The sequence below is a fragment of the Onychomys torridus genome, chromosome 9 (genome assembly GCF_903995425.1).
Source record: "Onychomys torridus chromosome 9, mOncTor1.1, whole genome shotgun sequence".
NCBI lineage: Eukaryota > Metazoa > Chordata > Mammalia > Rodentia > Cricetidae > Onychomys > Onychomys torridus.
In genome coordinates, this window is record NC_050451.1 from 98,156,324 (window position 1) to 98,228,412 (window position 72,089).

At 35.8% G+C, this 72,089-nt stretch overlaps 1 protein-coding gene across 1 annotated transcript; it reads right to left on the reverse strand.

Moving 5' to 3' along the window:
- Positions 1 to 38,650: 38,650 nt before the first annotated feature.
- Positions 38,651 to 45,295, reverse strand: Slitrk6 (SLIT and NTRK like family member 6). Its single transcript, XM_036199200.1, has 2 exons — positions 44,691 to 45,295; positions 38,651 to 42,491 (listed from the first exon to the last, which is right to left on the reverse strand). Exon 2 carries the CDS (start codon positions 42,465 to 42,467, stop codon positions 39,945 to 39,947), a length of 2,523 nt encoding a protein of 840 aa, XP_036055093.1. The 5' UTR covers positions 42,468 to 42,491; positions 44,691 to 45,295; the 3' UTR covers positions 38,651 to 39,944.
- Positions 45,296 to 72,089: the final 26,794 nt, after the last annotated feature.

A 72,089-nucleotide genomic window follows, 5' to 3' on the forward strand; every position in this document is an offset into this window, starting at 1 on the left:
GGCCATGATCATCATCACCCTGATAGTGAGATAACAGCATTAGTTAGTATTACTTTGACAGAAATTGTTATGTCAGGTGATTTCTACCAGATACAATATGAAAATCAGCCATAAATTTGTATGTATTTATATGAGAATATAAACAAAGAACCACTCACAAAATCTTATCATGAGTAATGGCTCAACATTCTTTCATGTCTCTGGTGTTTTACATTAAATTTATTTACTTAATGGAAACTTCCATTTTGTTTCTAATGTTATTTTTTTTAAGTCTTTTGCTAAGCAATTGATGAAGACTTTCTCCATTTCTTGTTTTCCTTTTGCAGGCAATCCATTTGGTTATGTTGTAAAATACTTTTAAGAGACATGATATTACCATATCTACCTTCAGATTATAACTCAACATATTTCTTACAAGGCAATTCAAACATTTCTTAACAGTTCTTTTCAGTTTCTACTTTTTGTTCTCTTATGGATCATTTTTTACTTAACAATGTGGTCTCTTTAAACTGAAATCCAGAACATGAAGGTCTGACATCAAATCATGTACTTACTTTTTTTGAACTTTGAACAAATGGCAAAGCCTGTCCTATAAATAGCTGTGTCCTATATCCTGTAGTTCCTACCTCCCTGTCTTTTAAACCATGCCCTAGTGTTCAAAATATACTCAGGTCCTTCAGTCTCTATCTCGACTTTAATGTGAGAATGTCTGTGTTGCTATTTCTGATATTTTCCTTCATCACATAGCTACATTTCATGATTATTTCAGTTACTCATGATGCCACATCAGAGAAATTTTTAACCTCACCAATTTGTTCATTTCCTAGCACCCAACCTTTATTTCTTGCTTTAGGAATCCATAAAGTCAAATTCTATATTGTATATCAGCATGAATTTTAGAACAAACTTAATTGTTGCTGTGCTTCTAATTCAGAATACACTTTCCTTAAAATTCTACTTCATTTCATTGTCACTTACTACTCTAATTATTCTTGAAATCCTTCTTCTTTATAGATAAAAATGACCTAATCTTTATTGGGTGCTTTAAAAGTTTTCCTTCCATCTGGTTGTACCTGTTACTGTTCCTTTATTAGTTTTTATATAGTTGATTTTTTAAATGGTGATTTTTAACTCACAATTTATTGATCAATTATAAATCAATATATTACTTACTGATAAAATAACAAGAATGGGGCATGGCAGCCTGTGGTGGTATTGTGTTCCCCGAAATATTGTGTATTCCCCAAAACAAACTTATCTGGGGTCAGAGAACAGGAAGGCCACAATATTAAACATGAGAATAGACAGTGGTAGCACATGCCTTTAATCCTAGCACTCGGGAGGCAGAGCCAGGTGGATCTCTGTGAGTTTAAGGCCACATTGGAAACAGCCAGGCATGGTGACTCACACCTTTAATCCCAGAAAGAGAGCCTTTAATCCCAGGGAGTGATGGCAGAGAACAGAAAAGAAATATAAGGCATGAAAAACAGGCACTAGAGCTAGTTAAGCATTTGGCTGGTTAAGCTTTTAAGCTTTGGAGCAGCTTTTCAGCTGAGAGCCATTGGGATGAGGACACAGAAGCTTGAAGTCTGAGTAAACATGTCCAGCTGAGGAACTGGCGAGGTGAGGAAACTGTGGCTTGTTCTGCTTCTCTGATCTTCCAGCATTTACCCCAATAAGTGGCCTCGGGTTTGATTTTTATTAATAAGACCTGGTAATATTCCTGATACAGCAGCCTGTGTCCATAATCCTAGAGTTCTTGAAGAGGAGAGAAAATACTGATTTACTACTTCAAGAATCATCCTTTCCTATAAAATGAGACTCTATTACAAACATTATATAACTCAGACCATAGACATAGTAATAAAATGATACAGAATGACTGCTATACTCATATATCAGGATAGTTTTAACCCTCACCAGCAATGTTTCTACAGTGAGTTTATATAACAATACTAAAAACATTAACCTTTCTTTTTGTTTTGTTTTCTGTTTCAAGTCAGGCTATCTCTGTGTAGCCATGGATGTCCTGGAACTTGCCTTGTACACCAAGCTGGGCCCTAACTCAGAGATCCACCTGCCTCTGCCTCCCAACTGCTGCAACTAAGGTCATCACCATTATTGTCTGGCTAACATTAACCGTCTAGAATCAGTTACTCTAATACATTGACATGTAGAGATACCTTATAGCTTTCATTTCTCTTCCCTGACAATGGAATTCTGATGTTTTTCTTTTACCACCATTGCCTGGAAAACTCTTACTGGATCACTTTAATTGTGATAAATGCAGTATATTTATCTGTCTCTAGACTCATTGTTCTAATCATAATGATTAGGCTAAATTGTTAAATTTCTATCACTTGTGCCACTGTTCATACATTTCATTTAAACTTAATTAAGTTTTACTTGTCATAAATAAGAACATTTACTCCAAAAATTTGACTTGTATGACATCTGTCATTACATTATTTTTGCTTGCTCCTAGTAATTAATTATAGCATTAGCATAATCGAAAACTATAAATAATTTTATAATGCTTGCTGACATTATATCCCAAAAGTTACACCATTTTCTACAAATGCTACCTGTATATTCCATCTGTAAATAATCTTCATCATTTCTCTCATGTTCTATAAATGTGGAATACTACAATTTCATTCATACAAAAATGATAATTTATTTGGCTAATTCAAGGAAAACTAGTACTACTCGGACTTGTGGCTTATGTAGCAATCATGTGTTCTTACTCAATAAGAATTATGAAATTATATTATATATAATATATTAAATTTTATTATTATAATTATGAAAAGAAATGGTTATAATTCTTATACTCCCACTTTAGTGAACCTACACTGTGGTGTTAGTGTGTCCCACAATACATTGTGCACCTTAATAAACTTCTCTGGGGTCTGAGAACAGACAGCCACTAGACAGACATAGAGGCCAGAAAAAGGTAGCACACCCACTTTTAATCCTATCACTTGGGAGGCAGAGATCCATTCAGATCTCTGTGAGGTCAGGGCCACAGTGGAAACTGCCAGGTATGTTGACTTATACCTTTAATCTCAGGAAGTGATGGCAGGAAGCGTAAAGGTATATAAGGAATGAATACCAGGAAGTAAGTTTGTTAAGCTATTCAGTGTTTAGCAGCACTTCAGCTGAGATCCATTCAGATGAGGACACAGAAGCCACCAGTTTGTGGAAAGAAGATCAACCGAGGAATTGGCAAGGTGAGATCAGATGTGACTTGTTTCACTTCCTTGATCTTTCATAATTTATCCTGATAGCTGGCATTGAGGTTTTTTGGGTTTTGTTGTTGTTTGTTTGTTTTATTAATAAGACCATTTAAAATTTGTGTTACACTACACTGCTAGAGAGAGTAACAACTGTCAAATATGCACATTCAAGTAGACAGAAATTGTTGGATAATTGAAGTCACAGATTTGTTGACACTGTCAAGCAAATAGAGAGAAACCAGTCAATTAGCTTAAATGTTGTTTTGGTAAAACTTTTTAGTTCAGGTATTTGCAAAACAAAATAAAGGAATTATTTTCTATATATAAAAACAGTTATGTGAAGTAATTTGTTGGGGATGTCTTTCTCTATGCTGTGAATGTGTTGCTCTGATTGATTAATAAATAAAATACTGATTAGCCTGTAGCCAGACAGGAAATATAGCATAGGTAGGAATAGCAGAGAGGAGAATTCTGGGAAGTGGAAGGCTGAGTCAGGAAACGCTGCCAGCTCCTGCCATGAGAAACAATATGTGAAAGCAGAACTGGGAAAAGGTACCAAGCTTTTCACATAGCTAAACATAAATAAGAATTATGGGTTAGTCTAAATGTAAGAGCTAGTCAGTGGTAGGCCTGAGCCACACAGTTTTAATTAATATAAGTCTCTGTGTGTTTACTTGGGGGACGCTAGTGGGAGAGATTTGTCCCTATTGCCGGCAGGCTGGGACACAGGTAAACTTCAGCTACAGTAATTCAAGGTTATTTTCTCTGTAATAAATGACTGACCTTCATAGGCTTTTTCTTCTCTTTCTGAATGACATAAGTAAGTAGGCACTCCTGATATTACTAATTAAAAGTAAGATTATTAACTTACAAACTTTTATGTATACACATGTATGCTTACATAGATATACTAGTGATGCCACTGTTTACTTCTTGACAAAAGTGACAAAAAGTTGGAGCAAATTCATTTAACTAAAGAGGAAATATTTCTGCAGCAGAGACACCTGCCCTTTAATGAAATATTCACTCATAATTCCAACACACCTGAGGAGAATTCATCTATTTTGTCTGTTCCACAAAAATTGAGTTAACAATGCATGCTCACTGTGGCTTACAGATTATTGGTGCTAAGTATTGAGAGGATGGTGGAGAGAATATTCTCAATATATGGTATTTGTGTTTTTATTTGGATTTGAGAGACTTAGCAGCCACTATACAGCTTTGTTTCCTTATGCCTAGAAATGTTTTATAAATTGATCAAAAATTAAAAATATACATTGATATACATACATATCTGTCTCTAATATACCATTTATTTTAGCAAATGAAAAATAGGATGGCTGAGAGAATTGGTCTCAGATGGCAATAGAGTCACAAGAGAGAACATATTGAACAATATTAGCTAGTTTGTATTTTAGAAAAAATTGCAGAGTTTGGAATTTATTCCACAATTTGAAGAATTCAAAATTATAGAAGTTACATGAGAAGGAGTTTATAGGACAGAGTGGATTTATGTGAGTATCTGATCTCCACTCTTAATGTAATTGTAATTTTAGGAGTGCTATGACTAAAATTAAATTTCTAAAATTTTACCTTTAATAAGTGAAATAATTGAATATCCTTTCATTTTTAGACATAAGGATGGTTTACCATACTTTTTCAATATTTTTCAATATTTTCAAATAGTATGCACATATTTCTTGAAAGTCTCAAGTTAATTTTAAATATTGGCATCATTATTATTATTTTCAATGGAAGATTAAGTTTCTTAATCACATATTTAAATTATATTAGGCCTAACCTGAAAATCTTGAGATGTTCCTTTATCATATTTTAAAATGAATCAAAATTATAAAAGTTGGATGTGAGAAAATACCTGTAGTTATGGCAGAGTTATCTCTATGAGTTCTAACCCAGCCTTATCTACACACTGAGAACTTATCAGAAAACAATATACAGAATTAAATGTTGAATTTCTTATAATTTTCAAATTTAATTAGTAATTGTCATCTAGAAACCATGTTGAATCATGGATATATATCCGGCTTCTTAAGAATAAGATCGTTTCTTTGGTGATTCACTATTATAAAGCACTTGATTTTGAAAGCCTTAAAATTTACCGTGAACTTCATTAGAAAACTTGTGATTAGTCTTTGTAACATTTGGTTCAGCTTGGTAATTATATTATGAAACCTTTTGTCTTCATAGTTATGTGATAATTAAACAGTTTAAAGTCTTTACATTTGCTTAAATTAGCATAGCTAAAGAAAGACGTTAAGGTTTCATGTGACTCTTCAGTGCGTTTATTTTCTTTATTTCAAAATATTTATATAAAATTTTTATTTCAAGATTTAACATTCAAACACACTTACAGCCTAAGAAATATTCTAAATGGCCTTTGATAATAAAAATGGCAATTTAGCAGGCGAGGTTAGTTTGACTTTTATTGTACGATATGTTTATTCTTCTGTTAAACTTACTCTCATTGTTTGCTATTCTCCAGCATGCTATTCATCTCCACCTGCCTCACATTGAGAGCTCATGATAAAAGAAATTTACAGAAAGGATCAGTGTAGTTAAGCAATTTGAGAAGTCATACAAATTTTACTCAATCTGCTCTGCCTCTAAGGAAGGACTTGTGTTCTATGAAATGAATTCACTGTCTTCTTTCCACGCAGGTTCTATTCAGAAGTTCCAAAGTGAATAAACGTGAAATTTTTCCTTTGATTTAATTTCAGGAGTTCTTGAAAATTAAGTATTTTTGTTTAATTAAATGATTTTTAAGCTTTTCTACAATTATAGGTTCCAAAGCAAAATAAAAATTGATGTAAAGAACCCTAACCTAGGGCAGGAGAGATGGCTCAGCCATTAAAGTGCCAGGTTCACAACCAAAATATAAGAGTTTGGTTCCCAGCACCCATGGCTATCTCTACACACACACACACACACACACACACACACACACACACACACACACACATGAGAGAGAGAGAGAGAGAGAGAGAGAGAGAGAGAGAGAGAGAACCCTAACCTAATGTAAGTCCTTTTAGAAGATTAGAATGATGAATCCCTGCATAAGTATTCATTTTAGGTTTAAGTGAGGAACTGAGAATTTGGGAAAGGAATATATCTGTAATAAGCTGGAGGAAGTTGGCATAGTATCTAAAGACCTTAGTTCATTCAATTAAGTCTATAACACAAAAAAATCTAATAACAAACCACCTGATATGTACCAAAATTAAGTTTGTGCATTTCTTTGAGGATTCTCACTTAGTCTTGGGTTTAGTGTCATGGATACATATAACATACATACAGTATTTATATTTATTTATTATTATATTGATTCTTTAACAATTTCTGTATTTCTTTTGACATTTTCATACAAATATATATTATGACTCTTCATTACTTCCATTCCCCCCCGCCTCTATTGTCTCCTTCTCACATCCTGGTCAACTTTCTCTCCTTCCTTAAGATCCATTTCCTACATTCATGTCTTTATTTAGTTTCCAAGCTTACTGAACTTTACCAAGGGCATCCCTGTATTCATGAGCATGGTACTATCTATTGAGCCCAGTGGACTTACCAGTGGATATCCAGCTGGGGAAAAATGACTGCCTCTCTCCAAGCATCTATCAGTATGCAATAGTTCATCATGGAAGAGTAAGCCCCATGAATAAACTATCCATGAATAGCTGTTAATAGGCCAAGTCTTATGGAGGTTCAGTGCAGCTAAACCATAGCTGCTATGAGTCTATAATTGGAATGGTTTCATCAACTGGTCTCCAACTTTTCACACTCTAACAGTCTATCCATTTCCTCTTCCATGGTATTCTCCAAGTCTCAGATTTGGTAATATAAATGTCTCAATTTAGGGATGAGCACTCAACAGTCAGTTATTCTCAGCACCCTAAGCAGCCAAGAATCTCTGAGTCTTTGTTTGTAGTTACTATTTCTGAATGCAAATATGAGTTCTCTCATCAGGGCTGAGAGTGGTATTTGTGTGTGCCTGTGTGACCCCGTGTGTGTGTGTGTGTGTGTGTGTGTGTGTGTGTGTGCCTTATCTGTGTGTGTGTCTGTGTGTGCCTGTGTATGTGCCTGTTTGTGTGTGCCTCTGTGTATGTGTGTGTGCCTGTGTATGTCCCTGTGTCTGTGTGCCTGTTTGTGTGACTGTGTGTGTGCCTGTGTGCCTCTGTGTTTGCCTGTGTGTATGTGCCTGTGTGTGTGTGTGTGTGTGTGTGTGTGTGTGTATAAAGCAGTTTCTTACAATGTTAATTTAGCAAAATAAAGTTGAATATTTTTGAGTTTCTAAAAGAAGACTGTGGTTGGGGACCTTAGTATTACCATTTTCCTAGAACTACCTTAAAAAGTACTTGGCATGCCTAGAGGACTACTCAGAAGGGCTCATGATTTTATATAAATGAATTACACTCTTTGTTACCAGCTCTCCTTGGCAGGTATCCCACAACTCTGGCATCTCTAACATCTTCAGGTTCTGCAAGGTAACCCAGGCTTCAAATTCACATTCAGCACATTTCACACCTTGTGTGCATTTCTTATGAAGAATAATCTCTTATCTTCTTCTCAATTTGCATTGTTCTATCAAATAGCAAATATGTACATATATATATATATATATATATATATATATATATATATGTGTGTATATATATATATGTATATATATATATAATAAAAACATTCAAAATAACATATTACAAACTTATATTATGGAAAATAAAAATAGTCAAGAAAACACAGGTAGCTTAAAGAAGAGAGGAATATTTAGGAGCATGACCAGAAGTATAATAATAGGGTACATTCAAACTTAGTTTTGAAAAATCTTTAATTTCTATTAGTTATCTGTAATTAAATAATTTAAATTCTTTTATCTTTAGGTTTAGCATTTGTTTTAGAGTTTTTATCACTGTGAAGAGACACCATGACCACAGCAATTCTTATAAAGAAAACATTTTATTGGGGTGGTTGGCTTACAGTTTCAGAGGTCTAGTCCATTACCATCATGGTTAGGAGCTGCAAGCATCAGGCAGACATGGTGCTGGAGTAGCTAAGAGTTCTACATTTTGCAGGAAACAGGAAGTCAACTGAGTCACACTGAGGAAAGCCCGACCCCACAGTGACACACTCCCTCCAAACAAGCCACACTTCCTAATAGTGACACTCTTTTTGGGGACCATTTTCTTTTAAATCAGCACATTGCACTCCAAATCCTCCAAAAGCTAATAGACATTTCCTACTGAAAAATAAATCATTCAGTACAACTTCAAAAGTCGACATAGTCTATAACAGTTTCAAACTCGTTTCAAAGTCCAAACTCTCTTCTGAGATGCCTGGCAATCTCTTACCTGTAATCACGCATAAAATTATATCAAAAAGCAGATTATATACTGCCAACATAATGGTACAGGATGTACATTCCATTTCTAAATGCATGGAAGGAAGAACAATGAGAAAATACTAGACCAAAGCAAGACTGAAAATCAGCTGGGCAAACTCCAAACTTTTCATATTCATATCTCTTGTCAAAATGCTCTTTTGGCATCTCCAACTCCTTTCAGGTTTGACTACAACATACTTCTTTTCCTTGGGCTGGCTCCACTCCTTGTTACCAGCTCTCCTTGGCAGGTATCCTGCAACTTTGGCATCTCTAACATCTTTGGGTTCTCCAAGGTAACCCAGGCTTCAAATTCACAGCTTCACAAAATGGCCCTCCCACTAGGTCTCTATTCAGGGACACCTTTGACACATTCCTATCCTCAGTGGCTTTATTTCATAATTCCTTTCTTCTATCTTTAATTCCAAAACTAGAATTATGTGGCCAAAACTGCCAAGATCTATTGCTTGCTGGCGATGGAACATGGGCTGCTTGTTCAATTACATTTTCATCAGCTTTCTGTCTTTCACTGACTGAGCTTGACTATTCTGAAAGAGTCTTTGTAGGCCAGGCTGGCCTCAACTCAGAGATCTACTAGCATCCTCCTGTCCAGTGCTAGAATTAAAGGTGTCCCCCACAACAACTGGCTCTAATTTTTTCTTTAGTTTTTGGCCACAAATTGGAAATTTAGTTGGGTGGGATCTTGCCCTGAAATCAATACTCCATTTATTCCATTTCTTAATCCATGTGTCTTCTTGAACAAGAGATTTAGCTCCATTAAACTTCTTGATGCTCTTTTTTTTCTCAAAATTTACTTTTTGTAATTTACTTTGCTCAGCTTGATCCTTTTCATTACAAATCTTCATTAGAGTTACCGCTAAATTTATACATAACAGTCTATACTAGGATGTTTTGAGATTTATTCTGAGTATGGAATTAATCTAAAACTCCACTTAAGCCTCAGGCAAATTCTTTGGACAAGGGCAAAAGGCAGCCACTTTCTTCACCAAAATATCACAAGACCATCTCTAGGCAACATATTAAAATTCTTCTCCTCTGAAACCTCTTGAGTGAGCCTCTGGCAGTTCAAATAACTCTTAGCACCTCTATCTTCCATTCTCCTACTTGAATAATCCATTAAGCAGTGCTTAAAGCATTCAGCTGCTCTCATAACCCAAAGTACCAAAGTCTTCCAAATAAATACATGCCCAGGCTTATCACAGCAATATCTAAGTGGCTGGTACCAAGGTCTGTCTTAGTTAGGTTTTCTATTGTTGTGAAGAGAAACCATGACCACAGCAACTCTTACAAAGATAATATTTAATTGGGTTAGCTTGCTTACAGTTTCAGAGGTTCAGTACATTATCCTCATGATGGGCAGCATGGCACCATGCAAGCAGACATGCTGGAGTAGCTGAGAGTCCTACATGTTGAAAGTAACAGGAAGTCAACTGACAGTCAAGCTGAGGGAAGCAATAGCCAAAGAGACCTCAAAGCCATCTCCCACAGTGACTCTTTTTTTACAAATCACCACAGTATTTAAAAATGCAATTGATGCTTGTTATTAGTTAATTTGTGAATTAACACTGCGAATATTCAGTGATTAGCATTTCTGTGGAAATATTTTCAATATTAAATGTATTAAAAATACCATTAAATTGAAATAAATATCACCTGTGCAGCACCAGAGAAAAGGATCTACCTATTTCAGCTAGTGGCAGTTCGAATGACACATTAAGACAGGATAAAGTATTAAAAAGTGAACCTTCTCTCAAAATGTTTCTATCATTTTAGTATAACTTTCACTGTGTGTAAATTAACAGTAAAACACAACTGTTTTCATGCTCCAACCAATTCTCTGCTTCTTTTATTGTTCACATTACTAGGAGACTTGTTTTATCCCAATGTGCCTGGACTCTTATTACACATCTTCTCTACTACCATGTCACAACATCATGTCTGAATTCTCCTGTATTTCCTTTTAACACTTTGCATATGATTAAAAACACCCCCTTCTCTAAAGAGGAGCAACACAAAGCCATGCATGGAATATTTGCATTACTCACATTCCAGCTATGTAATGTAAGTCTTTCTTTTATGAGCTCATAACTATAAGCTCATAACTAGATTATCCGGGGGAAATGACTCCCTTCCTTTTCTTAAAGCAGAATCTGGTTTCTGGAGAATGAGAAAGGGCTCTAACCATTACAAAGACATTGATAAGTAATCAGAAGTGCTTACAGCTTTAATGGTGACAGTGGGTCAATTAAAAATAGAAGCCATTTTGAAACTTCATTCTTCTTCATTTTTCTTGCATGTCTCCAAGATGATATTGGTCTTTTTAATGTCATGTTGTGCTATCTTGTCACAAAAAGATAGAGACAACTTTCCCTGTCATCCTCCTTTTCACTAATATTTATCTTTTCTCATTGTCATTAAAACTTACATCCCAAGTGATGTTTTAAAGATAGGATTATGTTTATTGATAAGAATGTATGCAATTCTTTGATTCAGCTTAATTCAAGTTAGAATCAATAGCTCTCACTTTCTCTGAGTGCACTCCCAGTATTCTACTAACTTGTAGTTGGGTGATAGGTTGTTGGGGGAGCAGAGGAAGAAGAGGTTCATTTCAGCCTACAGATTGAAGCCTATAATGAGGGGAACTAAAGCAGGCTCATAAGATAGAAGCTTCAAATAGAAACCAAAAAGAAAGAATGCTCACCAACTTCGTCTCTCTGGCTGCTCAGAATTCTTCCTTCCTTCCTTCCTTCCTTCCTTCCTTCCTTCCTTCCTTCCTTCCTTCCTTCCTTTTTCCTCTCTCCCCCTCTCCCTTCTTTCCTTCCTTTCTTCCTCATTCCCTTGCTTTTTCTCAACCTCCCATTTAAAATATATGTAATTAAAATATATGAACATAACTTCCTCCCTTCTCTGTCTTTCCTCAACTCTAAACATGCCCCACCATTTCCTATCAAATTGATGGCCTCTTTTAATTGTTAGTGTTATATACATACACACAAATATATAAATACAACATACTGAGACAATTTTATTGCTTGGGTACATATGATTTCAGGGCTGAATAACTGTACTGAATATCCAATTACAAGGTTCACCAATGAGAGAGACTAATTCTCCATTTCTCAGTACTCATATGGTTTTCAGATAATATGATAAAGCGAAAATGATAAAAAGCATTAAATTTAAAAAAATTCTTTGGTTGCCCCTCAGTTCTTGATAACGGATACCAATGGCTGAAAATACTACCTACTCAGAACACAGAACTCTGACTCAGATTATCTGAGCTGGATCTAATATGAAAGCCTCCTTGCAACAGTCAGGTTTCCATAGTAGCAGAAAATAATGTGCAGTCTGCCAAGAGAGTGAAGTGATCCAAGGCAATGAATTACAACAATGACCAGCCTATCATGGAATTCCTAAAGGTGACATGGTGGCACTTGGATGTGGGCAACGAACAACATTTGTAATTGGACTTAAGGGACTTAAGAGGGTGATCATACCTGTTTTTATGAGCATAGCCAATTACACAGGATAAATGATGTCAAGAATCTTGAAGGAGAGACTATTACTTCAACTTTACTAGGTCAGCATGATTCCCAACTATATTAGAAAACATCCTATGCCCTTGGGTAACTGTAGCTACTCCTCTTCCTCAAAGATTCTTCTCTTTACTTAAAATAGACATCATTACAGAAAACCAGTGCTGGAAGAAAAGCAGAGAAAATGGGCAGTGGGAGCCCAGCAGGAACAGATACACCCGCAGCATAGATCCTGTACCTAAGGCTTGGGGAGTACATTGGGAAAGACAGAATGATTAGAAGAACCAGAGGATCAGAAAGTTTGATTTGAGACTGTCTCCTAAAAATCATGACCAGAAAAATGGCAATACCAACTTGCATATAACATGGAGGCTGTTTGGGTAGGTTGAGTGGTTCCTGTTAGAATTCCTAGCCATTCCTGCCATGTAATAAATAACAGTTTCCACTCTAAAACAACAGGAAATTAAAAAAAAAATGTTTTTTCAATGTGTTCTAGTTTAATATAATTGAGTTTATTAACATGATAATTAATAAATTCTAATAGAATAAACATACAGTCTTAAAATTAGATCATCAAAAGTGTGTGATATTTACTGCCAATATCTCCCCAATTAGGGGTAAGTCCTTGGAAACCATTCATCTGTGCTACCTTGATCTTCTAGAGGTAATCACAGTTGCTGTGAGTTCTTGAGTACAACAGACATGTCACATCCAGAAAATGATGTTAACTTTCTTCATCGTCCAGCTTTTCCACTCTTTCTGCTCTCTCTTCAGTAATATTTCCTGAGCTTTGTAAGGAAAGAAATTTATATAGCTATTTAGGGCAGCATATTCACTGTTGCTTTCCCTCAGCACTTTGAGCAACTATGAATCTTGGAATTAACTGCTACCCACTGTATAAATAAGCTTTTCAAAGTTGAGAGCAGCTGATATCCAGTGTATAGATGATATGAAAACCGAGCATTTCAACACAAAGTGGAAATGTTTAAGCAGGGATGCATTAAGGATCTGTGGAGATGATGGTAAGCCCAAATGAGTGATATAAGAAGAGGCTATTTGGCAACATACTACTTTGTAAGCCAACTAGAAAATGTGAGTGTTAAAAAAAAATAGTAGCTTGCATTGCTGTTTAATGCTGGACCTAATAGCCATGGGGGTTTTAAATCAAATCCCCGTGCCAGGTTGGGGTCTTCTATGAACTTCTGTTGGTCATAACGATCCCAGCGATCCCTAAAACAATACAGGTTCTTGTCATTCTTCTTAGATGTCAGCCTGAATTAATTAATATGACCTTATTGCATGAGACATCACACACATTGAGTATAAAATACTGAGAACTCAAACTGGACCTGAACTGGAGTATTCCTCCCTGTTACGAATGTTTGATGATGCAATGTATGCTGCTATGGAAGGAATGGTACCAGTGTGAGAACCAGTGAATTACAATACCCACCTGCCAAAAAGGTGTTTTTACTGGTCCAATAGTGACACAACTATCTGAGGGATAATCCTGCACTCTCTGGTTTCAATGCCCTATACACAAGAGGAAATCCATCATCAGTATTTTAGCATGGTTAAAAATTCACTCCTAAGAAAATATAGGGTGGGAGAGAGGAACTTACTACTGTTCTGCTAAGTTGATAAATCACAAAGGGCCTTCTAAGTTATTGTGTTTATAGTTGCAAATAAATGATATTTTCAGTTTAATCAAAAGCTTTTCTCTGTAGTAAAAGGCAGCAAAACGTCAAGCCCTAAGATAGCCACTCATGGCTCAGGTAATAAGGGGAAGACTGGAAGACTAAATATGCTGTTTTGTTTTAAAGTCTTTTGTTATTAGTTCTGAAAGGATTTCTTAAAATGCATTTTTTGCATTTTCAGACTCCTAAGCCATTCCCAGACCCAACTCTCTTCCCTTCTCATTCAGTTTTGTGGTGCTTTTTAGTCATTTGTTTTTCTAACTCATCAAGTCCGTTTTGTGCTGTCAGCATACTCTTGTGTTGTTTTCCACTAGAGTGTGGTCAATGTATCAAGGACCCAACAATTAAAGATAGGTTAACTTCCATGAGCTGTTCATTTTCAACAGCTGTTTAGCTAAGGATGAGACTTAGTATCCAACTTCCATTTTCATTTTGGAAATATTTCCTGTTTAATATATGTGAGCTTGCCTAGGCTTTGTGCATACCACCACTACTGGTTTACGTTCATTTGTGCATCTTCTCTGCCGTACCAGGAAGGCATGGTTGCCTTGTAGTCAGCCACCACCTCACAAGGCTCACGGATTATTGCTGAAGAAAATGACACTTTTTTCTCAAGAAACCAGTAACTGGCAGTAATTCCTCACAGAGATGGGGAATCCCCCCATCACTGATAAGGTGTTGATGGGGTCCAGTCCCATACAGGCAACCCCAATGCAGTGAGGTCACTAGTTCAATAACCATGTCATGACTAGAAGATGTCATTTGCAGAACTATTACTCATCCTCCATCTCTTATGTGCTTCCTATCCTGTCTTTTGGGATTTTTCAAAGTAGAAGGGCCATATCTTAACAATAGAAGGGCTTTCAGTGGAAGTGGAAAGATTAATTACAATGGGTCATGGGGAAAATGACTAACATTAACTGTGTATATGTATCAAGCTGTCAAAGATAAATAAAATAAAATACGATGTAATAAAACTGTGATTTTTCTGTGCTCCACTCTGCAGTCAATAAATTGGGGTGGTAAATATTTGAGATGTTAATGTCATTATTATTGAATGTAACTGCTATTTAAATTTATCATGTCACAAATATGTTGGCCCCTGCTCATGTGCTTATTGGAAAAAAAAAGTCTATGTATCTTTACTAGTGAAATGTTTGGGAGTCTCCCCGAACCTTATTTATTTTTTTTTGTTTTCTCATACTGTTGGTGTTTTAGGCATTTTCATTTCATTTCTAGAAGTTTCTAATTAAACTTCACAAAGACTTTTCTCCAGTCTGAGCTTTTTTCTTTTCTCCGTTTGCAAAATAATATAGAGCATTTTTTTATTTTCATAAATTCCAACTATCACATTTTCACACTATATTCCTTTATTCACCTATTCACATATTATATTGATTGAGTTCTGAGTATTGAACCACTATTGTGTAGCTTGAATAAATCCTGCCAGGAAGAAATTAAATAAAAGATAACAAAAGATGTTATAATTATTTCTGCATCATTTTATTAGATTCCCATTTTGTTATCTTACATATGTTGCATTTTAGCAAACAAATAAAAATATTCACAATTTTTTCACATAAATAATTGAGCTGTAGCTATAAGTAAATCTGTTATAATTTAAATTTAAGTGGGCTTTTCTCTGCCTCCTTTCTTTCTTCAAATGAATTTTAGTGATAATTCTGAGAACACATTAGAGAGCCCTACATGCTGCAAAGCCTTTTATAAATGACAATGGAAGCTTAATATATCATTGACTTAAGAGAATGCCCTTTCTACATGAGATGAAACTATTATAATAGACCGACTCAAAGAGGCCCTTTGGGTTGTGATGTTACATGCTTTCTTTCATGGTTATTTGTCAGTCTTTTGCTTGTCTTTGTGATTCATTCCCTAGAAAATGTGTTTCCTTTCTTCATATGCTTCATGTAATCACAGAAGACCTGCTGCCTAAGTGAATAAATAGTCTTTCTTCCAGATGATTAATGAAAAGCTGCAAATTCTTTTCTTCACTGATGAATAGGAACAGATGCTTCACATCTTGTGGCATCAAAACATTAGTGCAAACCATAAGCTCAAAACACTGGACCATTTAACAGACATGCCTCACCCAGAAGCATGTGCTGTGTTATTTATAGATACCAAAATATACCCAACTTTGGGATGTTTGCTATTATCCTTTAGTGTTTTGGTATCAGTGAAATATCTTTGAAGAAAATTACAGAGAGAAAGTTAAGAAAATAAATACAAACCATTTTTTCCAGGTGTGTGAGAAATACAAAGCACACAATTGCAGCAATCAAATAGCATTTATTTGTTAGAAAAACAGCAGAGTCCACATGCTGACAAAGTGATGATCACCTACTTAGGATTTTCTGAAGTTCAGTGAAAGACAATAATTTTGAAAAGTGTTTTCTAGAAATATGTCCAAACTGTTTCTTAGAGAAAAATAGAATAAATTTGAATTTTGACTTCTAAAACATGAAGTTACATGAAATATATGTAGTAAAACTACTCAGCTAGCATTCTTGGTAAGTCAGAAATAATATTCAAACTTATTCTTATTCTAAATTAGTCTAAAATACCAAATAGAGCGTAATATCTTCATAGTAGAAGATAGAATGATAAGTTACTTCCTTGCCCTGTGGTTACACTGAACACTTTGGTGAATTTGGTGACATAGAATGTACCATGAGTTGTATAGTCCCCATGTTCTTCCAGTCCAGAATGTGTCAACATTTATGTTGTCCTTATGGAGAACTATCTGTCCATTCACAATGGCAACTTCAGCAGTATAGATTACAGTCATTATTGTAAGATTATTCTTTTGATAACACCAAGTTACTAAGGGTATTTTCTGTTATGCAAAAAGAATTTATATTTCATAATTTGTACGTTTGAAGTAAATTTTGAGAGGATTAAGAAGAAATGGATGAAATCAACAGAATGCAAATATATATATATATATATATATATATATATATATATATATGCTGTCAGCATAGTCATCAATGGTTCTAATCTTCCAAAAATCTTTAATTTTTGTTATCAAAACAATTTGCTTATTCTACACTTCTTTAAAATTTCATTCATATTACACTTTTCTTGAAGGATCCAATTGTCCCTGAAATCTAGTACAGGCATTCAGAAATATTCATTTAACATAATAACTAGCATAAAGTGACACTTATGAATTGGTGATAACTCAATGTTATTTTGGTTACTAAATATTTTTGGAAACAACATCTAGAAATATGAAGCACTTGACACTTAGCTGAATTTAACAGTAACTATAGTCGTTCAATCATCTTATTCTGCAGTGGCCATCCTCAAAGGTGAGTCTCATTGACCATATGCTCCTGATATCCACTTGTGTTTTCCTCCCTTTCCACATAATTCTAACTTAATCTTATTGTAACTATAAATTTGTTAGTAAATGACAGGGAATTTCAGTAGTAGGCTGTATGATATTCAGGTGTTATGTCTTTTTAAAAAAATGTTGGATCACTTTTCAAGATATAAGACAATACATCATAGGGATCTCCTTATAATTCTGTGGTGATTCATACATAAGATACAGAGGTGTGTTGCCAACATCTTCACAGAAAACTCTGTAGGTAGTGGTTTATGATAAAACATCGCTCTTGAACCAGATCTGAATATTATCACATAAGAAACCAAGAATCTGAACCTTGTTGTTAATCTGCTTTGGAATTCCTGACTGGAGAAAGTGAGTAATGGATGCTTATTATTTTGAGACTTTTGGTTCACAGAACACTTGCTAAGCAAGAGTAGAAACTAATTTGCCTGTTCTGTCAGTAAATATTCCCATGACAGTGACAGTAGTCACTGAGACTGATGATTTACATTTTTTCTATATTTTGAAAAATAGTGTGTGTGTGTGTGTGCGTGTGTGTGTGTGTTTGTGTGTGTGTACGTATTTGTACATGAACAAACCATGGCATGATTATAGAAGACAAAGGACAATTAGAGGCAGGCAGTTCTTTCCTTCAGCCATGTACGTCTTGGAATATTGGACTCCAGGTTGTCAGGTTAGGCAGTGACTATATTTTCTGAACCACCTCACCAGCTATCTTTTCCTATTTTATGTAAATTAAAATTAACATGTTATTAAATTGTGTTGTCCTTTTTCTTAAAATATGTTTGATAGCCAGAGCTGTACGAACATTGAAAACATACTTAATGTTTATTCACGAGTTCTACACTTCTAAGAATGACACATAATACTCTGGCTCAGCTAATTAAAATAGTTTTAAAATATTTTCATTTAATTCTTTGAGAATTTCAGTGAGGACCTATTGCAAAAGACATAATATTCTTGAGCTATAGAAGTTGGGAAAATCACGTGGCTGCTAACATAAAAGCATTATTTCTATTGGCTAGCCTTTGTAGTGTTGAAATGTGCTATGTATACTCCTGGGGAAGAAAAATATTCATCAGTCTTATTCAGCAATGAACCCTGCAAGCTGCTGTGGATATCGCTCTGTGTAAATAAAGTTCTGATTGGCCAGTGGCAGGCAGGAAGTATAGGCGGGACAAGAGAGAAGAGAATTCTGGGAAGTAGAAGGCTGGGGGGAGACACTGCCAGCCGCCGCCATGAAAAGGAACGTGTAAAGACACTGGTAAGCCACGAGCCATGTGACAAATTATAGACTAACAGAAATGGGTTAATTTAAGATAGAAGAACTAGATAACAAGAACCCTGCCACAGCCATGCAGTTTCTAAACAATGTAAGTTTCTGTGTGCTTTCTTGGTTGGGTCTGAGCAACTGTGGGACTGGAGGGTAAGAGAGATTTGTCCTGACTGGGCCAGGCAGGAAATTCTAACTACAAATGGCGCCCAACGTGTTGGCAAGAGTTTCCACCTAAAACCTGAGAAAAAAAGATTCTAAAACGGAGCTAAAAACAGCTTCCTAGTTGTCTCTCTCAAGTTAGCAGCAGCCTGCCGGTTTGAGCTACTATGGCAGGTTCCTGGCGTGTGCGTCTGATCTGCAGTGCAGCGGGAATGAGGAGTCTACAAGCAGCACTTTACTCTATTGTGTGGTGTATTTAGCCTTTGCTAGTTAAAAAAAAAAAAAAAGTTTCTGGGCTATGAGCTGCTTTGATAGAACTGCTTCTGATAGTTGATGGTGCACATGGCTCCAGACCCAGAGCTGGTGGTAAACTGTACCACCGCCATGTTGGAAAGCTGAGGTGGGTGGAGCCAGCAGCCACAGCAGTGTTTCAGTCTTACAAAGATGGATATTACACAGAGAATCTGGTTTGTCTTGTCTTTGGGATTTTTAACTGCAAAAAAAGATTTGATTGTAAAAGCTGTTGAGTTAAATAAATATGTAAATTTTAAAGGTACCTTGACTTCAAAATTTGGATATAAGGAAATGTTGCTTTGGAAAAGAGTCTCTGGTTTTGTTTCCACAGAAAGCCAGAGGCTATGGATTTGTTCCACATTAAGATACATCAGGTTTCATCAGCCAAGACCACCTGAAAGGTCTCCGATGACACCATGGCCCAGATGATCCAACATCCAGAGTGGTTTCAAGGCAACTCCCTCAGAGACCCAAGAAGGAAATAATACTACCTAATTAAAATAGATAATTAAAAATAGATTAATAATTAATCATCTGTGATAATCATATTCATAGCCATATTAGTTAAGTCTTCTAGGTATACACAGAGATATTTCAGATAGACAGGTAATCTTCAAACACTTCAAAGGTCTACAGAATATGGCATTTAAAATATTTTTAAAATTTAGACTTTCTGGACAGTGAGACATGTCTGCTCCTGGCAACACCAATTTACTTCAGAGAGGAGAATGGGCATTAAAGACACTTCATATGGAGTTTATCTTCACCTTGGCAAAAATAGCCATTTGGACAAAAAACTGTTCTTGCCTGGACTGCTTGATCGACTGTATGTGCAGGACCCATAGAAAGGTGACCACTGAACTGTGCTTGACAAAATGGTCCTTCAGGTTCCTGCTTTGCAGAGGAAACTGCCAGACATTCTACAGGACACTGAGAAAAGTGACCAAGAGACTCTAGCCCTGTAGGCTGAAGACAAATGCCCCAACTTTACAAAGGAACATTAGGTGACTGTCCAGGCTGCCAGCTGTCTCTGTCTATTCTTGCAAGACTCCTGAAAAATGCTTACATCCTTCTCCCAGTTCTCAGGTAATATTATATCCTTCTGAGGTCTTTGATGTGGTTGAAGACTAGATAGTTATAATTTCTTCAGTTATGATAAAAGATAAGTTAGATATAAAACCTTAGACTCACAAATATAAGATAGATAGGATATCTTCTTTAATATTGTAACTGTAATTCTTGCTTGATAATTGTTTTGTTATATGTAATTGTACTATGTAAAAGTTAAAACCTTCCTTAAAAAAAAAAAGAAAAGGGGAAGTGCTGTGGATATCGCTCTGTGTAAATAAAGTTCTGATTGGCCAGTGGCCAGGCAGGAAGTATAGGCGGGACAAGAGAGAAGAGAATTCTGGGAAGTAGAAGGCTGGGGGGAGACACTGCCAGCCGCCGCCATGAAAAGGAACGTGTAAAGACACTGGTAAGCCACGAGCCATGTGACAAATTATAGACTAACAGAAATGGGTTAATTTAAGATAGAAGAACTAGATAACAAGAAGCCTGCCACAGCCATGAAGTTTCTAAACAATGTAAGTTTCTGTGTGCTTTCTTGGTTGGGTCTGAGTGACTGTGGGACTGGAGGGTAAGAGAGATTTGTCCTGACTGGGCCAGGCAGGAAATTCTAACTACAGCAAGCTACACTAATGACTGTCCAACAAGATATGCCCACTGATGCAATAGTGACATTAACTGTCATTGGATGATCCAATCACTTTCAAATATGATATTTTTCATTGCTAACATTTTTTTCCGTGTCACCCTTTTTATTCTTATTATGTTCTTTCTACTTTACAGTATGAACATAAAATTTCTTTATCATCATATAGGGAATTGTAATATATGTATATATATATATACATATATACATATATATATATATATATATATGTATATATATATATGGATTTTTGATTATCAAAACAATTTGCTTATACTACACTTCTTTAACATTTCATTCATATTACACTTTCATGAAGGATCCAATTGTCCCTGAAATCTAATACAGGCATTCCGAAATATTCATTTAACATAATAACTAGCATAAAGTTGACTCTTAAGAACTGGTGATAACTAACAGAATGTAGATATATTAAGTACTTATTTAAATATAATTGTCTCCATTTTCAAAGTGTACTTATTATTTTAATTTTAATATAAAGATGGTCATTGTTTACTATTAATCAAATTTTTCTTAATTACAAAAATGCAAAAAACTAGATGTTCACCTGAATAAACACTATATTACAAGGCAGATCTCTCATAAATAAGATATTGTATTTAACTTTTCTATAAATTTTATGTGTTCACCATTTTTTGCTTTATTTATATAAAATAATACTAGTTTTTGAAAATTTAAAATTTCCTTTGTCATTCTAAATATTTTACTGTGTAAATTTTGTCATGTTTGGTTTTAAAATAAAATACTGAATAAGAAGTTTACTTTATGGAATTTGCTGGAGCTGTGAAATGAGGGATTGACTCAAGCAAGTACACAAATAAATATAAATTTATATGTTCTTTAAAAGGACCTGAAGATGGGAAGGGGGGCTATGAAATACTGTCTTTTGGAAAGATATACTTGATACACACATTACCTGCACAAGACCAGCAAAACATCAAAGTGGTAATAATTTCATTGTGGATGATGAGATTCTATCAAGCTACTCTTCTGGCTGAGAAGTGATTAGCACTTGATAGCTACTGATGGAGAGAGTGTCCAATTTCTTTGGGAATAAGGCCACTGATAGGCTTCTTATGCATCGATGAATGGACCCCTACCAATTACCATGCCTGGTCAATATTAAGTTGACCCAGGGAGACATTAATAACAATAAAAAGAAAAAGAAAATATCAAATTATGAGCAAAATGGGCTGGAATTTGGGAGAGATAAATCATAGTTAGGTAAAATCAAAATGCATTGTATATATGTATGAAAATTTCAAAGAAACCATAAAAGTATTTAAAATAATTAAAAATTAGAGAAGAATGAATGAACAAATGAATAAATGAGGTAATGAGTAAATAAAAATAAATAAATAAATGATAGAGCACTTGACTAGCATGTGTGTGTCACTAGATTCAATTCCCAATACCAAAAATAGTAATTCATCATAACCATTACTTTTGGAACCACACATGTTAAGACAAATTTTTTGAACACTGTGGTATGAATGATGCACAGAAACAAGGGTGGTATAGATAAAGTAATGAGAAGACTAATATCCCAAGAGAGTAGAAGAAAAGAGAAGAAATAAATAGAATGTTTTTAAAGTCTAGTTAGAGAAACTATTAGTTAATATTAAAAATTATATTTAAAAAATTCCCTTTGAAATATATCCTTATATTGTTGTTTACCCATCAAAATGTAGTTCACAAATAGATGGCCATTATGGATGCATCTAGCACTTGCAAAATTCATATAAGTGCATGTATACTTAGTCTGTGCCTATTATAATCAGCAAGTTATAGTCCTACAAAATGTTGAAATCTTAAATACTCTGGTATAAACATTATCAAGCCTCTGATATAAAAGGTTACTTGAACAAACAGCCTCAATATTTATACAATTTATTTACTATCATCTTATTTCAATATTCTCACTCTTAACAAATTTAAAAATTCTGCATTGCATGACAGAAAAGTATCATATTTACCATCTGATAATATTTGTATGGATGTTGATGTGATCACTTGAAGGACTGAATCCAGGGCTTCCCACATGCCCCACAGGAACTTTAATGCTAAGCTCTCTCTCTGCCTTAAAGTTTTATATTGAAACATAAAGGTGTGTTATGTTTCTTGTGAGAAAATTTTCCAAACACATTAGTATCTAAATTTATTAATAATCTATGTACCCGTTAGGAGGTTCCTATGAAATAATTAAAATGCCATGTATTATGTCAACTTTACTTGATTGGCTGCTGTGGCTGAGTTCAAGGCAGAAATGAATACCTGTGAAAGATCTGTATCATCAACAAAGATTTATAGCACTTATAACCACTGTTAAGGGATCCATTTCTCCCTCAGTGGACACACAAAGGACTCAAGTTAACAGGAAGAAATAGCTTCATATTATGTGAATGAATAACTAACAAAATGCTTAAATGGATAACCCGGTAGCATAGGTTTACCTCTGTCCTGTGGATATCATTCTGTATGCTGTGAAAGTGTTGCTCTGATTGGATGATAAATAAAACACTGATTGACAAGTAGTCAGGTGGGAAGTATAGGCAGGATAAACAGTCAAGGAGAATTCTGGGAAGAGGAAGGTTGAATCAGGAGACGCCAGTCCACTATCCATGGAGCAACATGTAATGGCACACAGGTAGAGCCACAGAACATGTGGCAACATGTAGATTAACATAACTGGGCTGAGTTTAAGTGTAAGAGCTAGTCAGTGATAGGCCTGAGCTAATGGTAGAGCAGTTTTAATTTATACAAGCTCCTGTGTGTTTACTTGGGTGTGAGCAGCTGAGGACCCAGTGGGACACAGGAAAACTTTCAGCTACAAGTGGTGCCAAAAAGTCGGGCAAGAGTTTCCACGTAAAACCTGAGAAAGCTTTTTTTTTTTTTTTAAAAAAAGGGGTTCTAAAATAGAGCTAAGAGCAGCTTCCTTGTTGTGTCTTTCAGGAAAGCTGTAATACAGAGATGCTGAGGCCTGCAGGCTTAAGCTACTCTATGGCAGGCATGAGTGCAGCATGCCAGATTCCCACTAGTGGTATACAGAGGATTCTCCAAGCTGCAGAATAAGCTGCATGGTAGTTATAGCTTTTGCTAGTACAGAGCAAAAAAAAAAAAAAAGGTTTCTGGGCTACACACTGCTTTAATGCAGACATAAATCCACTGCTTCCAAGAGTTGGTGGTATACATGGTTCCCAGAGCCAGAGCTGGCAGTAAATATCCCACCGCCATATTGGAAAACTGAGGTGGGCAGAGGCAGAAGCCAAAGCTGCCATTTCAGTCCTAGTAATGCTGCAGCTTAAAGCAGTAGTTTCACAATAAGGCAGATTAATATGGAACAAGACTTGAAATGGTTTACAGTGTGTGTAAAAATGTATGTAAGCTTGGAAGAGAGAAGAAAATTACTATGGACAGTTATATAAAGACATAGTTTTAAAATGTAAAGTCTTTAAAGAGACAGTAAAGGAAGTCTTTTAAAAAAATAAGCCATGTAAAGATGAATATTACACAGAGAATCTGGATTGCGTTGTCATATATGTATATATATATATCTATATATCTCTATATATCTATATATCTATATATCTATATCTATATCTATATCTATCTATCTATCTATCTATCTATCTATATATATATATATGTATATATATATATATTTTGCTGAGCACTCTACTACTGAGCTAAATCCCCAACCCGGTCTTTGACATTTTTAACTGCAGAAACATATTTGATTGTAAAGGCTGCTCAGTTAAATCAATATATATATTTTAAAGGTATCTCAATTTTAAAATTTATGTCTAAGGATAAGTTGCTTTGAGAAGAGGTTATCCTTTTGTTTCAACAGTGGAGACCATGTTTGGTTTCTACTGAATTCTAACTAATCACCCAATCAATTATATGTCACTGCATTGTCATTTCACTAAACTTCATGATAGAGAGACTGATTATCATATCAGGAAGTTGGTTTTGAAGCCAGAGGTCAAGGTCCTTTGTAATTACTTCCCTTTAGATTTCTATTCCTCTGGTTGGGTGGGATTGGGAGAGGGTAAAGAATGTCTGTGTATTCTGTCTTTAATGTAGAATCAACAGAAAAGGGTATTATAAGTACTGAAAGGGCATTGAGATATTAGCAAGGCAGCAGGAAATTGCTTCAAGAACTATGACCTTGTACCAAAACCAAGCCTAATCACATCCTGATACATTTCAAGATAGGGATTTGGAAATTACCTCATTTTAAATCCTTAAGGCATCAACACTTATGTGGTAAGGCTTTTAAAATTTTAGACCTCAGAAACCTTACATTCCTTATTTTAATGTGTGTCTTATCATAAGATGATGCCATTCATATGACAGCTAGTGAGAAAAAATTAAGAATCCAGTTCTTTACATTTTTATAACAACATACATAGCATCACCCTGTTTAAAATATTCACTCCTAATTATTTGACAACCCATTTTTATGTAACTAATCAACAATAAGATGATAGGGATCAGAAACCTTTTTCATTTACTGAGCATTGCATTTCTAAAGGGTGATAGTGTTGCTGTTGTGCCTTCATGGATTTCTAACAGACAGTTAATTTATTTGTCATATATCTTTCAAATTTTTGGTTTCTATCTGAATGTGCGTTCATACAGAAAACATGTTAGAAAGGAAAGTCTTTGTTATGAGAACTTAATTGACACAAAAGATTAAACATTGAAATAACTTAAAATATATGACAACACAATTTACAACATTGTTTTCCTTTTGATTGCCCTCAGATGACACTTGTCACTTAAATGTCAATCTTAGGGATGGGAAGAGCTCTAGGACAGCAGTTATTATGAGTTGTCACCCACATTGGGGTGGTAGGTGGTGTTTTCAGTCTCTTAGCTACTATAAGTAACCCTCACACATCCTCTTGTTAGAAACCAAAAAACAAAACAAAACAAAAAAACACACACAAACACATTCCTACCATGTTGGACTTTGGTGCAGTTGTTACGTTGGTCTCTCCTGGTGAATAAATAAATGCATGTGTTGCAGCCACCCAGAGAAAGTCTGTCATACAAAGTGTGTGTGCGTTAGAGGGAGACATCTTGGGGATAGGGAGAAACTGGGTACTGGGAACGTTCTCAGGAATTCACAAGGAAGATTCCAGCTTAGACTGCTAGCAAAAGTGGAGAGGGTGCCTGAACTGGCTTACCTCTGTAATCAGGTCAGTAAATACCCTAACTGACATCGTAGAGCCTTTCTCCAGTAACTGATGGAAGTAGATGCAGAGACCCATAGCCAAACACCAGGCTGAGCTCCAGAAGGCCAGTAGAAGAGAGATAGGAGGGATTCTGTGATCCAGGGGCCTCAAGATAATGATTGGGAAACCTACAGAGATAACAAAACCAAACTAGTAGGCACTCATGAAATTTAGCCAATATCTGTTGTGTTTCCACAGAACTGGACTAGGCCCTCTGCATAAGTGAGACAGTTGTGTAGATTGATCTGCTTAACGGGAACCCTGGCAGTGGGATCAGGATCCATCCCTGGTTCATGAGAAGTCTTTTTGGAGCCAAATACCTATGGTGGGACACCTTGCACAGCCTTGAGGCACTGGGAGGGGCTTGGACCTGCCTCTACTGAATATACTAGGCTCTGCTGACTCCCCATGAGAGTCCTTATCTTCTTGTAGAAGGGAAGAGGGAGTGAGTTGGGGCCGGGGGAAGCCTGGAGGGGTGGGAGGAGGGAAGAGGTACTAATATGCAAAATGAATAAAATTTTCTTAATTAAAAAAAAAGAAAAACTGTGTGTGTGTGTGTGTGTGTGTGTGTGTGTGTGAGTGTGAACGGAGAAGAGAAGCTATCATTAGGTGCCCCTGCCAATATATATGAATGTTGTTTACTTTACTTACTTGCTGGGATAGGTTCTCTCTAGAGCTTGCCTTATTGAGCAAATTTAGCTAGCCAGGTTTCCTGGGACTTCTGTCTCCTCTCAATGGCTGGAATAGCAGCTGAGCCTCCATGATAGCCAGGTTTTATGTGTGTGTGGGATCTGAATTCCAGTCCTCATGCTTGTGTAAGTAAGCCCTAAGTCCTGAAAAATCTGCCCAGCTCAGCATAACTGAAAGCTTTATTTTTTATAATCTGCTATTTTTAATTCTTTGAGAATTTCATATATATATATATATATATATATATATATATATATATATATAATTTTGTTCATATCCACTTATATTTGGCCTCTAGCTACACCTTGTCTGCCTCTAAAAACCCTCCTCAAATACTTAGTTTTATGGATTTTTTGTATGTTTGTTTTACAATCCTAATGTGTCCAATTAGTGTTGCCCTTATCTCCTTGAGTGTATGATCCTCTACTGTAATATTAACCTTCTACCAATGGCAATTCCTTACAAGAAAAGGGGCTCTTTTCTCCAACCCTCAACTGCCTATATATACAGTTCCTTAGCTAGAGGGGAGGGCTAGTGAACCCCTACCCTATCTGTGCAGCAAGACTAACTGAACTGGTCATATGAAAGTAATCTAGGTCACCATGAGTTTCATGATCCAGGTTTCTATTTTTGTGACTGCTTTGATTTTTTTTCAATTTTTTTCACAAAAAGTATCTAAAAAGTGAAATTGAATGTAAAAGAATATCAGCAAAATTATATGGATATAAGAGATATTTATGAACTTGTACCTTATACTAGAAGTATACCTATTTTTCATAAACAGAATAGAATAATTAGAGAAATAGAATAATTAGAGAAAAAACTTTTAAAACTGGTGTTCCTTAGACTGCTCGGCCAGCTACCCAGCTATTTATTATGTATACAGTTTTCTGCCTGCATGTGTCCCTGCAAGCCAGAGGAGGACACCAGATCTTATTACAAGAGGTTGTGAGCCACCATGTGCTTGATGGGAATTGAACTCAGGACCTCTGGAACTCTGGAAGAGCAGTTGGTGCTCTTCACCACTGACCACATGAGAACAGGAATAGGTAGAGTGCTGGAGAGGTCCCCAGAAATCCACAATGATACATCCTCTGTAGACTGCTGGCAATGGTCGAGAGAAAGCCTGATCTGATCTAGCCTGGTGATCAGATGGCCAAACACCCTAACAATCATGCTGGAACTCTCATCCAATAACTGATGGAAGTGGATGCAGAGATCCTCAGCCAGGCCCCAGGTGGAGCTCCAGGAGTCCAATTGTTGAGAAAGAGGAGGGACTGTAAGGGTATGAATTGTTGAGCCCAAGATTGGAGAGGCACAGGGACAAATAGCCCAACAAGTGGAAGCACATGTATTATGAACCAAAGGCTGTGGTGCCACCAGCTGGATCAGGCCCTCTGGATAAGTGAGACAACTGAATAGCTTGATCTGCTTGGGAGGCATCCAGGCAGTAGGATCCAGACCTGTCCTTAGTGCATGAGCTGGCTGTTTGGAACCTTGGGCTTATACACAGGGATACTTTGCTCAGCCTGGAAGGAGGGGACTGGACCTGCCTGTACTGAATCCACCAGGTTTAAATGAATCCCCAGGGGAATCTTGGCCCTGGAGGAGATGGGAATGGAGGGGAAGGGATGGAGGGAAGGTAGAGGCAGGGATGGGAGGGGGAGGACAGGAGAACCCATGGCTGATGTGTAAAATTAAAACACAAATATAATAATTTTTAAAAAAGGAAAAAATAAAGCAATCTCTAAAACATTAAAAAAAAAAAACTGGTGTTCCTTGGGTAAAGGTGATGGTAAACACAAGCAGATATATGTGTTTTCTAACATACACAGTGGGTTGCCATATGAAATGTTTTTGACTACTATTGTAGAGGTTTGATCTAACAACCATTCACCTTAGATAGACATGGCAAAGCAATCATTCTGCTTACATCTAGCTACTGAATCTATGAATTTCAATACAAGAATATGGGTTTCCCAAAAGCAGTTGTATCACCAAAGCCCCACTGCAACATGGTAGAGACTCAGAAAGCAGGACCAGGAACCTTTCTGCCCATGGTGTGACCCCACTGAATCTTCTTTCCCAAGCAAATATTTACTGCTTATATAAACTTTATAAGCACGGAGTCTTGTTAGCCTCCTTACTTTCTGCAATTTAATATTTCAGTTCAGAGGAAATAACTACATCACAGAAGAGAGGTTAGGTTGACAATTAGATGCAAATGGACTAACCTAAGTGTTTTACATGTCTCACGTTGTATAGGTTTTTTTTTTTCTTTTTATTGTAAAGAGTTTCTTCTCTCATGCAATACTTCCAAACAGAATTTTGACTCCCTCCATTCTTCCCACCTTCCTCCAACCTCCCCTCCCACCAAGAACCAATCTCTCTCCATTTCTTCTTCAGAAAAGAACAAACCTCCAAGAAACAACAGCAAAACATGGCAAAACAAGATACAATAAGACAAAACAAAGGCTTTCACACACACACACACACACACACACACACACACACACACATGTATGTGTGTGTGTGTGTGTGTGTGTGTGTGTGTGTGTGTGTGTGTTTGTGTGTATCAGAGAGTGGCAAATAAGTCCAACCACAATTCAAAGACCTTCTACCTTCTACCTCTGTGAAATTCTCAGGAGTCCAGTGATATAGGGCATGCAAAGATATTCCTTCTATGTTAAAGGCTAAGTCATTGCACCTGGATTTGGATTCTGGGGGCAGTACATTCCTCACTTGAATGTGTTACTCTGGCCCATATAGCAAGTGACACAGAAACCTGCTAGCTTTGTGTGGGACCTAGGATAGAAGAAGGCTCTTTAATAGGTCCAAGCTACTGTACAGACTTCTCTACCACTTGTACTATATGACCCAGCAGATCCTATGATACTAGAGGTGTCAGCGGCAGATAGAGATGCTCTTTGGAGCCTTTGGCAGGACCCTATAGTTGACTCACAGAAGAGAATTTTGGAATTTGGGAGCAATGTTCTACCATTACCTGCAGACAACTATTCTCCTTTTGACAGGCATCTCTTGGGCTAATACTGGACCTTAGTGTAAAGTGATGATTTGACAATGGTCCACCTAGATACTATGTTCAGCAAACCAGTCCCTAGTCTTCTCATCATTCAACTGATCATATGAAAAACCTCATGAGGACATAGGTGCATGCTTGGTAAGCAGACAGCATTGTAATATTGTAACAGGACTAGAAATCATAGGCATTTGGGCAATTCCTTCATGTAACTTCCTGGTGCCTTCATGACCTGCTCATGCCCAATTTCATTACTTTCATATGATAATAGATTGCTGTTGTGCACAATATACTTTATAAATTGGTGAGTCAAAAATATAAGCGAGCCAAGATTTTCTGAGGAGCTTGCAGAGTGTAGAAGAAATGCAGAATGGGTAATAGAAGAAGGTAGTTATAAATACCATCTGAGACAATGTGACCAGTTGCAGAAATGAGGATTATAATTGACAACAGTGCTTCTGGTGTATTTTATTAAGAACGCATTTGTACAGACACTTCTGTTTTCTTTCAATTTCTTTATCATAATATGCTAAAACATCATTTAAGAGAATATTAGAAGGATGTCACTTATGGGACATTGCCACATTCTAAATTTATAATGCGTTGTATGAAAGGTAGTTGTATCATGTTAGGTTAATTATGACCTGGTTATATACAATGCATTTTTGATTATATGTGAGAAAGTTATATTATGTTTTGGCATATTATTATAACCTGGTTATTATTTTCATCTGGAAATTAATCACACCTTAAGGATAATATGATCTTGTGTCAAGCTGACAGCAGGTGGACTTGTGATGGATATTCTTGGCTGCCAACTTGACTACATCTGGAATGAACTACAATCCAGACATGGAGGGCACAGCTGTGCGAGATTTTCTTCTTAGTTTGAAGGTTGTGATTCCACTTTCAGTCTAGACCTTTGACACAGAAAGACACACCTCTGATTTGGATCTTGAGGTGGGAAGACACACATCTTTAATCAAGATCTTGAGGCTGGAAGACACACCTGCAATCTGGGCCACACCTGTGTCTGGAAGCCTCACCTTGCCAGCACATGCATTCCTTCACAGGCATTGATAACTACTTCTTTGGGATTCAGCAAATACGGAAGACCAGCTGAGACACCCATCCCTGTGAGACTGAGCAACTATTAGATTCTTGGACTTTCTAGTCAAAGTTAGCCATTGTTGTATTAGTTGGACTGAGGCCTATAAGTCATTACTTATATTCTATATAAGTTCTAGGACTGTAGAGAAGCCTGACTAATACAGTTTAAAAAGATGCTTATAAAAGAATAAATTTCGCCAGGCGGTGGTGGCACACGTCTTTAATCCCAGCACTCGGGAGGCAGAGCCAGACGGATCTCTGTGAGTTCAAGGCCAGCCTGGGCTACCAAGTGAGTTCCAGGAAAGGCACAAAGCTACATAGAGAAACCCTGTCTCAAAAAAAAAAAAAAAAACAAAATAAATAAATAAATAAATAAATTTCAATGGTCTGAGGCTTTATAGCACTATTGTAGATTATGAGGCATTCTTAATCATACAAAATCAAAGGATATTCTGTATAATATACCAAGTAAAATTTTGATAATGATTTTATGATACAAACATAAGCAGCTGATGATTTGCTATTTTCATTATATTATATATATTGTATTGTATTATATATACATACACATGCGCACAAAGAAATTGGAAAATACAAATGTATTTCATAATTGAAAACAAATATTTCAACATGTTTTTAAACAGTATTATAACTAGGGTGTTAATAGTCTAGTAGACACACATGTGTTCAGCATTGTATTTGTTATGTAATGAGTGCCATCCAAATATTAAAATCTTTTTCAAAAATTATGTGAGATTAAGTTTTTTAAGGTAACAGAGGTAAAAATTTTCCAACTCAAGAAAATATGATCTTGACATTTTATGTATGTGATCAGCAGAAATTACCTTTCTCAGATTTGTTGCTTGTAGTGGTAAAATGGTTAGCATATGATTGATTATAGATTTTATATAAGAATTAGACTGAATGGATGAAAACAACCTATTATTGCATATTGTAGTTTTGTTAGACCTATGGTTTATACTATTTTTTATATCATTAATAATGCTAGTGAGAAAAATATGGAATTCAAGTTGACCACAAATAACAAGAATCCTGCTAGGCACATTATTATATATCCATATTTTATATGCACATTTATACATTTAGATAGTTGAGACCCTTTATTATTTTGCAATATTCTATCATATATGTAGCATACCTTTTGTCATCATAATATTAGTAACACTCACATAATCCTGGATGAAATTAATTATAAATAAGGAAATAATTTAAATTTTTTATTTCATGAAAAAATATATTTAACAAATAGTGCTGGAAAATTTTAATATCTATATACACAAAATGGAATAAGGATACAGAGAGAACATGCTAAAAAACTGAACCAAAATGAATCACAGACACAGATATAACTAGAGTTTTTCTGGTCCTGCCTAGCCCACAGTAGGACAAATCTTTCTCACCTGCCAGTCCTGCAGATATTCAGACCCAACCAAGTAAACACACAGAAACTTATATTGTTTACAAACTGTATGGCCATGGCAGGCTTCTTGTAATCTACTTCTTCTATCTTAAATCAACTCATTTCTATTAATCTATACTTTGCCATGTGGCTTGTGGCTTAACGGTACATACCTTACATCTTCCTTGTCAGGCAGCGGCTGGCAGTTTCTCTCTGCCTCAGCCTTCCACTTGCCAGAATTCTCTTCTCTGCTTGCCCTGCCTATACTTCCTGCCTGGCTAATGGCCAATCAGTGTTTTATTTATTAACCAATCAGAGGAACACATTTGACATGCAGTACATCCCACAGCACACAGATGTAAATTCTAAATACCTTGAATATATCATAGGAAGAATTCTAAATATCAACAACAATAATAATGATTAAGTGCTATAAATTTCTAAATTAAGATATATCTGCCTTCTGCCAAAGTCGAGAAAATGAGACATGGCCTATATAGAATTAAACAGATACTTGCAAACTGCATGTATATTAAAATATCTTGTTTTAATTGTACAAATAACACCTAAAATCAATAATAATAAAAATGAACACTGAATTTGGAAGACATGCAAAATAACTAAACATTTCTTTGACAGATGGTTTGTATAAGCTTGCATTTGTGCATGTTTACCTGTTTATGTCTCAAATGGATATAAGAAAAGACTTTCCATATTGTATGTTGTGACAGGTAAGCAAATTAAATGAACTTCCTCTATAGGCCCATTAGAATAACCAAAATCACACTGATATCACCAAATCTGGTGAGTGTTTTAAATAATAGATTCCACTCCATGCAAGTGGAAATCTAAAATAGACCAGAAACATTTGGAATCTGTTGCTTAGAGAGCAAAGTGTAGGCTTAATGTTTAATGGAATAATTATGTTCCTTTTAATGTATGAAATGAGTCAAAGTTTATATTTACAAAGGAATCTGCACACAGATGTTTATATAGGCTTTATTCATAATTAAAACCACCAAGACTTTTTTAGTAATGGAATGAATAATGAACCATGGCTCACCCAGCTAATAGGATATTGTTTAATGTGTAAAGAAGCTATGAATCTATGAGAAACACAGAAGGGATATTTTTGAATTCTGGTAAGTTAAAGAAACCAATCCTATAATCCCTCATAATGTATGGTTCCAACCCTATGCTGCTATAGAAAAGGCAAAAGTTTTCGGATAGTGAAAGGTCAAAGTTCACTAGTAAATTATCAATGGAAAACCCATTGTATTTTTAAGCAAGAGAAACTTAAGGGCATAAAATCCTATTTATTAAAACATTGATCAAAATCCAGATAATGTACACAACAGATTACTTATGTAAACCATGAATTTCAGTTGAAAACAATTGTTATACACTAAATAGTTGCAATGAATGTCTCATTTCTTGTGTATGGCTGTGGTAAAGGTTGTATTTGTATGAGAGAAAGTAATACTATTTGATCAATTTTGGTATGAAGCCCCAAACTACTTTCGTAATACCATCAACTTAAACTGGAAAAAAAAAAAAAAAACAATTATTCTATAAAGCACTATTCTAGCCTTTAAATGGTATACTTACTGAGATAACAACATGTGTGTGTGTGGGGGGGCAATTTATGAGTACGTGCTAAGGGTGGGGGTGAAGCATGTGCAGGCCTGAAATCCACATACAAACACTCAATACCTCTCCAACTTTACTTTCTGGTGTGGTCTTTTGCTAAGTCTGAAGATCATTGATCTGGTAGGCTGGCTGGCCATGGCTTTTGTGGATTGACTGTGTCCATACAATGCCACTCCCAGCTAACTTCTTGTCATGTTGGTTTTGGAGAACTAAACTCAGATTGTTGTGCTTACATAGCAGGCAGTTGACCCACTGAGTCAAGTGCTTGACCATGCTCTTCATTTTAACTTATACAAAATACCATGGACATAGGACATAAAGAGCTGTAAAGTGAAAAATGCAACTATAGTCCTACACTAAAAAAGTTAATTTGTATGCTGTTTATGACTTCACATTTTAACTCAAAGTAATATCAAAACAATTGTGTACATTATGATTTATTTGATATTATTTGACTGTTAGAAATTTTCATTCTTAAAAATAGTTTTTGAAAAATAAATACATATCAATGGACAACAAACAATTTCAGAACTTACAGAAAACACTACCCAATTGTTTCCTATCTGCTGTAGAGACAAATTCTCATTTATATTATTAATATTTTAAAAACATTGTCTAAAATGTGATAATATATAATTTTGAATAATATAGAACTATGAAAGTTATGGTTAATATTGATTAGACATATTTTTAATAAAATATTGTCTCTATGTATGCTAAACACAATAGCAAAACACATATATTGCATTTATGTGATTTCAAGTGTCTCTTAAATACTCTCACAAACACACATAAAGACCACAGATGGCCTCGTAAGGACTACTGCTCTAAGAATCAAAGAAGGAAAAACTGGTCAATGACAGCAGTAAAACATGGCTCTTACTACACACTTCTTTCTCTTACTAGATATATTATCTAAAGCAAAGGTTTTCAATCTGTGGTTTACAAGACCTTTGGGGTAACATATCAGATATCCTGCCTATCAGATATTTATATTGTAATCCATAACAGTGGCAAAACGACAGTTATAAAGTAGCAATGAAAATAATTTTATGGTTAGGGATCTCCACAATGTGAATTAAAGGGTTGCAGCATTAGGATGGTTGAGAACCACTTGTCTAATACAACTTATTTACTCCTTTACAGTTAAAATGTAGCTGTCATTGAAGAGCTCCTTTTGTGTATGGACTGTGCTGGGACTTGTGGTCTTTTATTTGCTGTACCATAACACATAGTTTTGTTTTTAGAGTGTGAAGAGTAGGGCCAAACGTATCTGATAAGTGGATTTTCATGAATGGAACCATATAACATTTCTACTACACTGATTTCCCAAGAATTAGCAATGTGTTGCACTTTAACATGAACTTGCTGCTTTATGCCGCTATATAAACTTATGATTATTATAAAATAACAGGGAATACTGTGTGTTTGGATTCCTCAGAATACCAAGAAAAATATTGAAAAATCATTGGCATATGTAAGCATGAATGGTGACTCCCTTGAAGATAATAAAGTCCATTGCAATCAAATAATTTCAATAACATGGTTGTTTTATGTATGCTTTCTTAATGAAGTGAGATTTAAGTTCTCAGATATTTTTATATACAATAATTATTTAAAAATTTATCATTCCTTAGATAACAAAATTTCTCTTGGTTAAAAAAAAAAAAAACAAAGGAAATGGAGAGGAAAATATAAGATCAGGACTTCTTGCTCTCTATGTTTTAAAATTTGAATCAGAAGTACTTTATTTTAAACATGCCCAGTTTTAAATAGTTGAAGTCAAAAGTACAGCAGTGTGTGCCTGTAATTTGTTGTTTGAATTGTTTCCTTTCTTCATTCACTGATGTGCTGAGAGACATTTAGTAACAGCAGAGTGTTTGTCTATTTGGTTATGCTTTCAGAGCAGCTAGAAGAGGGGTTCACATCTGGCTGTCTCCCCAGTTATAACATATAAGAATGGCGCTGTATACAATAAACACAAACACACCTTCAGTAAGGAATTGCATCCATAAGGCTGAAGAATGTTATTTCCATAAATGATTAGTCATTAAACAATATGATTTCATGTTTTAATTATTATAACTCCAGGTAAACATTACTTATATACTATTTTCAAGTCATATCTTCAGATATAAACCCAAGAGAATATTTCAGTGTTTGAAAAATTAGAAAAAAAATGGAATTTGGAATTCTGTATTTTGAATCATATCTCTACTCCTACATCATCATGTTACTTCTTTATTTGTCTCCTAGGTACAAGGCTATCTGGCTGAAGTAGGACCAGTAAAATTCAGATCTTTCCATTTACATTAAAATCTTGTCATTTTTTAACAAGAAATCTAAAGGAAAGAGAAATAGAAGGGATTCTTCACATACTTTGTAAAGCCATTTTTAGATACCTAAATAGTATTTGTATAGACATAAATAATTTCTGTTCATGGAGAGAAGGTTGTCTCCTGATCCTTCCATAGACAATCAAATGTGTGAGGAACTCTATTGAAAATTGTGTGGATATTTTTATATAAAAAAATAATAATGATTAAAACCCAACAAGTTATAAGTCTCCCCTCTTTTACAGTGTTTTTGATTATTCATCTGATAGTTGTCATAGAAAATTGCAATTTAATTGTAAGTATATTGGGAATATAAATACCATCTATATATAGTTCCAAACACAGATTGTATAGAAATTTTATAATATCTCATTAAGTATGTATTTATTCAATTAATAGATGCCACATATGCATATATATTTTACCAGATAAAGATTTTATATATACGTATATATATACATACATATATACTTTAATTAATAGATATTCATATATAGATTGATAGCAAAGTCTTATATTTATATGCAAAAGTATAAGCCATTTTCTAAAGTGTCACAATAATGAAAAAGTGTTTACATATGTCACACTTTCTGTACTGCTTCAAATCTTGAGCCTTTGGAATTAGTTGGCCAATGCATCAAGCTAGCTTAAGGCAGATTAAATGATGCTTCAGTTTGCTTAATATGATATCAGTAAAAGAGGCTTTCTCTCTGCCATATTACATAAGATTAATTGCAAAAAGGCAACATCATTGATATAATTCTTTCTTCTAAATATTTTAAAATTTCAGTTCCATGATGGAGATCAACAGAATTATGCAGAAAACACTCTCTTAAAGTTACAAGGAATTGTATGTTACTTACTGACTGATGTGACTTTTCATATAAATCTTAATAAAACTGACATAACAAATTAAGATAGATTTAAAAATATTGATGCTAGAATGATATTATACTACTGTCAGTACATTAGATGAATTCAATTTCTGTACATGACTCAGATATATTGTTATAAACAATGACAGCAAGATAATTTCTGACTGAAACAAGAACTTAACCTTATATAATTAAGTGCTTTTAGTTGACCTACTTCCATGGTAAAGATAGAAGTACTGAAATAAGAGTTCGACCTCTGGGTCACTCTATTAGCTTCAGAGACCAAGTTAACACTCAAACATACATTGTAACAGTTTTCATTTTCTTTAATAGGAATAAGAATGTAGAATAAAAGTAAAGCAATTAAAGACCTGAAAGATTCTCACAGAATATAAAACCTCATTGGATATATTAATCAATATTAGTAGAAAAATAAAACAAATGAAATGTTAAATTACTTAAATTATTGTAGCCTTTGGAAGATATAATGATTCCCATGTCCTTTAAAGTTATATAGAATGTTTTAATGTCTTCAATCTTTGGGATATCTTGAGGCATATACTTATATGATTTCAAAAATCACTTGTTCCTCTTGATTATAGAAAAAATTAAGACTAATAACTTTAGCAATGATATACAGAAATATAAAAATGTCACTTCACTGAAAAGAGAAGTATTTTTTTGAATGCATTTTTTTTTCATGCATGTATATTTTTGCATGCATGGATCCATTCCTAACATCCCTAAGGCATGTAATTTTTTAAATCTTGATAATGTATCTATGAATATGATTGGGATAAAAATATTGGCAGAAACTCAACAGAGTAGGAGAAATATGATAATATATTTTACGCTCTAAAAGAAAAGCCTTGTTCCTTTATTCAGTATGTAATGTGTAAACCCACTCTTTGGAGTAATTATTGATGATTACATTGAGTAATTTTTTACATAAATATATAGCATTCTTTATGTACATAAATTTTACCTATAAATTGTTATGTTGAAACAAAAAAAAAGCATATTGGTCATTTCAATTTTGGAAAATGAATGAGGAGATGTTGATTTACAATGAGCTTTTAAAGTATTGATTTCATTTATATAAGCAATAATTTACAACTTATATCTAATGAATATGATTACACATAAGACTCAGATCTATTCTTCAAACTTTGGGAACAGAACTCACAGGTTTGACAGTATGAAGCAAGTATGAAACACATGGTAGAATACACAGACATTGTGTAAGTATATTGTTTAATGCATGGACAAGGTACTTCCTTATACAAAATGGTCTCTTCATTTCAGGATGGCAATGTATTAAAACATAGAACACAATTACAGTGATGGAGTGCTTTATCCCAATGGAAGCTAATATATGAAAATTATGAGTATAAATAAATAAGTAAACTCTTATTTGTTAGGTGTCATTTATATTGAATACCCAAAGACTCTCTCTCTCTCTCTCTCTCTCTCTCTCTCTCTCTCTCTCTCTCTCTCTCTCTCTCTGTCTGTGTGTGTGTGTGTGTGTGTGTGTGTGTGTGTGTGTGTGTGTGTTTTGAACAAAGCTCTTATGTGTACACATAAACAGAACCCTTCTTTTCTATGGGCAGAGAGTATGCTGAGGTCATAATCATGGCATAATTGAATAACAGCTCAGAGTAATTGATTGAAACACATTTGAAAATGGTTTTCATTTTAGTTTTATTGTAGTGAACAGTAATTTCAATTTTCTTAAAAGGCACCCAAGAATAATTATATTTGTGAACTAAAAATATATAAAACTGTACAGAATAAATAGTTCATAGAAATCTAGTCATACCTCCTTCTAAAATAAAGCTACACTGTCCCTCTCTTGAGGCAACTCAAAAACCTTACCTGTATAAGTGCCTTTTGCTACTAATCTATGACATCTATCAGTGTATATCAATAAAAAATAAAGTAATCTTTACTATTCATTTTATACATTTGAATTACTTGCCATGAAAGACATATTTCTATTTTTGTCATATAGTTGTACATTAACTCTATGAAATGAAGCAAAAATCCTAAGTGCTCTAATCATATATACAGTATAATCTCAGTAGCATTTGAAAAATATCCCAAGAACAGAATATTTAACACAAATGACATACCTTAGTCTCACAGCAGCTTTACATCAAGAATATACACACAAAAAAAAAATGTATACAGAAAACTAGCATACTTCCTTATTCATCCCACATGAACTATTTGTCATCTGTGTCTTAATGCAGAAAGCTTAGAAGTGGCATTTGTTTATTCATCCTTTGTTGAAAATTATGAATCATTATTGACCCACATACTTACAAATTTACATTTTTATTTACTATTGCCATTTGTAAATTTAAATTCCAGTTCCCTTTGCATTTACTGTGAGAAAATTTAGTGTGTTTGACAATGCAAATTTCTGTCATATGTATTGATTATGAATACATCTCTTACTATATATATATTTTTTTTTTAACTAACAAAATCCAATTTATTCAGCCATGGAAAAAGTATTCAAGAAAACTGGGGCTATTTAGATAGTCAACCCTTTAGGTGTTTAAGAGGAATTCTATGAAATACTTTCAAAGATTTGGAGAAATTCTACTATAATCCTTGCATCAGTTATATACAAGGACTTGATTTATTTGTAACAGGCTAAATTGCCTGAAGATAATGCCATGGCTTCCTCAATGATCCCTGAGTTTTGCTTTCTTCTTTTGTATCCCACAGGATTCCTGCTGTATTGAGTTCTGACTGATGACACACATGTAAGGCACTTCTTTCTAAGGTTTGGACTTAAGACAGAATCACAGCAATTCTGAGAAAGCCCACAAACAGCCCATCTATGTTTGCTGCTCCAAGACTTCTAAATAGTCAGGTTCAGCATGCAAGTTAGCTTTGAGCTCAAAATATTCATTTTTAGTCTGTTCCACCAACACCTTCCTCGGTCGTGAGTACATCAATGTTTCCATTAATTTCAGTTCCTCATGGGCTCCAGGATAGTTGACTTCCACATCTGGCTGGAGCTGAGCAATGTTTTTTCTTAGGTACTCAGTGATGCCCAGTTGCTGAAGTTCCCTTTCTTTTTCCAAAATGTTCCTATATAATGAACTTGCATCTTGAAAGGACAAAAAATCTGTTGATTGGTCTGTAGTTTTGTATTTCATATTTGAACCTGTAAGAGGGGAATTATTTTCCCGTTCTAACAGGCTCCTCTGAAGATGTTTTGCATCATTTCCTTCTTTATCATTCTTTTCTTCAACTTCTTCCAAATGCTTTGGTCCAAAGGATGGACTTCTATACACATGAACCACGGGGCTCACCATATGCTGCTCATAGAGAGAGGCTGAGGGTCTCTCAGTTGTATGGTGAGTTGTTTTATGACCATACATGCTGTAGTGTAAATGTACAGGGCTGCTATCTCTCATTTGCTCATCTACTTTTTTCTTTTTATATCTTCTCCTACGGTGGAGAACAAGAACCACAATCCCCGCAGCACAGAATACAATAGTTATGAACACAATCAGAAGTCCTAATATCAGAACCGATAGAGGGACAGCATCAGTGAGAGAGCTTAAAATAGTACCAGCTGTATCTGTTGCCATTGTGGGAGAAGACACCATAATGTAGCTAGTCTGGGTTGGCAAGGAAGGATTGTTCACTAAACCGGGGCAAAGAAGTTCACTGTTGAGAGCTTTTAATTCCTTTTTGTCAAGATGCCCCGGGGAAGTGCAGAGGATGTCATCTGTCATAGTGTTTGTGCCCAGCTTGTGTAACCATTGTTGCAATCCAACCAGATCACAGGAGCAGTCCCAAGGGTTGTCCTCAAGGTCAATCTGGATGAGTAAGTCAAGATCATCCAAGATATTACTTACAGGTAAGTGGGTGAATTGGTTTGTTTTAAGATTTACTCTAGTTAAAGGAACACCTAAAAAAATATGTGGTGGTAAAACTTGAAGGAGGTTGTTATTTAAATAAAGAACTTTCAGTTTAGGCATCGGGTTGAAGGTCCCTGGTAATATTTCCCTTACTACATTGTATTCAAGATACAAATACTCGAGGCTGTGAAGACCGAGGAACATGCCTTTATTTAGTTTGGTCAGATGATTGCCGTTGAGATAGAGCTTCTGTAGTCTTGTTAGATTCATAAATGATCCTTCTTCGAGAACTTCAATACGATTGTTTCCCAAGTGAAGCATTTCCAAAGTGAAGTATTCCATCAGATCAGACTTCACTATGGTGTGAATAATATTGCCTGCAAGAATCAGCTTTCTAGGATTTTGTGGAGGAGGCTGTAGATCTGACAAGCTTTCAATGTTGCGCTCCTGACAGTGGACTAGAAGTCCTGATGAGGAGAGGACTTTGCAGTTGCAAGGAATGGGGCAGTGTGGTCCTGGAAGCTGAGTGGATGCCTTTGTAAGGTAAGGCATCAAACCCGGTGCTTTGGTAGGTTGTTTTAAAATGGATGTATTCTTGCTTGATAGGCGGCTGTCACTTGTTGAAGATGTTATGGCCAGTAATGATCCTGATGGATCCTCATGTTCTTCATACTCGGGTGGAATAGGACAAATAGATTCCTTTTTCAGGCGACTCAATATACTCCCTTTGAAAAGTGGAGGACTGTTGCAAACAATATCACCAATTATAGACTGTGGAGGCATGTTTTCTAGCCAGTTTTTTAGCTGTAATATTTCACAGTTACAGGCCCATTTATTGTCCTCCAACTGGAGATCCAATATCCGTCCAATGTGTTCCAAAAAACCAACATACGGCAATGTTTGCAACTGATTTCCACGAAGATCTAGATGGGTTAAAGGAACAAATCGAAATATGTTTGGAGGAAGACTCTCAATAGCATTGTCATTTAAAATTAACACTTTCAGCCTATTGAGCTTGCTGAAGGCACTTGGTTCGATAACTGTAATAAAATTATTATCAGCCTGCAAGAATTCCAGGTTTTCCAGACCATGGAATGTATCCTCTTTAAGAATTTCCAAAGAATTGTGATTGATATGAAGTTGCTTAAGAAGCCCAAGGCCGTTAAATGCACCAGTCTCAATATCTGCAATGTTATTAAATCCAAGATGTATCGAGAGAGCATTGGCAAGCCCAGAAAAGGCATTGGTGTGAAGCACTGTCAAGCCATTATTTAATAAACTTAACTGGAAAGGTCTTGAAGGTGGCACACTTATTTGGGATAATTTATTGATGCCCTTTTCTTCACAATTTATTAGCATTATGCCATCTTTTTCTTCACAGTTGCAAAGAGTGTCGCAAGAACCTCTGACTGAGGGCATTGGTGATTGGGACTGTAAAGACAGACAGGCAAGCAGAGCTGGATAAAGGAGATGAATCCACCGCTTCATGTTGTCCTATGATTGGATATGACTCTGTAAAGACATGCAATAACAAAGGATTTTAATGGGCAAAGGCAGGGAGGTGTGTCTGACAGGTTTTATTAGCAAAGAAAATTACTGTGAAACTATGAATAGCTGGCTGCATCTGCATATTCTTTTAACATTTGATTTAATATTTAATTTAGACAGATATATTTAGTTAACTTTAATTTGTATATTGCTTAAGATTTAGGATAATTAAAGTTTATAATACTGTATCAGCACATGTGATCACAAGTGCTAAAATTCTGCTTTTCATAAATAAGAGATATGTACAGATATATTAGATAAAATCATGTAGCTCACTGGAGATAAAGAAATGCTGCAAAGTATGTATATAAGTGTCTATATATTAATATGTGCATGCATATTTATAGGGAGCCTGAACTTAATTATTTATGTATAAACATATCTCTTTTTTATCTTGTCCTGTTTTTTTGCAGAATATATGGATACTCTTGATGGTTTATTTTGAAAGATACAGGAAGATGTGTCTTTTATTACATAATAAAACAGCATAGCAAAAGTGACTCAGTTTTGATTCTTCTTTCTGAGGCAGTCTGCACAAGCTTCTGAGTCTCAAATGCCTTAGCTTAGGAATACCCACATTTCAAAATAGTCATGCAATTTGTTTTGGGTATCTAGATATGAGCTACTTCCTGCTACTTTTGAATATCAGCAAGAACCAAGTAAAACTTAACTCAACAAAAAGAAAACAATCTTTAATATTCATTTCAATATACTGTAAAAACAAAAAGAATGCCTCATGTAAAGTTCTGGCCAATGACTTGCAAAGGACACACTAAGCAGACTGTAGGACACTGAATGCCATCACATAATTAAACCTTTAATAAGGCACACATTTTCAAACAATAACCTCTGAAATAAACTGGGCTCCTCTGAAAATGTTTCAGGATATGTCCAAGTTGTCTCAAAATGATAATTTATGAATAAGACATGCTTCTCAATCCCACAAAATTACAAGTGTAGATGTCAACCAGTAACCCTCAGAAAGACTCACGTTGAAATGACTGCAGTGGTAAACACATAGAACTCTAAATATACTATAAACTTTTTTCTTTTTTAAATATTTGACCACAAGTAGATAAATGAAATAGAAAGACAAGCACCATGTCTCACAGTTATTGAGCACTACAAACCAATAAATGCTTTCAGTTTTGCAGATAAAATATAAATACTATCTTTGATACAAATAAAATTTACAACCAGATAAAATATCCCAGATTTTGTCAGTAAGGCTGACAGTAATTTTTGGTCCCTGAAAATATATTGTTTCCTTAGAAACTGACAGTTCAAAGTTTCTGGAAAGCAAAAGGCAACTGAAGGAACAAAGCAAAGGAAAGCCTTTGCGTGTCAAGGCAAAGTTGGGAGATTTTACATTTCCACAGGGAGACAGACTGATTTTAAACAATTCCGAGTGCTCTGCTCAGAACTAAGAAGCTTGTGTTGGAGCCTACAGCTTGTGCCTTGGCTCACAAAAAGTCTAAGTAATTCATAAATTACTAACAAGGAGTTTGATTTATTTCATCAACGGCAGCATCCTGAGAACACAGTAAATATTTTCCAGATGGTAACAGCTTATTTTTATCTAATAAGCAACTTATTAAAAATGTGCATGGAAAATTTTATAATCTTTTCAGACACATAAACAGTTTTCAAGAATCAAATTCTATTTCACATTGCTAAGATAATCTTAAAATAGTCACAACTCCATTTCCATATTATCAAAGAATGCATATTTCCATAACAGAACCTTATAAAAGTATCATACAAAGTTCAAAGCATCGTCTAATATTGGGCCCATACTTGAAATTCAAACGGTAGCATTTAATCTTTCTGCAGGAAGCACATACTTTTAGTTTCTAATCACAAACTACATATTTTAAAAGAAATAATCATATATTATGATATCTGCTCGTTCCTCCCCAGCTGTTGAACTAAATGCCAGTTGCTCAGGAGAACAGGCATCTGCTACAGTGTTAGCTTGGCCAGTGAACAAAAATGAAACTGAGTATCCTTTAAGGAAAAGATGAGAGAGACAGAGAGAGAGAGAGAGAGAGAGAGAGAGAGAGAGAGAGAGAGAGAGAGAGAGAGAGAGAGAGAGAGATTGATTCACTCGTTCTTGATAGTGCAAACATCAATATAATAAAAGGCTGGCAACATTCCTCTTACCTGTAAAGCAGACACTTCCTGGCACTATCAGAAATGCAAGCTGGAAGACGTGTCCAAAGTCAATCAGTTTCTCTATTTAAAAAGAAAACACCAACCACAGTGCACTTACTCCTCAAATACCACTTTCGCCAAGTCCCATAGCTCCAAAAAGTTAAAACATCTGGTCAAAGACAAAACAGTGAGCACTTATTTCATTGAAAGTATTGTAGGCAGAGCACACACTGGAGCATCCTGAAGCCGTAGTCCTTTTTCTCCCAATTAATATTCACGGCATACTTCACTGCTATGCTGACTTTTGTTTTGCGTATAGTTAACCATTGACAAGCTGCTGATCACAGTAAATAAACAAGATGTTTTGCAGAGCCGAGGGGGTGCTCACTCTTGCTTTCTTTGGGTGTAGATCCAGACTGCAGCAATGCTCTCTTTCCTCTCTTTCTAGTCTTTCTAGTTAGCTCAGTTTGTTATTAGTCAGATTGCCAAGGACTGGGAGGTAGGCGTAAATAAAGAGACTTCTTGGCTTTTGACTCAGCCTGTAAGCCCGTCCCTACAGAAGTGCTTTAATCTGCCAGTGTCATATAACAGGAGACAGCTCCACCTTGGGACTGTTCAACTCCTCCTATTTCTGCAAACGCTCTGGTCTTTCCACTGCTTTGTGTAGAATAGAGGGTAAATGAATTTTGATGTAAACAATCACATGTGGCTTTAAAAGATGAATAATGTGTTTTGTTATGAAAGGAAGCTGAATAATACAGTGTTAGAATATTTTCTTGCACAGCAGTGTGCTGTACACACACACACACACACACACACACACACACACACACACACACGTGCACTAAAATGACAAACAGGCTGCCTGCAGAATAGTTACTTCCTGTCATTTTAAGACTGTTGTTGTGAGTTGAAATTGGCTGCTAATTAAATTTTTTAAATGTTAACACAAACTGATTCCCTAAAGGACATGGTTTTTTGTTTTTTTTTTTTCATTCATTCTTTAAAAAACCAATCAAAAGCCTTATGTGTGGCTCTAGGTTTCAGGCCTCATTATTTGCTCCCCTAGAGCTGATGCTTTATGATGAAGCTAAAAATTAATGCTGTTGCTGCAGCCCCTTCCTTTTTTCTGATCTTTTTTAGAATCCAAGTGCAACTATTTGAAAAGGTATTTAAATAAAAAAGAGTATTAACACTGGTTTTTAAGCTTCATGTCAAACCCCAAAATATGAAATTATATATCGCAAATCAGAGTGAATCAAGTTACATATGTAGTAATTGTAATGTTCTGATTTAATTGTATTAGTTGAGAAAGAAAATGGTTTTCTAAGTAGTTCACATTTAAGAATTATTTGCTTCTTCAAGTCTTAAAAGTTTTAAATTTTTTCTGGGTAATCACAGACTTTAGATTTTTTTTAATTCTCCAAATGCTTGTTTATAAGAAATTTCAAAACATTATAAATGCCTGATCATTTTGTTTTTAAAATGAATATATTAGAAACCTATACTTATTTCTCCAAAAATATTCTGTTTACTTTTACTCTTACCTAAAGGTTCTAACAGCCATATATACAACCTTAGGTCTCATTTAAACAAATCTCATTAAAAATGTTTGAGCATACTTAAAAAATCAAAAAAGAAGAAGAAAAATTTGAATTATTATTGAAATCATTGACAGAAGGTCCACAGTTAGATCTTCAATGGATTTATAACTATCCCTTTATATTATATTCCCTGCCCATTCTGCATCTAACATGCCAGTGGAATTGTGTGCATTGACGTGGAACAGAGCCCAATGCTCAGGAATAAAAGCAGGAGCAGGAGGATGAAGAGGAGCTAGTGGACTAAAACTAGAGAATCACTGTTTCAGTTTGCCACGGTGCATTAACTTAAGGTTACAGACAGGTAAGTACAAATTAGTATTGCCACCAATCAGGGCAACAGCAGGGTAACGCAAAGGAGCTCCAGTCAGGGCCCAGCATGCACAGTGTAGCAGATACCAGAGGCCTCTAACCAGACCAATGATTCTAATGAATGAATACTGGCGAGTAAAGATACATGGACAGAGTTCACTGTGTGACTCACTATGTCACACTACAGCTTCTGCGATGGGATCTCCTCCTTTTTTCTTTCTTTTTTCTTTTTTCTCTTAAATTGTATCTGGGCAGGGATGGGGGGCTCTGCAAGGACAGAGGGCAGATGGGATTGAGATGCATGATGTGAAAGACAAAAAATATAAAGAAAGTTTAAAAAAAAAGAGAGAGAGAGAGAGACCTGAGAAACTCCACGCATCTTTTGAGGACATAATATCCTAAATTTATTTCTTTAGATTTGGAAGAAGTACTACTAGAGAAAGGAAAGTCAGCGATGAGAATTTCGTCAGGAAAAAAGGAATTGTGTACTCTACACTTTGACACTTTTACCCAGGAATAGCCAAATTTAAATATAGACCTGTTTTCTAATAGCAGAAATTTAGGTACTCCATTTTGATTTATTTGGCTATCTCTTACCATTTAGTGCATATATTACTATTTAATTAACAAGAGGAAAGAAATGAAGAGAATTAAGGCGTTTTAGGATTGAGAGTGTGGCTCAATGGCAGAATGCTTTCCCATCATTACTGAAGCCTTGAGTTTATTTCCAGTCCTGAAACAAAATTAGTAAAACAAAGGCCAGAGTGGTGTAGCTCAGGTCATAATTTCCAGCATTAATGAAGCCCTTTTGGATCTCTGTATTGCATAAGAGCCAGGAGAGCCTTGATCATGGAATTGTCTCCATAAGAGAGACCAGGGGGCATGTTTGTGGAGGACTGTTTTAATTGTTCATTGGTATAGGAAGAGTCAGACCATAGCAGGCTCTTCCACAAGGCATTCCTAAACTGTGTAAGTGAAGAAAGCTGCATGAGAAGTGGCAGCAGCGGGAGCATTGATCTATCTCTTCCTCTCTGCTCTTGACTGCAGATGGACTGTAAGGGTCCTGCCTTTATTTCCCTGAAGTGATTGTAAAATGACATATTAAGTCAAATAAAACCTCTCCTGCTAAGCCACTTTTGTAAAAGTGTTTTATCACACCATCAGAAAGGACATTAGAATACTTTATCCTTACATGTAAGATGTTAGAAGTGGGGTACTGTATTGGCCAGTTGATGTCAACTTGACATGAACTAGTGTCATTTGGGAAGTGGGAAACTCAGCTGACAAATCTCTCCCCAGACTGGCCAGTTGGAAAGACTGTGGTTCAGTTTTTAATTTGGTAATTGATACGGAAGAGCCCAGTCCACTGTGGGTGGTGCCACCCTTAATGGACTGAGCAAGCCTTGAGCAAAGCCAGTGAATACAGCCTCTCTGCGTAAGTTCTAGCCACTAGAATTCTGCCTTGAGTTTCTGCCCTGACTGGTATTGATGAAGAACTGTAAGCCGAAATAAACCCTTTCCATCTCAAGTTGCTTTAGTCATGGTGTTTTACCACATAGTTAGAGAGCTAGCAAAGACAGGCAGTACAATGGTAAGTTTGAGGATATTGTTAGCTACACAGTGAGTTCAAGACCAGCTTGGTGTAGAGGAGCCCATATCTCAAAAAATAAATAAAATAAAATAAAATAGATGCATTCATTTATCACTGGACTAATTCTATCTCTGAGAACTTATGCACTGATTTTTTAATAACATATAAATGTGAAAGTAAAGACCACTGTAAGACTGAGCTGAACTTTGGAATCTGAAGTACTGCAGAGACATTTGGGCCATTTTTGACACAATATGGGGTACAATTAAATACTGTTGATACAAAGAAAAACCTTGCTGACACTTTGGGAATGAGAAGCCCACAGTAGCTTGTAAATATTCAGTAGAGGTTTTATGGTTTGAAGCAAAAGTTTAAACATAGACCTTTATATAAACGCAGTTTGAAATTACTGATAATGTTGTATTGACGGAACTATTCAATCCAAATATTCAAAATAGCTACCATCTTGCTTTGTACACTCCATAGCTTACATAAATTTATAATAATGCTACTAAAATGAAATATCAATAAATAGAAACTGAAGATTATGTGGATGCTAAAGAAATGCCTTTTGCATTGCTTTAAAATATTTTTTTGACAATTTTATCCACCCCTATGTGAGGAGGTATAGGCAATTGATGGCTGTTGAGTCTAGAGAATCAGTAAAGTAGCCATTCTTCAAAAGTCATTACTTTATTATTAGTAGTGTTTGCATATGTGTGGACATTGGTAAATGTGCTTCAGTCTATAGATGATGGTAAGAGGACAAGGTTCTGGAATTAGTCCATCCCTTACTCTTTTTCATGAGTTCCTTGGATGGTATGTAATTCCATAGGATTGCATGAAAGTACCATTACTTGCTAAACTATCTTACAGGTCCCCTAATGCAACCATGTTAGGAACATTAATAAATACTTAACATCACTTGTTAAATCTTACATTTTTCTTTGAATTTCTCTATATAGCTTGGCATGTACTTATTTCAATAAAATAGTAAAGAACCTGAAATAAATAAAATACATTTTCTAATAACCATTATCTCCTTGAAATTTGAATTTGCTAGGTTTATTTTTTCTGTTGTCTATAGCAACTAACTATCATTTCCTCTGTTTATAGCTGAGTCATAGTGTGATATAAGATATTAAAAATAATTATAATTAATAAAATGTGGTTGAGTATTTTTTCCAAAAAGACAGCTGCTCTTACATCTATTGATTTCCTTTTCCTAAAACCTTAAAAAACCTTAATAGTTAATATAATAAGTAATAGATGAACAAATTGTTTTGCTGTTCACTGAGAGCTCATATTTGGATTTTTCCCCACACAGTGGGATGACACATTCAGTGTTGTAGCTGATGTGCACAGTTCCTCAAGAAGGTGCTGCTTACTCTGGTCACTTCCTTCGGCATATTTAGTGTGGGTCATACTTTCAGATACCAAGTGAGACATATATAAGACAATAATGTTAAGTGAAGAAAACACCAATCTAAGAAAGATTAGTTCATATGAAAATGGAATTTCTATCTTTTGGATAGAAATAAATTATTTGTTACAAAAAGATTGCTGTGCTAAAGGTAAAGTAAGTAGTAAAGCACAGGTTTATCAGGAAATGGCAGTGCCTGCTCCAATAAACAAATCAGTATATCCTATAGGTGGACATATTTGGCTTTGATAATGGAAGAGGTCTTTATTTCCTCAATGATTACTGTCACCATTGGAAAATTAGTTATTAAAGAGAGAAGAAGTCAATGGTGACAATTTTATTTAAGAATGTTGGGACTTTTAGGGAAGAGTAATTTTGCCTGAAATCTCAGAAGACAGTAAGATATATTTTAATATTTAATTCTGTTATTTACTTTTGTCAATTTAATATACGAATACTATATTTACACCATTTTTACCCCTTCATCTCCACCCTCTAGTTCTTCCTATGTCCCCTGCTCCCACTCAAGTTCATTAACTTTTCTTAACTATTAGTGGTATGTATTTGTAATTACATGTGTATACGTATAAAACATCAGTTCACATGTGAATGGGGAAATCCCATGAGGGCCTACCACAGATGAAGCACTTCAGATTGTCTATGGAGCCCGGAAAATTTTATCTTTTCCAGTGAGAAGCCCCTTTAGGTTACTTAATACCAAATGGTCAGTCAGCTACAGATACATATGAGTATACAAAAATTTCTTTGAAGTGTTTCAGCCCTCAAAGAATAAACTTTTGATTTATAAATTATTTCATAAGAAGTAAAAAGTATACTTTCAAAATTGACCTACATTCATCCTACAGATATGCTTTTCATATTTTACTTGGGAACATAAATGAAAAATGTAGACTCTAAAGACCTTTATGCAATTTTAATATAACATTATATATGTTTTATATGATGTATATGTAGTTACACAATCTTTGACTTTACCATCTGCACCTTACCAAATGTTTTCCCTACCAAAAAAAAAAAAAAAATTGAACTTTACTTAGGATATAGTTCAAAAATATTAAATACTATTGAGTAGTATTATGAATGTGGATTATCAGAAAAATAAGAATTTCCATTGACTTTCATGTATTTGTAGACAAAAATGTGACATGTAATGTATACAATAAACTAATAATGATATAATTTGAATAGAAGTTAAGATTGTGATGATCAAATTATTGTATTAAATTTAATTTTTAATGAAGAAAAATCTTTTGATTTTATGGAGAGGGAAACTTATTTTGTAATAATCTTTAGGATTAAATATCACATACATTTTGTATTATATCATATCATATCTTTCCTGGTCACCAACATAAATAAAATTCTATCTACATAGAAGGCTCATTGAAACTAACAATGAGATTATATGTTTGTTCATCTCTAAACAGTGTAAAATTTGAAATCATAGTATTGCAATGATATAGTAAATACAGGCTTGGAAACACTATTTTTTGGTGGCTAGTAATTATCAGAAAAATATCTTACACATGATTCATACTTTCTTTGTAGCTCCAACTTATAATAATATAAGGCACACTAACAGTTCGAACTACCATAGACTTAAACATACATTTACAGCAACGTTTCTCTACCTAGAGAAAGAAATCTATTCAAAGCATCACTTACCTGCTCTTCCTTTCTTTGTGAACAGACATGTTTCCATAACAAATAACGTTTGAAATTATTAGAAAGTACTTTTAATACCCCTTGATATATATAGGGTGGAGACTGTGAAAGTAAAAATTTGTAATCTAAAGGCAATATTGAATATTTGTGTATCGTTACTAAAAATTAAGCTTATTCTACAGCCGCCTTGATTTGAAACATTTTTATTCTTTTACTGCCCTCTGGTGGTTCTTGAAAGATGTTGCAGGAAGCATATAATTGTGTGAGTTTTTCTGTTTAAATGAATGGGGTCTTGCAGGGAACTTTATTGCTAACAGAACATTTTCCTTCTAGAAGTTCATTAAAACATGCAGTGTTTTTGTTGTTGTTGTTGTTTTGTTTTTGTTTTTTTTCTTTTGTTTTTTTTCTGGACCGAACCCAGGGCCTTGCACTTGCTAGGGAAGCGCTTTACCACTGAGCTAAATCCTCAACCCCCATACAGTAAAAGTATTACAAGATGGAAATTGCAGACGGCAATTTGCTATTCCATAACCCATGATCTTTTAAGTACTGATTATAAACATTCCCCAAAAGAAATTAATTGCATGCTCCAATAATTACTTTGAATCTATAGATGAATATAAATTTTTTCTTGTATAGTTAATTGGTAATAGTGAATATTTTATTTTCATGCTATCAGAATTATATGCAATATTGAGCACATCATATATGTAGAATTATTGTTCAGGCCATACATAATAACACAACTTTAGAATAAACCATGAAACAACTATTAAAAGTGACAAAATGCATCATAAGGAGATGTAATCACCTTTTCAATTCCAAGGCTCTTTGCGGAGTCTACATTTTCCTTTTTTTTCTGATTTCAGAATTTATCCACTTGTAGAAAACACTGCTATTCACAAGTATTTTTAAAAATGGGAAAAATGCACATGAAGATTGTATTTTAGTCCTGTATTTTAAAAAAGCAAATTGTTGTTCTAATATTTATTATAAAAAATGTTTCTCTAAAATTGGTTTGAGTGTTTCCACTGTTAATAACTGAGAATAAATTATCACAGACATTTACAAGCTGAGAATTAATCACACCGATGTGCATATATATGTAGATATGATTGATAATTAATATACTCTATGCAGAAACTAAAGTCTATCTAACTCATCAGGATAGAATATGTGTTTAAGTGGCAATTTCCTTGTCTCTGATCATTGTTCTCTGCATCTCTACCTCACTTATTCTTCTAACCTTAAGTCAATGGCTATGAAGCTGCTGGAACATCTGCCACTCATGTCAATTCAGGTTCTGAAGATGCTGCTCTTCTTCTGGGTGCTACCGAAGGGGCAGTCTCATGTCTCACTATGCATTTGATTTCTCTTTTGTTTACAATCAAGTAAGGGTAGTGACCAACTTTTCCATAATTACTTATTTAAAACAAGATGGCTTGCTGTGGATATCACTCTGTATGCTGTGAATGTGTTGCTCTGATTGGTAAAGTAGGCAGGCAGGAAGTATCGGTGGGACAAATTGTGGGGAGAATTCTGGGAACAGGAAGGCTGAGTCAGGAGATGCTGCCAGGCACAGTAGCCATGAGAAGCAAGATGTAAAAGTACTGGTAAGCCACAAGCCACATGCAAACTTATAGATGAATAGAAATGGGTTAATTTAAGATATAAGAACTAGATAGCAAGAAGCCTCCCATGGCCATACAGTTTAGAAGTAATATAAGTTTCTCTGTGTTTAGTTGGGTCTGAGTGGCTATAGGAGTCAGGTGGACACAGGAAAACTCCAGCTACCATGGCTGATTATAAAATTAATATAATATATATTGGTAGTTGGAATCACATTTCACTTTGATATTTTCCCCACAAAATTTGTGTGAAAATTTAGAAAAACATGAATAAATTACTTTTTTACAGAAGCTGTTTATTGGGACCCCAAGGCATTAAATACAATGGTATTCCCTCCGTATCTAAACACAAGAACATCCCCATGTTTCCAAGTGCCTTCTAAAACATGAAGCACTAATCAGAAAAATCTAGTATCTGCATAGACTGGCCAAAAATGCTAAGTAAAGACTATTCTGGAATAAGTTATGTGGGTTAGAAACTGTTTTGTCCATGCCATATTACAAGCTGTTTGAATTCATTGGGTAGTCCTGGCATCTGAGGTCTGTCCTATGTGGTAACTTTAGAAAGTGAACTAAATAGCCTTTGGCCATGGTAAATTCCTTGTGCAAGTGTGCCAGACTCCTAAATTAAAATTGGCCATAAGTATTCACCTGTTTCACTATTTTAGTATTAGTTAGAATATATGTATGTGTGTGTATTTAAATATAAATAGAAAAAACAGAAAATGCTTTTAGTTTTTTAATTAAAATATGTCTTTATCTTGTGGCAGATTGCCTTTCCAGCATTAAAAAAAACCTAGGGTTCAAATCCAAAGCACCTCAAAAAATTAATCTTTCTAACCATCCAATTAGAAATAAATATCATTCTATAGGATTTCTGTTCTGTTGTCAGCTTTAGTATACTTTACTGGTAACCAGCCCTTAGCACTTCCTGTTTTTCTGCAGGCTGAATGAGAATGGTCTCCACAGGCTCTTTGAAAACTAGGTGGGACAAAGTTTAAATAGATAAGATAAAGGGGAGTTGTTCCATTTGTGTTGACAGGTCAACTGGTTTGTAAGTTATGCAGGTCTTATTTAGGCAGCCATATTGCTGAGATTTTCTGGGTTCAGTTTCCCTGTCATGTCTGGAAGACACTGCCTTGCAACAGGTGTAGCTGGAGAGCTTCTCTCTGGGTCCCGCCAAGCCCTCACAGTTCCCCAGCCCACTTATAGAATAAACACACAGACACTTATATTACTTAAACTGTTTGGCCTAATGGCTCAGGCTTCTAGTTATCTAGTTCTTATATCTTAAATTAATCCATTTCTATTAATCTATAAGTTGCCACATGGCTTGTGGCTTACTGGTATCTTAACATCTTCTCATGGCGGCAGTTGGCAGAGTCTCTCTGCCACAGCCTTCCACTTTTCAGACCTCTGCTCTCTCTTTGTTCACCTATACTTCCTGTCTGGCTACTGGCCAATCAGCATTTTATTTATCAATCAATCATCCGCAGAAAGCAGGAGTCATAGTCCTTTAGCTCTTGTGGTCTTTTCTACCCCTCTTTCACAATATTTTCTTAGCTTTAAGTGTAGGAGTTCTATTAATGATGTACTCACTAGGAACAGGAAACCCACAGTGACTTAATTGGTTCATTTTGACCGGTTAGAGTTGCATTTCTTAGTTTTGATCTGCTGTAAAAAGAAGATACTTGGAGGTTGTTGTAGGTTTAAGTATTGGTAACTACTCTAAATGTAGTTTGAAATTATACTGATGAAGGACATTGGAAGTATATTCTCCTCTAGGATATATATCCTTTCCATTCAAGTATAGTTGGTGAGGCTTACTGTTCCAGTATAAATTTCCTTTTACTGAGTGGGATTTAGATCCAAAATAAACAGCCATTGTTTATTCCAAGATGAAAGTGTCAAGATTGCAACGCTGGTATGGTGGTTTGAAAAAAAATATGGCGTCAGAAGTGAGTGGCATTATTAAGAGTTGTAGCTTTGTTTCAGTAGGTGTGGCTTTGTTGGAGGAAGCTTGTCAGTATAGGGTCAGGCCTCCTCTGCCTTCTCTGCCTTCTGCCTCCCTTTATTTCTTTCTGTTCCAGATTCCCCTTTGTCTTTCTATAACAGTGCATCTCATTTCTCCTTTCTTGGAAGATCATCTCTTTCCCATTGATTACTTTCTAGGTACCTAATCTCTGTGGTTATTCTGAGAATTCCACGTATTTTGGAAGATTAAAAGTTAACATTCACTTATGAGAAAAAAAAAAAACCACCTCATTCAGGATAAATTTTCTAGCTCCATCAATTTATCCATATGTTTTACTTCCATAGTTTCAGGGCAGAAGTAAATATGTTGTCCCATAGGTGAGCCAGAAGCTATTTTACTTGTAACTGATCCTTACTGGTAGAGGGAAATTCAATTTTATCCAATAGAGTGTCACTGGGTACACATTGCAGTGCAAACTCCATGCCCAGGAGTAGTTGGCCAATAGAAAAAAACTCCATGTATTTTTGTGGACATTTTTTCTGATATTTTTTTTAATCTTATTTGTCTATTGATTATTTATTTTGATCATTGTTTTTGTGGGTTTGGGGGTACATAAAGTTAGGCAAGTGGGGAAGAGGTTGAGAGGATCTGGGGGGGACACAGAAGAGGGGGAAATATGACCAAAATTATTTGTAGAAAATAATTAATATGCATCATTTGATGATTTTTGATCTCCCACTTTGCTTCCATTACATCTTATTAAGCTATTCTTCTTTGAAATAATATTTTCCCTTGCCAAAGCTGTATATGTACTGATAGATCTGTTTTAAGTTTGAGGGTGCTAGGATCAACTTTTGATTATTACATGCAATTGAGTTCCAAGGTAGAAATCTCATCTTTTCCTTCTAATGGAGAATACATATTATCTGTAATTGCCCTTAGTAGAAACATCTGTTAGGTCGCATTACAGTATTTTAAAGTGAATCAGAAAATGAGGAGTCATGATTTTAAAAGATCTGGTTTTAATAATTCTTTATAAAACAGTTCTTGACCTGTATTAAAGGAATGAAGCTCTACTGAGTGATATGAGCCCAAATGGAACACCAAAGCTCCTCTTAACATCACTGTAATTGGAACTGTCCATCTAATTCAGTTTTAAGTAATCAAATAGCATTCTTCCAAAATTACATTTATTTGTTGTCAGAGTCAACTGTCCACTGTTTTCTTTTAAAGAAGTTTATTATGGGGTAGCGTGAATTATAATGACACTTCTTGAAGTGTTTAAAAAAACAGCAGCAGGTATAAGGAAAATTAAAACACAAGAACAATTGTTTCAAGAAAAATTTGAAAGACTTTTCTGTTTTTCATGTTATATTTTATATATGTAATACAAGTTTCTTCCTTCTTTCCTTCCTCTCTCTCTCTCTCTCTCTCTCTCTCTCTCTCTCTCTCTCTCTCTCTCTCCCTATGTTTATGACTCTCACATCATGCATCTCCATCCCATTCATTTTCCCATCCCTTTGTATCCACCCTCTGCCCTTACAACCTCCACCCCCCAATAAATAAATAAATAAAACTTGAGGTAAAAAGAATAAAAGAGAGAAAGGAAAAAAACAATCTCTTCATGGAAGCTGTAGTATCACACAGTGAATAAAGCAATAAACTCTTTTATCCATATCTCTTTTCTTGCATGTGTTCATAACAGAATTATTGGTTTGGTTTCAGGCTTCTGATTTCTACTACACTATTGATGATGGGCCCTCACTGGAACTGCTCTTGGTTATCCTGCTTTTGTCCTGTGTTGTGAAAATCCTGCAGATTTGGGTCTGTAGGGTCATTCCCTTCCTGTGCTTCAGCAGATCACAAATGGGGTAGATATTGGGGTGGCCCAACACATAAGCCTGGTTCTGGGCCTAGGTAGTTCACAGTTGGTCAGCCACCAGCTCTCCCTTGTCCTCCCCACCAGATTGAGCTCTCCTGCATTGTCATGAAGAGTTCACCCCTTACAGCATTGAGCAAGGAGAGGGGGGCATCTCTCCTTCTTTCATGTCCTCAAGATCAGAGGCCACACACCTAAACCTTCAGCATCAGCTCTACTGTTTTACCTGCATGGTATAGGGACCACTCTCCTGAGTGCTACAGTTGATGAAGGCAGGGCCAGCTCTACCACCTGTCTCAGTCATTGACAGGGGACAGGGTAGCATCATTCCTCTGCCCATACTACCCTATGACAGATGAGTAACTGGGACAGCTCTCCCATGCTAATTACTTTGGAACTGACTCACCCCCACCCCCACCAATAGGAGTGGCTATATTGTGCTGCCCAGGTAAGGTGCAGGGCCTACTCTTCTGAGGGTTGCAGCTGGTGGGGATGAGGGGCAGCTCTCCTGCCGTTATGACTTCGTGGCCAGCTCTATCCTACTCATGCTGCCACTTGAATAGATGAGTGTTGGGGACAGCTCTCCCATGCTTACAACTTCAGGGCTGGCTCACACACACGCCTCCGCTAATGGGGTTTGCACTATGGTGCTATTGAAGTAAGGTGCAGTGCCTGCTCTCCTGAGTCCATGTCTACTACAGCAATTTATACAGATATGTTTGGTTTAGTGAACAAGGTCTCATAATGTATAAATATATAATATCAAGATTATTTAGTGCAATGCAGATTTTAAAGGTTTATTAATTTTACATCATGTGCATGGGTGCTTTTTCTATCTCTATGTAAGTACATTACATGTGGGCAGTACCCACAGAGCCAGAAGAAGGTGTGTGACTTCCTAGAAAAAGGGTTACAGATCGACATGAGCTATCATGTAGATACTGGGACCAAACATGGTTCTTCTGAAAGAACAAAACAGCCAGTCTGGCCTCAAATTCCAGATTTACCTGGCTTTGTTTCTGCCTCCTGAGTGCTGGAATTAAAAGAAAACACCACTCCACCATATAAAAATATATAGTTTTCATATGGCTAGTAATTAGCTGTATATTTGTTTTTTTTCTTTAATACACTTCTTTAAAACTTTTAAAAACATTGTATGCATAGTAATATTAAGCAAAAATAAACATATTCTGACCATCCCAAAAGGAGTTTATGTTGCTGGACATGATTTTAGATTCTACAACAACATTAAGAAATTGTTATTCAACAAACAAGAAGATGAAAATTCAATAGAAAGGGAATTGTAGTCTCATATCTAGCAAATGACAAACAACATATTCAGGTCTGGATGTGATAGAAGTTTTGCTTATTGTACCAACACATTCTAATGAAACATAAATCAAGTCACATGATTTTTAAAGGGAAGATATTAGCCAGGTGTGGTAGTGCCTGCCTTTAGTCTAAACATTTGGGAGGCAGAGGCAGGCAGATCTTTGAGGTGGAGGCCAGGTAGCCTCAAGAACAAGTTCCAGAACAGTCAAGGCTACAGAGATAAAACCTGTCTTGAAAAAAAATGGGAGGTGGAGGGTATTAAATAAATTCTTAAATGTCATATTTATACAATTGCATTAATTACGGAATTAAAAATTATCATTATAAGTAAACATGTTGAATTATATGTCCATAAAATACTTAGGAAGACAAATACTTTCTTACTAGCCAAAGTTCAAAATCAAATATTTTACCTTCTATAAATCATTGTGCAAACACTGGAGAATCTTAAATTTAGTTCAATATCTCCCTCTGCTGTTAGCAAACACAAATTAAAACCACGTACATCTGTGATTTTATGTGTAGTAGAATATATTCTTTTTAAAATAACTTCTATGTTTTCCATTGTTTTGAAATTGTGAATACATGATTTATTGAAAAAATAACTTCTTATGAAATAAAAAATGTTAAGTATTAAATAAATACAGGGTACAAGTTTTTACCAGTAATTTATTTCCCTCATATCTGTCTATGATTTAGGTATTTATTCACATAGTAATTATCAAATATGAAAGAATTTGAAAATGCTTTCTGTGTTGTTCCAAATATATTTTTTTTAAAATAATCTATTATTTGGAATTTTCATGTAATCATTTCCTGATACAAAATTGATTTTGAGAAAGAATTATTTTTTCATGTATTTTCATAACATGTCAGACTTTCTTAAAACTTAAATTTTTTAATAACCCCTTGTGGAGACTGACATATCTAAGTACAGTGCCTCACAGAACTGTATTATTCCCAGTTCCTAAAATGATAAGAGCAAAGTGAGCAAAGGACGAGAGTTACACTCTGTGTTATAACAAACACTGGTTTCTAAGATAGAACCATAGCTTGTATTTCCAAGGGAAGTTACCATTTTTGTATTCATTATAAATAATTAATGTTTGCATAATTGTAAGATTTTATAATTATACAACATATTTGTAATATATAATTATATAATTATATTACTTAAGAATATATATCTTGCTGTGGAATGTTGTTCTGTATGCTGTAAATGTGTGTTGCTCTGATTGGTTGATAAATAAAACACTGATTGGCTCATAGCAAGGCAGGAAGTATAGGCAGAATAAGCAGACGAGGAGAATTCTGGGAAGAGGAAGGCTGAGGAAGTCACCAGCCAGACACAGAAGAAGCAAGATGTCAAGGCAGAACTGAGAAAAGGTACCAAGCCACATGGCTAAACACAGATAAGAATTATGGGTTAATTTAAGTGTAAGAGCTAGTCAGTAATAAGCCTGACCTGATGGCTGAGCAGTTATAATTAATATAAACCTCTGTATATTTGTTTACTTGGGGGACATGAATCGGAGAGATTTGTCCTGACTGTCGGCTGGCTGGGACACATGAAAACTTCCAACTACAATATCTTAGAATTATTTGCCTTTTGTGACTATAAAAAAGAATACAAATTTAAAGATTAAAGTATACCAATTTCAATGCTTTTATCAAAGAGACAAAAATAAAGGTTATATTGATTCAAATTAAATCCAGGAAAGATGTGAGAAGTGATATACAATGTAATAAAACAAATTTAGACTTGATGGCAAGATGGTAACTGTGTAAAAACTTGCTGCCAAACATAAGTACTGGAGTTGTATCCCTCATACCCTCATGTTGAAAGTAAAGAAGAGATTGCTACAAGATGTCCTCTTACAACATGCCAATTCCATCCTCCAAACAAGAAAACAATCTTTATAAATAAATACAACAATCTTTAAATGAACTGGCAATAAGATGAATATATTACTTATGAAAATACTAAATGTTTGTAAATGTTGTATGCTTAATCTTCAATTATTCTCTATCTTTAGTTCTACTTTAAATGTCTTATGTGGAATTATAGATTATTTGTGACATTTAACTTATAGAAGTTGATAGAATAAAAATTAATTCCTTTCTTGGACAGATGTGATACTGCTAATTCTATTCAGGAACTGATTATACCTGACTCTGCTCAAAGCATTTTATTGTTTATGGATTCTATAGTTTTTTTGTTGTTGTTGTTGTTGGTGGTGGTGGGTTTTTTTTTGTGTGTGTATGTGTGTGTGTGTGTGTGTGTGTGTGTGTGTGTGTGTGTGTGTGTGTGTGTGTGTGTGTGTTTGGGAGGCAGATTTCTGAGATGGAGGCCATGCTGATGACCAAAAAGAGTTCCAGGACAGTCATTGCTACACAGAGAAATCCTGTCTCTCAAAAATACAAAAAGGGATGGGGACATTAAATAAATTATGAAATGGCATATTAGCATAATTTCATTAACTACAGAATTTTACAAAATCTCAAATAAATCATGTATACAAAAATATATGTGTGTATGTTATTTAAAACATCTTTAAATTTAAGTATTTTTTGAAGATTTTCTTCTCCTCCTCCTAATCCATTCAGATCCTATCCCCCTCCCTACCTAACTTACTAAGTCTCTCTCAAAAACTAACCCCAAAACCAAATACAACAAAATGCCGAAAACCTTCAAAACAAAATACAATGTCACCCAAAAAGAAAAACAATATTAAAACACCAAACTGTATACAGATCAAAGCATTCTAAAAAAGCAGACCAACCAACCAACCAACCAGCAGAACAAACAAAAACGAGAAAACTGTGGAATCCATTGTTTCTTGTCAACTACTCTTGGACACAAAAACTGCCCTGGAGTGTAGATATACCCCGTGTCATTCCATTGGAGAACACTGAATTTCTTCTCTCTCGCAGAAGGTTTAAATGTTAGTTCCATTGTTAACCTTTACCCTAGTGTCTAGGTTTATAATCATTTATTCATTAATTTAAAAAACTAACAAACTAAAATATCAAATTAACAAAAACCCGTTACACTGAAGTTGAACAAGCAGGGCCGAAATAGAGAGAAGAATCCAAGTAAGAGCGCCGGAGCTGGAGACCCGCCTACTGGCAAGGTCAGGGGATCCCATAAAACACCAAACTGGAAGCCATCAGCTTAAATATGTTTAAAAGCTCTTTCTTAAAACATACCCAGGATTTTCTGTAATTTAAATGTTCTGTAAAATTTCAAAATTTTCTCTTAAAAAGGGTTTAAAATCTTTCAAAAATATTTTTATTTCAAGAGGAAAAAACAGAGCACAACTGTAATCTATGCAAGGCAAAAATCAACTCTAATAGCGCAAACTATGTACTATTTAATGTCTGTGATTTCTTTATAAGCTTTGTTTTTAGGATAAGGCAAAGAATTCATCGTAATCCAAAATATCTTGGAGACCTACTTTTGCGTCCTTTGTAGGACCACTCCATGTGGTTACCTTTAATTAAGAACACAGTGAAGTCACATGCCATCTGTGTTCTGCAGCACTTGCAAAGGCAGTAAGCTACATGTTGTTTATATCTTCAAATGGAATCATGCTAGATGGTTTCTTTAAGATTACCTAAGCATAGGTTTTTTTTAAAATTTTATTTATTTTTTACAAAAGTTTTTTTTTCCCATTTTGCATACCAATCCCAGTTCTCTCTCCCTTCCCTTCCCCTTCCCCCATCCCTATCTCTCCTTCACTCCTCAGAGAGGATAAGGCTTCCCTTGGGGAGTCAACAAAGTCTGGCATACTAAGTTGAGGCAGGACCAAGCCCTATGCATAAATTTTTAGCTACAAACCACGGGTTACTAGTTTTGAGTTAACATTTTTTTCATAGATTTTATAGATTTTTAACCATATCCAATAAAATGAATTTATAAATCTTGAGGTGTAGAATGTTCACATAAACCAAGTCTAATTTTTGGCTGTTCGGCTTTGTTCTTAGTTCCAGGGAAGCTTTAAACAAGCTTGAATCTGGGGGCGGGAGTGTGTGTGTCAAAACCCAACTCTAGAGCCAGCTTTCCAATAAAATAGAACAGTATAAAACAACTTATTTTTATCCACATACCACCAAATCTAAAGTTCTGCTAACCCAAATCCAGTGACCAGAGAGCTAAGAGGTCTATTCTGAAGTCCAGCCATAAAGGTAGCCTCAAGGTGACTGGTGGCTGGTGGCAGTAGACACAACAAAAATACTCAACCTCTTTCCACCACCATGGTATATTTAAACAGCATTTATGGATCCACCAGCATGCACAGATACACTTTCTAATGATCCAGAACATACATCTTTCCCAAGAAATAGATGAACATAGCTTTCTGTGGGAAACACACTTTGTTACAGTTTATATAGATTTTAAATAATGACTGAAGAGAATGTTACAAATCCTAAAATAAGAGTTTCCAGTACAATCTTAAGATATGGAGCAGAGTACAAAGACATCATAAAGATAAAAGAATTTTGGGAGTGGGAAATAGAACCTTAGAGATAAGAAGCTTTTCAAGTATGTCAGAGCAAGTATAGATATAAGAAATCTGTGGACCATGGCCAAGCAACAGGTAGAGGTCCAGGAGTCCAATCGGCAAAAGAAAGGAGGGATTATATGAGCAGGAGATACTGAGACCATGATTGGAAAAAGCACAGGGACAAATAGCCAAACTAGTGGAAACACATGAACTGTGAGCCCCCATGGAACTGTATCAGTGAGACAGTTGATTAGGTTGAACTATTTAGGAGGCCCCCAGGTAGTGGGACCAGGACCAATCCTTGTTGCATAAGCTGGCTTTTTGGAACCTAGGGCTCATGCTGGGACATTTTGCTCAGCCTTGGTGTAGGGAGGAGGGGACTGGACCTGCCTCAACTGAATCTACCAGGCTGAGCTGAATCCCCAGGGGGAGACCTTACATTAGAGGAGGTGGGAATGGGGGTGGATTGGTGGGGAAGGCTGGGGGGTGGGAGGAGGGAGGACAGGGGAATCTGTGGCTGATATGTAAAATTAAATTAATTATAAGATAAAAATAAAATAAGTAAAAATTAAAAGGTTATTAGGAACAAATGTGAGAACATAAAAAAACAAAAAAAAAAGAAATCTTGGGACCATTTGTTTGCCACAGTAACAGCTGTTAATGATTTGTGAAAAGTTTGAAATCAAGTCTGCCAACTTTGGCCATTGATTTGTAATGAGGACAACTGATTATAATAAAATTTGAGGCCATGAAGACAGAAAGAGAAAGGGTTGCAAAGTGGAACTCGGTATAAGTATTCAGGCAAGCTGCAAGGTGAGAGAAAGCTACAAGGGAGCAGAAGAGGAGGGAGGTGTCCCTCTCAGTCAGCAGGCTGCTTAGCCAGAGCCATGGGAAGATATAGAGCAGAAGATACAGCAGGCTAGAGCTTAAGCTGTGGGTCTCCCAGGCTGCAACAGGAAGGACTGTAGTTCCTGAGAGAGGAGAGAGCAGGAGGAGATGTCCACAAGGGTACAGCATGTCACAGGAGCCAGACAAGCACACACAAGTCCACATGGAGGAAAAGCAGGGCAGAGGGAAGCAGCAGCTGAAAACTTGGACTCTAAAATTTGGAATCAGATTTGCTCACAGAAAAAGTGATGGGAGAATGTCACCATTTGGCCTATGGCAAGGCAGCTTAGAGGCAGGTGGGAAATTCAAAGAGAGAGACAAGGAGGAGAGAAGACCCTAGTGAGCCACCCTAGGAGCAACATGTAATGAAACGCAGGTAAAGCCACAGAACATGTGGTGATACATAGATAAATAGTCATGAGCTAATTTAAGATATAAGCACTAGCTAGCAAGAAGCCTCCCATGGCCATAGTTTTAAAATAATATGAGACTCTGTATGTTTACTTGGGTCTGAATGGCCACTGAGTGGAAACACAGAAAAACTTTCAGCCACAAAAAATGGCCCATCCATACTTTACTGTTAGATGAGCAGGAGCTGCAGGGCATGATAGGAGACTCTCCATCTCTGACTCCCACTTTGCAACAAATGTACTGACAAGACATTTATACAGTTTAGGAGGAGAGAGCAGGCAGAAACAGGCAGGCCTTGAAGTGAGGACAAAATAGAGAGCAGAGAATTCTTTCTCATTCCTGGATCGTTATGTCCACAGTGAAGGCATCTGGAGACAGTTAATGACACAGCTTTCTTAGCAGCTGAAACAGGCTCCTTCCACAGGGAACTACCATTGCTCCCTTTTGTTTGTTCTAAAATGGTGGGGAAATAGGAAGGGGTAGCTAGTGAGAAGGGGAATTTCCCATGACAGAGAAAGTATGGAAATGCCAAGGCCAAAGAAGAGCATCCCCCAGGGCCTTGTCCTGAATGCAAGCCTGCCTACAGATTTGAGAGATTGGCAATTATCCTAAGGACTTTTAACTCATTGCTTCATTACCAGGTTTTTATGAGAGTCAAAAAAGTGATTGCCTATATCCAGTCAGTCCACCAGGGTCCAGAAAGAGGGTAGGAGAACTTTTGTCCAGTATTGACCAGTTGCCCCCGCTGAAAGGATTCAGTTGTCTGCAAAACATATAGAGTCTCTCATAAAGGGGCAACCTGAAAATAAAGCAAAGAAAGGAAAAGGGGCAACTGATTCTCAGGGCAGGATGGTCAGGAGATGCCTATATCCTGAGGAGAGGGATCCTTGCTGGCCATTGGTTACCAGTCCATGAGAGCAAAGAGAGACAAAGTGACAAACTGGTTTGGATGGCCATGAGCATGATGGAAAGAACTTTCAGGAGTCAGCTTCAGAAAGACTGTTCACTTAATTGTCCCAGGGGTAAGGTGTATAAGGATTCTTAGGGTTATAGCCAGGAAGGACTGATTGGTCATGACACAGGACCCAATTTTCATATGGGAAGAAAGAACAGGACTTATGTGCTGAGTTATAAAGCACCGGCAGGGAGCTCTGTGCAGGGTCATCCTCCAAATAAGGTCAGACATCTGAGCTTAGAGATATGGTGATATTTTATTTGTACTGAAATGTGATTTTATTTGTATGTTAATAAAGTTGCCTTGGGGTCAGAGCAAGCTATAGCAGAAGCTAGGTGGTGGTGGTTGCATGCCTTTAATCCCAGAACTTCAAGGATACAGCATGGCAACACATATCTTTAATCTCAATACCAACCATAGAAGACCTGGAGGTCTGTACAGACAGGCAGTGACGAGGAGGTCATGTGGTTGGGTTTACAACCCATGAGAAGGCAGAACAGAAATTCTATAAAAAATACAGGAGACAGGAAGTAGGTCTCTTGCGGAGAGGAAAGACAGCAACAACAGTGAAGGGTGAGGTTTTCAGCTCTCAGCTATTGCTCTGACCTCTTGGCTTTTAACTCTGCAATTGGCTCTATGTTTCTTATTTAACAAGACAGTTACATCTACATAGAGATACTCTCCAAATAAGATTAGACAGAGAAGAGGAAGTCCCAGTATGAAAGGGAATCTTCCATTTTTATGTCGAGCTCAGAGAGTTAGTCACTGCAACCTTAAATACAGGATTCTCCAACAATATTATGAGTGCAGAGGACCTGGTGCAGACCTATGCAAGTCCTGTGAATGATGCTTCAGTCTCTGTCAGTTCATGTGAGCTCTTCTCATGCTTATTTGGAGGGCTTTGTTTTCTTGGTATCTTCCATGCTCTCTGGGTCTTACACTCTTGCTCCTCCTCTACAGCATTCCCTGAGCTCTGAGGAGAGGGGTTTGATGGATGCATGGTATTTAGGAATGAGTGTTCCAAGGTCTCTGTATAATGTCTGGCTGTGAGTCTGTATTTCTTCCTATCTGCTGCAGAACGAAGCTTCTTTAATGATAGTTGAACAAGGCAGTGATCATATTTGTCTTTCTGGGTCTGGGATACCTCACTTATGATGATTTTTTACTACTTCCATCCATTTGCCTGCATATTTTATGATGTCATCTAAAAACCAAAATTAGACAATCTAAAAAGAAATGGATAATTTTCTCTAAACATACCACTTAACAAAGTAAAATCATGAACAGATTTACAATTAAATAGGCCTATTATTCCTAGTGAAATAGAAGCAAACATTAAATGTCTCCTAACCCACCACTCCTCAAAAAAGCCCAGGGACACATAGTTTTAGCGTAAAATTCTACCAGACTTCAAAGACATCTTAATATCAATACTCCTCAATTTTTTTCCATAAAACAGAAACAGAAGAGCCATTTTCCAATTCCTTTTATGAGGCTATAGTTAACTTGATACCCAAACTATATAAAGACTCCATAAAGACTCAATAAAATAAATTCAACCTATATCCAAGAACACATCAAAAATATCATCTACCATGATGAGGTAGACATTATCCCAGAGATACAGGGATGGTTCTACATACATAAATTAATTCTATACTTTTTTATGTCATCCCATACTTCTAGTTGTAGGGCAATGGAAAAAAATCACTGAAAGATTGCCAAATAATTTAATTTTAGGTTCTAGAGTGGTGTATATGACTGTCTGTGGATTGTGTTGCATTTATATACTCCCAAAGAACCCACCATTACTGTTGTTACTGATATTAGCTAAATGTGTACAATTTTATTGTTTAGGTGGATATTTTATTCAGACAATCAAGTTAATATTCCTTTTTGTGTTGACAAATTACTTTTTGTTAATTATCTTTATTAAGAAATTTTCTACTCAATCCACAGATCCCCCCTCCTCCCAACCTCCACCCCTCTTACCCAAGCCACCCCACATCCCCATGTAGTTAGGGTTTTCCTGTCTGGCCCAGTCAGGACAAATCTCTCTTACCCACCAGTCCCACAGTCGCTCAGACCCAACCAAGAAAGCACACAGAAACTTACATTGTTTACAAACTGTATGGCTGTGGCAGGCTTCTTGTTATCTACTTTTTTTATCTTAAATTAACCCATTTCTGCTTATCTATACTTTGCCACATGGCTTGTGGCTTACCAGTGTCTTTACATGTTGCTTCTCATGGCGGCGGCTGGCGGTGTCTCCCCAGCCTTTTACTTTCCAGAATTCTCTTCTCTCTTATCCCGCCTATACTTCCTGCCTGGCCATTGGCCAATCAGAACTTTATTTACACAAAGCGATATCCACAGCACTTTCCCTTTTTTTTTTTTTTTTTTTAAGGAAGGTTTTAACTTTTACATAGTACAATTACATATAACAAAACAATTATCAAGCAAGAATTACAGTTACAGTATTAAAGAAGATATCCTATCTATCTTATATTTGTGAGTCTAAGGTTTTATATCTAACTTATCTTGTATCATAACTGAGGAAATTATAACTATCTAGTCTTCAACCACATCAAAGACATCAGAAGGATATAATATTACCTGAGAAATGGGAGAAGGATGCAAGCAACTTTCGGGAGTCTTGCAAGAGTAGACAGAGACAGTTGGCAGCCTGGACAGTCACCTAATGTTCGTTTGTAAAGTTGGGGCATTTGTCTTTAGCCCACAGGGCTAGAGTCTCTTGGTCACTTCTCTCAGTGTCCTGTAGAATGTCTGGCAGTTTCCTCTGTGAAGCAAGAACCTGAAGGACCATTTTGTCAAGCGAAGTTTAGTGGTCACCTTTCTATGGGTCCTGCATGTCTAGTCGATCAAGCAGTCCATACAAGAACAGTTTTTTGTCCAAATGGCTATTTTTGCCAAGGTGAAGATAAACTCCATATGAAGTGTCTTTAATGCCCATTCTCCTCTCTGAAGTAAATCGGTGCTGCCAGAAGCAGACATGTCTCACTGTCCAGAAAGTCTAAATTTTAAAAATATTTTAAATGTCATATTTTGTAGGTCTTTGAAGTATTTGAAGATTACCTGTCTATCTGAAATATATTTATGTATATCTAGAAGACTTAACTAACATGGCTACGAGGATGATTATCATAGATGACTAATTATTAATCTATTTTTAATTATCCATTTCAATTTAAAATGAGCTATACAAACATAATTCCTTAAACACGATTAGAAATATACACACAGTATAACAAAATTAACTTTAAGTTTGTATCAATAGACTAAAATCTATACCAATGTAAAACATTTTAAACAAGTTGTTCCTCTTTAGAAGTAAGTTCCCTAATCTACCCTTTCATCGTATTATATCTATATCATATCCCCTTTTATTCTTTAGAAAGAGATCACATTTATAATCAACCTGTTTTAAAGAAAAATATTGTTGTTGTTGTTTTTTTGTCCCACACCAGAGGGCTCTTTTGATTTGGGACACAAGAATCTCTTAACCTTTTTTTTTTAGCAATATGTCTGGGTTTAGAGAAGGAGTGAGCCAATTTCATCTCCAAAGCCAGCTTGATAATTTTGGGAAACTGGGCGTAGTTTCTCTTACTACTTCCTGCTGGAGGGGGTGCGCTGTATCTTATGGGGACACAAAGAAAATTTTAGGATTATAGAGTATTCCATTAGGGTGAACCTCTGAGCCAGTTGCCTTGAAAGCATTCTGGATGTTGAATCATCTGGGTTATGGTGTCATTGGAGACCTTTCAGGTGGTCTTGGTTGATCAAACCTGATGTATCTTAATCTGGAACAAATCCACAGCCTCTGGTTTTCTGTGGAAACAAAAGCAGAGACTCCTTTCCAAAGCAACATATCTTTATATCCAAATTTTGAAGTCAAGGTACCTTTAAAATTTACGTATTTGTTTAACTCAACAGCTTTTATGATCAAATCTTTTTTTTTTTTTTTTGTAGTTAAAAATCCCAAAGACAACATAAACCAGATTCTCTGTGTAAAATCCATCTTTGTAAGACTGAAACGCCACTGTGGCTGCTGGCTCCACCCACCTCAGTTTCCCAACATGGCGGTGGTACAGTTTACCGCCAGCTCTGGGTCTGGAGCCATGTATACCATCAAGTATCAGAAGCAGTTCTATCAAAGCAGTGCATAGCCCAGAAATCGTTTTTTTTTTTGTTGTTGTTGTTGTTGTTTTGTTTTTGTTTTTTTTTGTTTGTTTGTTTTGTTTTTAACTAGCAAAGGCTAAATCCACCATGCAGCAGAGTAAAGTGCTGCTGTACTTAGAGTTTTCCTGCCTGGCCCACAGTCAGGACAAATCTCTCTTACCCGCCTGTCCCACAGTCGCTCAGACCCAACCAAGAAAGCACACAGAAACTTACATTGTTTAGAAACTGTATGGCCGTGGCAGGCTTCTTGTTATCTACCTTTTCTATCTTAAATTAACCCATTTCTGCTTATCTATACTTTGCCACATGGCTTGTGGCTTTCCAGTGTCTTTACATGTTGCTTCTCATGGCAGCAGCTGGCGATGTCTCCCCAGCCTTTTACTTCCCAGAATTCTCTTCTCTCTTATCCCACCTATACTTCCTGCCTGGCCATTGGCCAATCAGAGCAATATCCACAGCATCCCCACATCCTCCAAATCAAGGTCTCCTATGGGGAGTCAGCAGAGCCCAGCACATTGTGTCTAGGCAAATTCAAGCCCCTTCCCACTGCACCAAGGCTGTGCAGTGTCACACCAGAAGCCTGCCCATAGACCAGGGCAAACCACAACTCCAGAGAGGCTAGCTAACAGGGGACGACCCTAGGAGGGACATATGGATGACCCTGTGAAGGTGAAGTAGATGAGATCTACATGAGTGGACTGGGTATGGGGGGGCTGGCAGAGGGCGAGGAGTGGAGGATGAGAACATAGGGAAATGGGAGGGTCAACCTGGAACAGGGACAGAGTGGGAGGGCAGGGGGGGAGATACCATGATAGATGAGGACATCATGGGAATAGGAAGAGGCAGGATGCTGGGGAGGCTCTCAGGAATCCACAAGGTTGACTCTACCTTGGTCTGTTGGCAGTGGTCCAGAGGGTGCCTGGATTGGTCTGCTCTGGTGACCAGCCTAGCAAATAACCTAGCTGTCATCATAGAGCCTTTGTCCAGTGATTGATGGAGGCAGATGCAGAGATCCACGGCCAGGCAAAGCTCCAGTATTCCAATTGATGAGAAAGAGAAGAGGTACTGTAGGTAAGGGATGTTGAGAACATGATGGGAAGACGTGCAGAGATGACCAGCCACACTAGTGGAAGCCCATGAACTGTGGACTGGTGGCTGTGGAGCCCCCATGGGACTGGACTAGGACTCTGGATATGGAAGTTAATATTTCTTATTATAATAAATTTGACATTTATATATTTATTTTGAGAATACTTGTTTTTTATTTATTATGTGCATGTTTTTATATATCTGAGGATATGTTTACAATAATGCAGGTTTCCATAAAGAACCCGGGATGGTTTCAGATCTCTTGGAGCTGGTGACCAGCTACTTGGGTACTAGAAACTCAATTCCAGGCTTCTGTAAGACCAGCAAACTCTTCCACTCCACCATCCATTTCTCCAGGCCTTATAATTATTTATCAGGTTTGTTTCCATCTATTCTTGACCAATTAAAAAAAGTATTCCATTCATTTCAAATCATTATAATTGTGCTCATTTGCACACTACATTATTACATATTACATATCATTAAGTTCTCTTAAATTAATTTGGCATTTGTAGAGAAACAGTGTATTTTAAACTGGTTTCTGTTTAATTTATTGTTTCCACTGTTTTTCTAGTTTTAGTGATATTTTCTGTTTAGTTTTACATTTTCATTTAGTTTAAAACAGCATGCATAAAACTAATCTGAGCCATGAATTAGATTTCAAAATCCTTTAAAAATTTAAAACTATAAAACTTTATCCTCAGAGGTTAATTTGTATTGTAATGTATGACAATAATTGTGATAAAGTAGTATTTAATTTTATGAGTGCAATTTACACTTTCTAAATTGTTGGTTGTCTTTTCTATGTCCTTTAATGTACCTTAAAAAGGAATATTAAACTATCACAATAATTAAATGAGTACCAATTGACTCAATACTGTTTCCAGAAGTCATCTGCATAACAGCAACACAAAGCATTTTCAAGAACAGGAGTGATCAAAGAGGTAGTTAATACTCTTTCAAACACATATTCAGAAGAGTTTGTTTAGATTATAAATGGAAGATATATTCCCCAAAACATAAAACATGTCCATCTGTTCCTGCACTTAATGCAGAATTTGATCTAAAGCCCTCAGATAGAGAAATCAGTCATTCTAAATAATGCTCTCCTGGAGGCTCATTTCCTCAATTTAATGAATTTGTCCAAAAGGCAACAATATTTAAAGCCATCTCTATATAAAAGTTATTTCTTCCTTGGCAAGTTAAGTGAATTTCTAATTTAACATCATCTTTGATCTTTGTTGGTTTGAAAATAAGACTGACAAATAGGATTAAGATATCTAAGAGCTACTAGCAGTGACATTTATAGTCTGAGTGTTTTAGTCTATAATATCTCAGCATTACCTCACCATTATATCAAACACACAAATTCACACACACACACACACACACACACACACACACACACTCACACAGAAACACACTCACACACTATCTAAAACCATCTTCATCCGTATCATTTTATTTTGTCATAATTCTGAGTTTTTGTTGTTGTGAAACCTTGACTTTTTAAAAACAATTTTATTTTTGAGATTACAGTTACATTTCTTTCTATTCCAAAACACTCCAATGCTATGGAATATCTGTCTGTACACTGTAAATATGTGTTGCTATGATTGGTAAACAAAGAAGCTGCTCTGGCCTGTGATGAGTCAGTTCATAGCTAGGAAGGAAATCAAAAAGCAAGACAGAAAGAAGAAAGACAGAAGCAGAACAGACACCAGCCTGCTGCCCAAGGCACAACATTCCAGCAGATGGTAAAGCCACAGAACACATGGCAAATAATAGATTAATAGAAATTGGTTGATTTAAGATATAAGAACTATCTAGCAAGACCCTGCCATAGGCCATACAGTTTGTAAATAATATTAAGCTTCTGAGTGATTATTTTATAAGCGGCTGTGGGACCATGGGGCCAGGTGGGACCAGA

Bases quoted from the DNA above. Each gene is read 5' to 3' on its own strand.
- Slitrk6 (XM_036199200.1), bottom strand. From the start codon at position 42,467: ATGAAGCGGTGGATTCATCTCCTTTATCCAGCTCTGCTTGCCTGTCTG.